General features: G+C 47.7%; 1 protein-coding gene across 1 annotated transcript; it reads left to right on the plus strand.

The window, feature by feature from the left end:
- Positions 1 to 1,389: 1,389 nt before the first annotated feature.
- Positions 1,390 to 57,309, plus strand: GRHL2 (grainyhead like transcription factor 2). Its single transcript, XM_054385279.1, has 16 exons — positions 1,390 to 1,639; positions 3,593 to 3,825; positions 6,779 to 6,846; positions 8,341 to 8,725; positions 11,957 to 12,009; positions 13,845 to 13,998; positions 16,403 to 16,514; positions 21,353 to 21,447; positions 36,332 to 36,490; positions 40,603 to 40,690; positions 40,778 to 40,914; positions 43,599 to 43,630; positions 45,042 to 45,136; positions 50,379 to 50,464; positions 56,195 to 56,259; positions 57,195 to 57,309. Exons 1-16 carry the CDS (start codon positions 1,390 to 1,392, stop codon positions 57,307 to 57,309), a joined length of 2,127 nt encoding a protein of 708 aa, XP_054241254.1.
- Positions 57,310 to 70,487: the final 13,178 nt, after the last annotated feature.

Here is a 70,487-nt window from a genome sequence, read left to right on the forward strand (position 1 = left end):
AACATTTTGTGAAATAAAGATAATCCGAAGTTTGGTGTTGACATAGGCTCAAGTATCAGGGCAATCTAGCTTCTAAACTAGACCATTTCTCAGAAAATACCTTTCATCCTCACACCCCGATGAATTCACACACAACCACTTGTACTGCTTAGTTAGCACAAGCCAGCTGAAACAGCTTGTGTTCAGCTGGAGCTCAGCTTACAGCTTCAAATGACATTGTCTCCTCATTTCTGAAGCTGTATGTCCACGGGAAAGTGCAGGTGTGCCTTCAGCTGTGACAAGCACTGCCCTCCTAGCTGTGCTTTGCTTGGCTTACCCTGACCAGAGGGGCAGTGGGCTAGTCCAAGTGAGGATGGGCATGCTCAGGGCTGGGCTTGTCCTCTGTTCCTTGGCAGTCTGCTTTTTAGAAGATGTGCCTGGGGCTACAGCAGATTTTTGCTGATACTGCTGGCCAGGTTGAATGGGAGTCTTCCCCATGCCTGCCTTCCTTCCTCACGTGAGTGGTTCTGTGAGAATGTGGTCACTGATGTGTTTGCAGCTTTTGATAAGATTTGTAGATGTCTCGCTAATTGCAGGCTCCAACTGGGGCTCTTCTCAAAAGGTGTGGTGTTCAGAGCAGCTCTCTCCAGTGGGACACTTTTTTGTCTTCTAGGTTTCACTGTTTGTCTTCCCTGTGATCCAGATGCTGTTAGAGTCCTTCCAAGCAGTTGCCCTGCTCTCATGAGTTGGCTGCCCCGGCATGGAATTGTGTCTGATGGGACCAGGGGAGCTTCCCTGAGCAGAGCCTCCCTTCGGAGTCTAGGTTTCCATAGCACACATTACAGTGGCTTCTGGTTACCGGGACTTAGCTACCAATTGTCACATGTGGCTGGAACTGCCCGGAAGGTTCAGCAGTCGTGGCAAAGGGAAGGGAAGATGTCCATGCGAGTCTCACTTAAGAGAAACCTTCCCTTGCAACCAAGCCACCTGAATTCATAGAGAAGTGCTCTTACAGCAAGCACCGTTGTTTTGTCTGGCTGCTTTGGATGTAACCTTTGAAATTATTGACTATGTTAAATCGTGATAATTAGGGCTGGCCATTAACCTCCCACAGAGGTGATTACGGGGATGGCAGTGATGAGGAAGTTTTTCCTTTTTCTTAGTGCTTTTGTTTCGGTCTGTTTGCAGAGTAAACACGGTGAGTGCATTGGTTGGTTGTGCTGCAGACCGTATCTCAAGCCAGAGGAGATGGAGATTTAGTTTTCAAACGTGAAAACTTGGATTTTGTAGAAAATGTGCGCTGGGGAGGTTCTCGGTCTATGCACCTTTGTCTTTCCAGCCCTCCCAACTGTTTCTTTACTGAGTGTCCATTCCTAGAACAGTTACCCACTCTATCTTCTCCCCAACACGATGGTGTGCATCAGCTCTTGCTCCTCACCGCTCCAAGTCTGCAGTGAGGCAGAGCAGGAGGTTGACTGCTCCCCTGTAGCGTCCCTGCAGCCAGCACAGCGCCTCGGGAGGGGTGTTCCGAAGGGGGAGCTGACAGTCCGCCTGTGGTGTGTTCACATCGGTGCCGACGGCCGCGGGGCTGCAAGCGCCCCGAGTGCCGAAGGGCTGGGAGGGATTGTCAGGAGGATCGCGGCAGGAGAGCGAGCCAGCGGTGGCTTGTGCGGGGCACCGTGCAGCTGCCCGTGCAGCAAAACAGCCTGCGTTTAGCTGAAGGGGAGCTTTGCTGAGGAAAGGAGAATCCTTGCCTGGAATAATTGCCTCTGAGCCAGGGAGAATTTGCTACTCCAGAGTGGGAGCAGGCTCTCAGCTACCTCTGGCACAAACAAGAGGGCTGTGGCAAATTTGATCTGAGTCGCTAACAATAAAGTATTGAAAAGGCTAGTGGACCTAGCAGGTCTCTCTTTCCTTGGGCTCCTCTTTGCTGCTTCAGCTGAAGCAAACCTGTAACAAGGACAAAAATCTTTAGAAGAGACAGCAAAAGGCCATGCAGAAAGGCCTTCAGAAAAGGAAGGAAACTTGTAAAAATGCAAAAATTTTAGATGAAAGGGAAATAGAATCTGAACTGCAATTATTGGCTGTGTTTTATGATACAAAGCTACAAAATGCTCTCTCTTCCCCCACAGAGCTCATAAAACTCTGCTCTGTGTACCGGATGGATTATTTTTTCTCATTACAGAAACTTGTAATCTTGAACCTTAGAGATTATAATCTTTACCCTCTCCCTCCTCTTCCTTAAACATTGGAGCATGCACTTTGCAGATTGCACTGGGGCAGCAGTGGAGCCCCAGGCAAAGCTCCAGCCTGCTATCACTGCAGTGTGGGGCCAGGCAAGAGACTGCTGGTACCTGAGAGTGTTTATACTGTGTGGATTCAGTTGTGCTTTTCTCAGATCCTATTTCTGACATAAAAGACTCAGGTGCACAGTGCTTGAATGCCACTCTCTGTGGCAGCAGCAGCTGTAGCTGGGGTTAGGTCTGTGGAGGTGCTAGTGCTGCAGGTAGGGGAGAGCAAAAAGAAGAGACTGAATAATGAGCAGTTTTATGTAGAAGAAAGCAAGAAACATTTTGTGAAGGCCACCAGCAATGTCTGCTAGGTCTGTGAGTGAGGTCAGCGTGCTCAATTACTCTGCCACCTTTGCAGCTCTCAGATTTGTATGGTGTGACGTGTGAAAAGCTCCACTGTGATCCCAGGAACCTGAGCCACAGCTCCTGACCAGCGCTTTTGGAGCATGCCCAAGCAGCACACCCCTGCTCCACTCTTTCCCTGCCCAGGCTTTGCCTGCTGTCTTCTCTAACAGGAATGCTACCTGTTTTGTTGTTTGTTTTCCGTTTCTCTCTTATCCATAAATGTATTGAACATTTAACAGAACCAGGTGCTATAATCTCCATTTGTTTCCATCATACTGGAAGTGCCAGCCGTAGCTGTGGTGCAGCAGCTTTTCCTGTGCTATGCACAGGCACTGCTCAGCTGGGACCACTTTCATGTACCCACTCGCTAATGGTCTGGTGTGTATTGCCATGGGTCTGTAACCACGTGTGGTGAGTGGTAAAATGTGAACTGTGACCAAGTATGTTGACTGCTTGTGCTCCACCCACTGGAGCCATTGCTCATGGCCTGTTACAGAAAACCTGTGAAATTACAGACAAATTGGATTCCAAAAGCAGAAAACAGCTGAGTTACAGGGTGTACCCAGGTATTCAATGCTGATCTCTGCTTGCCTTGGGTGAACATTCCATTAGTATTAGTACTTTTTTTTCCATTTATGTCCTTTTATTACAACTGATGTTAGCTAAATGTATTTTTCCCTAATCAAGCGTACATCTAGCAAAAATACTGGGGCAAAATGTTCTTATATTGCTTTATTTCCCCCCACGCCCCCACCCCGAGGTGGTTCTAAAACATTTGGGTAGCTCTGTGTATTAGTAAAGATACACTGGAATTATTTTCACAATATTTGCACAGATGCAGGGTTTTCTTGGTTAAGCACTGAAGATACCTAATGCTGCTAAATATTTATGCCACCAAGTTTAATACAGAGATGCTTGCTTGATGTAGTCATACCACTGAGCAATGTGATGTTCTTTGACATGCCTTGTGACTAAAGTAATCCCTTCTGGATCATCATTTTATTCTCCCTGTCTATGCAGTAACAAGCGCCTTGTGGCCTTGGTGCCAAGTGACACTTCATTCAACACCAGACGAGCCTACACCAGCGAGGATGAAGCCTGGAAGTCGTATTTGGAGAACCCTCTAACAGCAGCTACCAAGGCTATGATGAGCATAAATGGTGATGAGGACAGTGCTGCTGCTCTTGGCCTATTGTATGACTATTATAAAGTAGGTAACTTTGTAGTTACTCCTCCCTGCTGCACCAGCCGGGGAACACTGTAAGAGGCATCAGAAGAGCCAGTTTTCAAAGACAGAAATCACTGCATCTTGTTTTCTCTCTTGCACTAAGCACCTTTCCATTTTAAGAAGCCTGTCTGAGGGTGTTTTGATGTGTTTAGCTCTGGAGAGAAAAAAGAAAATCAAGATTCCTGTGTTACATTTGTAACCATCATTGATTTTTTTTTTTTTTTTTGAGCATATCTGCCTTCCTCTTTGCTTGCAGTGGCATTGGATCAATTAGCCCCCTTTTCATTTGTGCTTGGATACTTGCAGCATTAGGTAAAGAGTGGAAAAGGAGGCCTTGTCCACCTGTAGGTTTGTCTGCTTTTCTGGTTCATTCCACAGATGTTTTACTTTGCTCTTTAACTGGAGTATCTGGGTCTGACAGTTCCCATGTGACTCTTGTTTGTGTGATGATGGCAGTAGACTATATGCAAACATAAAAATGTACAGTGAGGCCAAGCTCTTGCACTGGAATTTTGCAGTCTGAATAGAAAGGTGGAGGACAGAAACAGAGCTGGACACAGAGGTAGAGATCTCAGTTGATGTACAAGGGAAGCCCTGACAGTTTCAGTTCATATCTGGTTTTAAGCCCAAGGCTTTACCTACCATGTAGTGTATTTCATAGTGTTTAAGCAGAGCTGTGCTCAAGATTTCTACTGAAATCAGAGGAGAGTCCTACAGTCCTGCATGTCTGTGTCATACAGAAATGTCACCCTGACACCCAGGGTGACCTCTCTCTACTCTGTAAACTCAGTCAGTGCCTTCCATGCACTAAAGTGTGGAACTGTTGACTGCACTGAAACTGTCTCAGGACTCCTGAAGCCTCCTCTCTAAGCCTGTATTGGACAGGTGTTGTTCTGTGACACCCAGCAGAACAATGCCAGCTCTCCTTGTAATTAATGAAGAAGTAGCAGGGGTGGAAATGTAAAATTAAAATCCTGTGCTTTTAGTATTTATGAGTATCAAAGCTTTTAGAGAATGGGCTGTTCCCTTTAGTCTCTGCTACAGTCATGGAATGAATGCTCAGGAGAGGGGGTGGTAGGCAGGATGCCATACCTCAACCTCGGGGTTAGATATTTGTTAAATTTCTTTACTGATTATGTTTCAAGAGATGTCCCTTGCTTCTGCATGGAGTTGTCAGTAGAGAAAAGCTTTTCTTAATGAGAGAGAAGAAAGGTCCTTTTCTCTGCCTGCCAGAGCTGCCAGAGCCTGTGGAGCAGCCGTGGGTGTAACATGCAGCATGCATTCGATGTGTGTGAGCATCTGAAGTGCTACCTTATGCTTCAGGAATGCTTTTTTCTCAAGTAAAACCAGAGAGCAGCCCTTTTTCTTCCCAGAACTATGTTCTAAGAGACAGGTTTCTTCCTTTTGCCAGGCAGTTGCAAAAGACTTGGAGTACAGATGGAGTAAGGTGGTGATCTCAAAGCTGTTTCCAGCGTTCAGTCGTAACTGGTTTTGTCTTGAACTGGAAGAAAAGCATCAACTCCTATTGATGTTCTCGAACAGGAGCTTAAAACCTAACCTAAACCTCTGTGTTGTAATGTGGAAGTGTAGAGGAGACCCAGATTCTCTGCAGAGGTGCACCAGGCTCCCTTGCCTTGTCCTTATTTCTCAGCTGGCTCATTATTTCTAACATGCTGGGGAATTTTTTGAAGCACTTTTTCCAGTCAATGAGAAGTATTTGAACTAAACTTCCCCCCCCATTTATTTTTTCTTGTGTTTACCTAAAAGTGGACCCTCCTTCAGGGATAAATATGTGATCTTAAGAGGGGAATCAACATGTGCAAGCTGTGACACGGATCCCACTTTGCAATACATGAAATAATTTTTTAACCAGCAGTACAATTGATGGGGAGAGAGGATTTTCCCTAGGAGAAGGAAGGGCTCTGTCTAGCAGTGTCTGACTTTGCTGCTGTCTTGCAGATGCAGCTGATGTTAATCTTGAGCCCTGCAGTGCACTGTAGTATTGCCTTTCCTCTCAATTTGGATGGTTTTCTGATATTTCTTTAAAGTCTTTAAAGACGAAAGGCACAGCTGCCATCCATCCTTAGCTCTGTTTTTGCTCTTTATCCTGAGCTAAGTGCTGCTTTGGGATGACTCTGCCTGCTTTTGGAAAAGATAGATTCAAAGTTTTAGCTCCCAGATTGCTTGTTCAGCAACAAACACCAACAAAAACCTGGTCATGGCAGCAACTTTGCCCTCGGTGATTTTGTATCTATGCTGGTGTCAGGAAATGGGTATGTGGGAAGAAAAATCTTTTGTCACTTGATGTCACTTCTGAGTCTGTGGAGGAGCCAGATTTGACTGAATTTTTACTTCTTATGGCTGTAGATGCCCTCAGCAAAGTGGAAGTCTGTGCTCTGATGACATGCCAGCATGCCCTCACCTGTCCTCATGCTAGGAAAGGGAAGGATCCACAAACTTCCCCATGGTGCTTGTCCTGCACCATGAAGACAGCTCCGTAACAGGGCTTAGCTGGTGCTTGTGGCTCAGTTGAAACTTTCCCCAGAGCTAAAAAGGTCTCCATGAAGAGCCCACCAAAGCATCACATCCTCCTCATCTTTTATTCTTCAGTGAAATGTGTGTGTGTGTGTGAGAGAGAGCTTGGCCTAGCTTGATATTCCAAGGATGGAGAAGAGTGCTTTGCTCCAGACTGGTGTGCCCAAGGACTGGAAAAGAAAACAATCCCTACAGTTTCCTCCTCCCCCCCCCCCCCCCCCCCTTGTAAATTATCTTTCTGTTCACAGTCTCTCACAGAAAAAGGGCTCCTGGCATATGTGAACTACACAGCACTGACACGGTGGTGGTGGTGGTGTATAGTTGTTGCAGTAAAGCACTCTGAAGCTGCAAATACCTGACAGTTGCATTTGCCTGACCCCATGCCTGGTGTTGTTCTCAGGTGCCCAGAGATAAAAGGCTGTTGTCTGTTAACAAAGTGAGTGATAATCAAGAAGACCAAGATAAAAGGTACAGTATTATTCAAAATCATACTAACAGTGTTGATCAGTTGTGAGCTGAAGGAGCTGTTGTGGTAGCCTGAGGGTTTATGATTATCTTCCAAATGATAATGGAATGAAGACTGTTTTGGAAAGCAAACTTCACTGCTTTTCACTCTTACTTTATTAGAAACATGAACAGTGTTGTTAACCATGCAGGCTGCAAATCAGCATCAACTGTCAGCATTTGGTTGTGTTTAGTTATGTTGTTTTGCTGCTACTGAGTAAAATCAGATTATGCTGCAGTTGCTATTGGCTTCTTTACTTGCCTTTTTTTTTTTCTTCTAGAGCAAAAAATGAGTAGTTTGGCCTTAGTAACCTGATTTAGACTGTTTTATTTAACATAATTTGGGGGCTGACCAGAAGCAAATGAAATAGCTCTCTTAAAATCATTTGCTCAAAAGGTTTTTCTCAGTCCTCTGAGATTTCAGCCTTCCTCTGAGGCTGCAAGTGACTTGAAGATTCCGAGGAGATTGCTGTCTTTAGGAAGACTTGTAGACAGGAGAGGGAGTATGTGTTTAGGTGGAAAGAACAAAGTGTTTGTGTAGGAAGGTGTCTTCTAAAACTAAAGTGGAGAGAAGCTGCACAAGGTCCATGCCAATGTGGCTGGTTCTGCACAAGTGCCCAAGGTGGATGTTTGAACACGCAGCAGGACAAATTCACTGCTTCAGAACACAAACTGAAACTTTTTGAGGGACAGTTCTTCTGCCAGTGCTGGAGAAATGCCTAAGCTGAGTGTGACTGACAGAAGTGGCCTTCAGTGGCAAGGCGAGAGAGGAAGTAGAGGGGCAGGGCATCTCTCCTGGGCTGAAAACAAAGCAGTGTGTGCAGCTGCTGGAGGCTTTATGGCGGTGCAGCAGGCAGCAATCAGATTGCCTGCAGCAGCAACTGCAGGCAGATGTGGGAATGCTGCTGAAGGTTACCCTCCAGCCACTGCAGTTACTGACCTGCTCTGATGCAGGGGGTGTCTGGGCTTGCTCCTTCAGGAAGGCATTGGTACCAGAGTTACACAAACAGCCCTGTCCTGTCAGCAGCCTGAAAGAGCATGCAGCAGTGTAGGAATGTTGCTGGTGGTGTTCTGCCTATTTCACATGCAAATGATGTGCTGTGAGTGATCCATACCTCACCTTACTCTTTATGCTTATTTTGTGCCTTAAGGGCACTGGTGGATTGATTTTTGCATCCAAATTTCAAGCCAAGGCAAAAGCAACCCCTGATACCCAGAATTTATTGTAACAAGTCATACTGATTATAGGTCAGAGCAAATGACTTCTCTGTCCCTAGCTGTGAGGGAGCTTTGGCCTTCTCTGTTTGCCTCACTTCTGTTTGCCCAGTGTTTGTTAATGTGCTGCTTCTTAGGACACTGGCTTATCATTCCCTGCCATCTGAGAACACTGAGCTATCTAAGGAGGAGGTTTGCTCTCTAAGGACAGTTCATAACCTTTTTTTTGGTTTTATCTCACAGAAATTGCCTTAATACCACAGAAGCTCAGAGCAGTTTAAGTGGGGGAGAGAACCGCGTGCAAGTCCTGAAGACAGTGCCAGTTAACCTCTCCTTGAACCAAGACCCTTTGGAGCCCTCCAAAAGGGAATACAACACAAATGTGTCTGGGAGCTCAACACCCATCACGGGGACTGCAGTGACTGTGGTTAAAGCAGAGGAGTTCACCCCTGTGTTTATGGCCCCACAAGCACACTATGGCAGAGGAGAGAGTGAGGAGCACCGAGGGGTTATCTTTGAGCCATACGAGGTGTCCAGCATTGCTCCCCACACAAACTACCTGAAGGATGACCAGCGCAGCACTCCAGACAGCACCTACAGTGACACCTTTAAAGATGGAGGAGCAGAAGTAAGTGTGCCACCTCAAACTGACCTCCACAAACTCGGTAACAAGCTGTAAACAAATGCAATGTAAACAAGAGAAGGAGAGTTGGGCAGTCAAGAGCAATTGGAAGAACAGTGATGCTTTTTTCAACAACTTAAACTCTGCTGCTTGCTGTGTTCCAGTCAGGCTCTGCTCTGACTGTACAGGAGCAGCATGAGGCCTTCTGGAAGACAGGTTTAAAGTTTGTTTTATTGGAATCTCTGGGAATAACAAATCCTGATCTTTTGTCTTCAGGGATGTTGTGTCAAGTAAAGTATGGCTGCCATTCTGAAAGAAGATTTGTTTTCCATTAGCAAGCTCTGCCTTCAGACCTGTTCTTGACAGTGAGAAGTAGCAGCCACATGGTAACTGGGGAATTCTTCCTGTTCTGAAAGTGGAAGTGAGCATCCTTAGCCTCTGCTGCTGCATAAACCCAATTCATTTATTCAGAAGCTGTCAGTTGCACTGAACTCTATTCCTCAACATGAACAGGTGGCAAACAGTAGTAGAATTAGGTGACTGAATGGGAATGGAGAAGTTAACAGGCAGGGAGAGTCTGGGGTGTGTGTTATCTGTAAGGGAATGAGGAGGAGAAGAGAGACAGGGAGCTACCTTTAACTGTTTTAGGGTTATGCTCAGGCCAAGTAGTGATACAGCCAGCTTTAATCTGCTGAGTACCCTCTGGCTGCTCTTGCCTTCTGCAGAGTACTGCAAATAAGCCAGAAACGTAGAAAGCTAAAAATTAAAACAAGCAATAACTGCAGAGAGATTAGGTGGTAAAAGTCTCCTTGAATTTTTCTTCTATGAAATTGTGACTAACAAAACCACAAGGTAAGCTTCATTAAGGCTGAGTTCCTCTGGATGTGTGAGACATGCCCTCTGTATTTGTGTGTGTGCATTTATAGCAAAGGAAATGGTCTTCACACAAGCATCATAGATCAGGATAGCTGCAGGTGAAATCCATTTTGAGATACAGAGCACAGTTAGGTTAAATAAATGAATAATTAATGAAGAAATCTGGCTTGCCTCTGCAAAGTCAGTAAGATCAACGCTTGGATTAGGAACACTGCTGTGCATTATCAAATGACACCATTTCAGCTGCTTTTCATGACTGCTGGGAAATGGCCTTTTATGCAAGCCCAGCAGTGCTGTCCCTGGGTGCTGAGGCTGAGTGATTCCCTCTCCTTGCTTTGCACTGGAACACTGCTGAGAGCTGCCCAAACAGTCTGTGCTGTGCAGTGTTCTTGAGCTTTGAGCTCAAGAAGGAATTGACATCCATACCTTGGTCTTGTACCCAAACTCCACTTTACAGCAGTTTTGTTGCAATGGTGCTATTTTACTGCACATTTTCCAAAGTGATTGGCTAATAGCAGGGTATGGTGCTCGTCATCGAGGCACTCTCCAGTCTGTGGAGAAAGAGGTAGTTCAGATCTGGTTGCCAAAATGGGTGGAATGGTTTGCCAGGTGCACTCAGGCTTCACCTCCTCTCTTCATTGTACAGCTGGCTGTAAATCTCCATCTGCAGCTGCTAGGTGAAGTGTGTACCATTGTTAGTGGCTTTCCAGCCACAAATGCTCATATGGATGTGGCATGGGAGGAGGAGAAGGTTTCACATCCTCTCTCAACACTTAAACTGTCCCTGCTCACTGCAAGGAGGTTGGACTAGGTGACCTGGGAGGTCCCTTCCAACCCAAACCATTCTATGATTTTTCCTCAGCTACCCAAATCTCAGGATGTGCTCTGTCTGCTTCTCCAGCCATGTGCTGTTGTGCAGGAACAGCTGTACGAAGCAGGTGTGGGGAGAGCATGAAGCAATGTGTCAGAACATACCAAAAGAGAATCCTGGGCTAAATTGGTGTTTAAAGTAGGACTCAGCTGCCCTTACTGATATCCTTGTTCCCTTGGTGAGAATGATTTGGTTTGGCTGCAGTAGATGTGCTCTGATACCCACTCAGGTTTTAAGCACAGTATACATTTAGAAATGGTTTCCAAATGTTTACTGAGTGGCAGTTCTGTGATTCTGAAGGGGTGCCTGAGTGTGCAGAGGTTCCTCTGGCAGTGGGCTCTTCGATCAGTGGCTTGCTGTGTTCTTTGGATACCATTTAACAATCAAATGGGACTTTCTCATCTCTTTCATACCCTTATTTAGCTGTGATTAATTCAATGGTCCTTTATGGCACAGACAAAATTTTCAAGGGTAGGTAAACTGCATGTTTTTGACAATGTCAGCCTCTAGCCTCTGACTAGGCTGTTAGTATGGGACCATTTTTATTGTAATCCTTCTCAGATGTTACATTTCTTAGAGTATTTAGCTTATCTGTTCAACTGCTCCTGGAACCTTGACTTTTGATCCTCAGGAAGTATTCCCCATGGATACCTAATCCCTGTGCACTTAGTGTCTGGCTGGATGTTGGTTTGTGGCCTGGTTGTGCATAGGGTAAAACTAAAATTCTTCAAAGTTGCCTGGCTTTACACTTCTGGAAACAAACCAGCTTTTAATTGGTTAAGTGGTGATCACAAAAGGAGTCCTGGAGATGAAATGTAATGATCCATCAGTGAATCAGAGACAGCAGCAAAAGCACAGCTTAGGCAAAAGGCAAGCCAGGAAGAAGCAGCAAGGCATAGAGTAGTGTATGAAGGGGCTCCTTTGTTCTGGAAAACAGGGTACAAATCATTGTTTAATATGAGCAAAACTAATTATTTTTGTCAGAATTCCACCTCTTGATGAATGGTTTTGATAGATGTGTTTTAATTTTTTAAAGAGTGACTGCAGGTCTCCATCTGGGCAAGGGTGCATTTGGCTGACAGAATCTTAATTTAAGCTAAAAGACTTTGTTAGCTTGTGTCACCACTGCCATTCAAAGCAGACAGTGCAGCAACTTAAGTGCTGCCAGCATTTTACTGATTCCAGATTTCATCTGAACTTCTCGTAATCCTTGAGACAGGGGACACCTTCCCAGGCTTGTTTTAGAATGTGCTCAAGCCTAGGCAGAAAATGTTTTACAGCTATGTTCCTGTAGCAATTAGGTGATGAAAAACTCCAAAAGCTTGACAGAAATGAACTCTCACTGTCAGTCCTGATGTAAGACTGTGCAGGGGTTTTGAGTGGTGGATGGTTCCCTCTGAGGGGTCCTTAGCTAAGCATGGCTGTGCTTTGGTTGGCCCTTGCAGTCTGATTGTATCAGGCTGTGTTTGACTGCTGCCTTTGTTTTTCAGAAGTACCGCAGTGTGTCGGTGGGGGCTGAGGAATACATCTACGAACAAACAAGGTATGACCTGAGCTTGGGAATGTGTTGAATGCTTGGAGGAGAGGCTGCCTGTGTGCCCTCCACACCCTCCCTTTCATCACCCCAGGGCACCTGCAGGACTCCCTTGATGCTGCCCAGCCTCACTCTCCCCTCGTCTGCAGATGTTGGCTTTCCTGTCTGAGCAGATTGTGTCTTCATCTGCTATGTTGCCTCAGCATTGTTTTAAATTAGTAAGTTCCCTGAGACCCCTCAGAGACAGGAGAGATTAAAACAGTTGAGAGATCACTCAGATAACGGGGCACAGCTCAGACAGTCAGCTCATGGGCACTCTTCCCCACCTCTCAGGGTGGCAGGATGCTGAACTGGCTCCACCAACCTTATGCAATTCCAATCTTTATTTTCCCCCTTCTGTTTCTTTCTAGTTACTCCTAACAGGTTTCCTGGGAAGCCCTTTGTTTTTTTACACTGCTTGTTGCAGCTCATTGCAGTACTTCATGCTTACCTATACAATAAGTGAAGAATCTATTCCAAATCATGTACAAAAAAAACCCCTAAGAATTCAAAAAGGTCTTTTAAAAAGATTCACCAATTGAAGTTTGAAGGAAATGTCCTCCTCAGGCACAGAGCAGTGCCTGCAGAATGGGCAGACACTGCAGAGTCACTCTGATGAAGACTGGGAGAAGTAGAGCTGTAAGCTGCTGTTTCATAGCATAGCTCTACCTGGGAGATTCCTCTCCCTTCAGAAACAGAAACATGCCTACGTATTTTTCCTGGGATATGTCTGCTGCTGCAGTGGAGGTTCTGTTTTCTGAGGAGTATAAAAGCAGTCATTAAGTGCAGTGAGCTCAGAGCAGAGTCATTATACAGGCAGTACAAATGAGACAGGTACTAAGCAGGGACTACACACTTACTACCCTGGATATAAAACTGAATCCTAAGGCATTGGCACTGATAACAGTTCTCAGGCATGAAGTCTTTTGTACTATGGCCCAAGTCCCTGTCAGAATGACATCTCCAGATGTGCATTAATCAAAACAAAAACCATCTTTCCTGGGAGTTATGAAAACTTCAGACTGAGAAGAGGTGGTGAAGATGAAAGTGATTTGAAACCTGAGAGAAGATCTCTTAATGACTACGCAGGACGTTAGTTAAGATTGGTGGTGAGATTCAGAGTAGTGCTCCAATCACTGGAGTGACTGCAGTGGGTTTTAAGGGTAGTAGTAACCCTCCTGCTCAAGGGCACACTTTGACTGCCAGCTGGGAACAGGAAGCAATTTGCCAAGTGGTCCCATACAGGGGTGTGAAACTGGCCAGGTGCAGCACACCTGGCACTGACAGTTTTTGAGGCCTTTCTGAAGCTCAGAGAATGCCAGCAAGCAGAGGAGCAGCCTGTGGGCAGCTCTGTTAAGACTCCCTGTGTCTGACTGTGGTTCATCCCAAGCCTTTCCCAGCACACATCCTCGTTAGGCTGTCTTATCTGAGGGGAGGCTTTGAGGGGCATGTCCCAGGGCACTTGGCACGGTGTGCATCGTGCAGTAGTGTCGCAGCATGCAGCCTGCAGTCCCTTTGTGTGACACTAATGGGTGCTTCACCCTAGTGGTCAAGCTGTAGGCCAAGCACATGCAGCAGGGTGTTGTGGAGCCCACAGCAGAGTCTTGTGCTTGGTTGCCAGCTGTGTTTAGCTTGCAAAGAGGAAAAAATGTATTTTCACAAACACCTGTGTGACCTCAGCCTGCAGCTTTGTGGTGAGCTTCTGAGGCCTTGCTTACACCGTGCATGCAATCTGTAATAAATGAGCATGAGAGGAGCCAGTGATGTGGATTTTGTTGGTGTTTCTCTTCCTGTCTTTTCAACAGCACTTTTCAGTACACTCTGGAAGCTACCAAGTCCCTGCGCCAGAAGCAAGGGGAGGGCCCCATGACCTACCTGAACAAAGGCCAGTTCTACGCCATCACCCTGAGCGAGACCGGGGACAACAAATGCTTCCGGCACCCCATCAGCAAAGTCAGGGTAGAGTCCAGTTGCTTTCCTAGCTGGGGATGGAGCTCTGCAGACAAATATAACCGTGGTTGATTTGCTTTGAATTGTGTTCATTCTCCTGTGGGAGAAGACAGAGCAGACTTCCTCTTATGCCCCGTTTAAAGGTGGGAGAGCAATACTGATGGTGGTCTCAAACATTTTTGGGATCCAGTGCTTTCAAAGAGTTATCTTCTGCAGATTTGGTTATAAACATGTCTGCCTCAGTTTGTGGTTTGGCCAGGCTCTGATTGCACAGATACTGCATCTCACATTGGTGACCACATCATTGCCATGATCAAAGAGAAAAATCACTCCATCTGCTGTGGAAGTCCTTCACTCACTGCTGCACTTCAGCAGCTACATTTCAGATAGAATGTAAGGAGCTGAAGCCATTCTTTGTGACATAAATATTAAATCATTTCCATTGATTAGGTGTGAGCTTTCACTCGGTATTCACCCAGAAATAGGACAAAATGGATAATTTGCATCTTAGGCTCTGTGGGGAAAACTGGGCCTTGGGTGTTTACTGACACCTGTCTAGTGAACAGGCCTCCTGATTTCCCTCATAATGTTTTGTGTAAGAAAATCCTAACCCAGTAACCTTGGAATGAACAATTAACCTCAGTAGCTGCCCTGCACATTTCACCCTGAAGCTGGAAGGGCTGCATATGAATGAGGCTGCAAAAGTGTTTGCAGCCAAACCACCGAGGCACATAACAAATGTTGTGCCTTTGGTGGAAGGAACCAATGGAGGCCAGTGTGAGCACTGCAGCAAACTGCAGCCTGTGTTTCTGTCATACACAGAGTTTAGAGAGACTCTGCATAAAAAGAGGCAGTGGTTTGTAAAGCTGAATAGCAGTTAATGTTTAGCCTGGTTTCCTAAGGACATGAGGCTGATGATGTTTTGTAGCTTGCTGAAGTTGATCTAAGACTTATCAGCTGCTGAAGAGTCTCTCCCTCTGCCAGCTACCTATTGCTTCCTCCTTTGTGGTGCCAGCTCTAGCACTTCTATAACTGACACAGGAGTCAGGAGCACAGTGGGCTGACTGAAGACCAGTCTTCATAAGTTTCCTTCACTGCACAATCACCTAAGTTTTGAAGCTGTGGTACTAGAAGGCTGGAGATGAGACTGTTTCTTTCAGAGGCTGTGCAGCTTATGGAAGGTTGTGACACAGCTTCCGTGATCACATTCTGTTTACCAGGCCCTCAGCCAAGTGACTGTTGAGTTTGTTCTCCATTACATCTAAACCCTGCAGAAAAGTGAGAGGTTTTGAAGGAGTTAAATCTCTACAAGTTCCACGTGAGGGGTTCACAGAGGAAGAAGATTGATTCTGTCCTTGGCAGAGAAGCTGCAGTCTGCATTGTCAGTTGTGGTTGTGCAGCCCCTGGTGCAGCCCCAGCCAGTCAGCACATAGCTGATGGCCAGCCAGTGTGCATGGGCATAAGCCAGGACTCATCCATGGCAGCCACTGCCTTGTACACACAGAGTAGCTAGGCATGGAAAGCGTAGTGGTGATATCTGGCTTTTGTAGGTGGCATGGAGATGGTCACAAGGCACATAAAGGGTTGTGGTGGTGATTATGAATCAGTTGTGATCCAGCTCCTCAGCTTGTGAAACAGTTTGTTGGTGTTTTTGATGAGCTTGGTGGTAACTCGGGAGGAATGGGAACAAAAGAGGAGACTTGAAAGTGGTTTTTTTCCCCTCTATTTCTTTTCACTGTGGTTCACCTGGTATGAGCACTCTTTCATTTTGTGGTTTTCGTTTTCTTGCTTACAGCAGGGCTTTTTAAAAAAGCCTTTATTGCTCATGTGAAGTTTTGCAGGAAGTTTCAATGTCTCCCTTGAGTCACACACTTTAACAAAGGGAACTCAGAGCCTGAGCTGAAAAGCACTGTAAATCCCAGTATCCAGTCATGCTGAGTTTGGCATTAGATACGTGGAAGCCAGAGTCCTCCTCTTGAGCAGGAGGATTGCCCTTAGCCAGTGAGCACATCCCTCTGCAATGCAGTGTCAGCTTCCAGGGTGACAAGAGTCTGAACCCCAGCACTTGAACTGGAGACTGGACTTGGGTCAGAATTGGAACTGCAGAGCCTCTAACTTTGAAACAATCACATTTTACTTAAGGCAATTTAAACCTCTTCAATCCAAGAAGAAGACGAAATTTTATTTGGACTATCAAGAACATACCCCTAGGCCCTGCTTTGTTTTAAAGCAGCTCTGCCCTGAGGTTTTTACCTGCATTGCAGTGCTGGACTGGAATGAAAAAGCAGCGATCTCCTGCAACCCGAGCACCGGGAGAGGGTGGTGACTGGATAAGCACATGGGCAATGTGAATTCTTGTGTTTCCAGCTGTTGATGACAGCTGAACTAAAGCAAGTTGTGTTGGTTTCCCTAGAGCGTGGTGATGGTCGTTTTCAGCGAGGACAAGAACAGAGAGGAGCAGCTGAAGTATTGGAAGTACTGGCACTCGCGGCAGCACACGGCCAAGCAGAGGGTCCTGGACATCGGTGAGTGCCAGAGGATCTCCAGCTCTTTCAGGGAAGGCTGCAGAATGTGGAAAGCTCTGGTACCTTACATAGGCATGTGGTGGGAAATGCTGGCAGTGGCTGCAGGGCTTGGGCCACAGCTTTTAGCGGTGGCTTGTCCCTGCTGGGTCCGTGCTGTAGGCTTTAGGAAGCAGGGCAGAGACCATCCAAAAGGAATGAGCCACAGCAGACACAAGGAAGAGCTGCCCCTTGCCTGGGTGTTTAATGTTCCACCTTCTGCTGCTGGGAATTCAAGTTCTGCACCTCCTCAGGAGTGGCAGTGTTTGTTTCCTTTAGATTTTCAAAGGCTGACCACACTCTTTGATCTAGTGGCAGCAGCAGCTCACCTAACAGTTCTGTTGGCCAATCTGTTTGTGCAAATGCAGCCTGAGAACGAAGAAGCCATCACTGTGGTGACTGCAAAGGAACACACAGGACTCTAACACCCCAGCTTTTGAGTCTTGTTGGTGTCAGAGAGAAGTGAGGGAGAAGCAGGCTCTGGTGTGCTGTCCTGAGACCTGTTTACTCTTCATCCCACCTGAGGAGTTTACAAACCCCTTTCAGCCACAGCTGCCCTACCCCTGTGCAGCAGAGGAACACGAACCTGCTGCCAAGGAGCCTGAAGCTGAGATCTGTGGGAGTGTCTAGACATCAAGCAATTCTCCCCTCCCACGAGCAGTTTACACATGCAGCCATCTGCAGAGGATTCCAGGCAGAGCAGTGGGCAGGACCAAAGTCTCTCTTGTTTCGACCGCCTGAGGGAACCAAACCGTTGAACGGCAGGAATGAGAGGGGGCAGGGAAGGGGGAGGATGAAGCAGGGTTACCTGCAGAGAGCACTGCAAGACTTCAGGGCTGATCAAACAGGGTGATCAGGGCATCAGGCTCCAAGTGGACCTACTCATGTGTTGCCTTTTGACTTCCAAATGCTACAGCCTCTGTTGAGGCTGGCATTACTTACAGTCAAGAGTATTTGGTCAAAGCAGCTCTTCCTGAATCTCCTTTCTCCCTCTTCTACTTCTGGTTGAGCTGTTTCCCCAGCTGTTTGGCTTCTTTTATTCTTGGGAATAGTTAAGGCAGTAAAACCTCCATCCCAGGCCAAATGACTACTACCATGCCAGGTCACAGCTGTTTGTGAAGTCTGCCTGGCTCTCTGTGCCAGTCCCTGCAAGCCTGCAGTGCTCAGCTGTAGCTCTGCAGGTTGTGCTGAGGAGCTGTTCCAGCACAGTGCCCGCACCCTCCTGGTGTCCTGGCACCTTTCAGTTCCCTTAGCCTAGCAGACCAGCTTCTGCGGGACAGTGTTTTGTGTGAGCTGTGTGCTTATCTGTGCTGGAGTGAATGGCTCTGGTGTGTCCATTAGCCCCAGCTGGGGCGGGGCTGTGCTGGCTTCTGAGGCAGTCTGGTTTGTATTTTTACTTGGACTACAAACAGGACCAAGGCCTGATGTGGAGATGCTTGGTGGCACAGCCTCCCCATCAGATGGATGGACTGTAAGAGCTTGGTTCACCTTAGTACTTTCAGAAGAAAAGACCTAAATGCTGCTCAGAAGAGTTTTCTTGACAACAGCTGCAATATGGTCTTAATTCCTACCCAGTACGTTTCCATTAGGGCAAATTTGCCATACAAGCATCCAGCTGTATGTAGCAAAAGCTGCCATTCTTTTTCATCAGATGATCTGAGGAACTTCCTCCAAATCCGAGGTTGGTCCCGCTTTGCGGGGGAGTAGGGTAGGGGTCGAAGCAGATAACCTCCAGGAATCCCTTCCAAGCTGAATCATTGCTTGGCTCTGTGAAGATTTCAGATCCTTTCACGGCTCCTGTAAAGAAATGCTGAGTTAGTGTCCAGGCCTTGTGCAGTCAGCAGAGAGAACTAGATGTCTGCCAGGATACATCATGGAGAGCTATTTCAACAGTGAGAGAAGCTTGCTAAGGACAGGGGTCTGTGTCAGACTTGTCCCATCTTCAGGGCATGTCCCATCTTCTGGCCATCTTCTAGCATCCCCTCTTCGGTTCTGGACTTCAACTGTCAACAGCATGTAAAGGGTTAATCATGTGTTCTGCTCCTTTGAAACTATCTGTGAATAGCCTTGAATTTGTGTCACCTGTCTTATCCATGTTTATAATCATGAGCAGTGCTCCAACTTAGTGTTTGTAGCTCCTGTCTGACATCTGTGAATCCTTTGTAACTGTTCCTGCATGCCCTTTGAATCTAGAGCACAACCTGGTCCTTCGCAGGCAGAGAATCAAATGAATTTGGGCTAGTGTAGTTCTGGGGTGCTCAGCTCTAAGGGTGACCATTCTGCTTGTGCAGCTGTTCTTGGTGGCACAGATCTCTCTGTCTGTCTGTCTGCATGAAGGCCTTCTGCTGTACTCCGGAGATCAGAGGAAACAGAGTAACTTGTTCTCTCCTTCCAGACATGCAAAGGTCACTGCTTTAATTTGGTCTGTGTGCTGGCAGGACACCTCCTGGCAGGAAGGATGCTTGAATGGCCTGGATGCAGTAGTGGGGCTGAAGGTGCATCAATATTAGCAGGATCAGCAAGTCCTTGGCACTGGAGGAATAAACCTGAGGACTTGACACATGTTAAGCAAGAAGGAACGGTGTCTTCCAGAATTTCAGCTATATCAGTTAGAGATTTTTATGGAGAAGGAGGGAGACACTTTATTTTCAGCAGGAGTGAGGAAAAGGCTGACTGTTCCACTCCTCCTGTTCTGTGATGTTGGGGCAGTGGCTTTTTCCTTCCAAATAATGCGAAACACAGAACACAGTGCTGGGTTACAGCAAACAGGGGTGATTCAGAATCACTACCACCATTTGACTGCTACTGGAATAGGTTCAAACATGAGCATAAGCTGGGCGTGGAAGCTTCAGACTGGGGTTTTCTGCAGGACAGTTTTCACGATGTGCACACTGCAAAAGCTGTGGCAGCGCTGCGCAGTGCATGCAGACGAGTTGTGTCTGGCACTAAGTGGCCTTTGCCTAATGTGCAGTCACGAGAAAATCACTCCTGCAAAACTGGGAGTTTGCATGCTGAAGAACCTCAGTTTCCTATTTCTGGTAGCTCACAGCAGCAGAAGAGGGAAAAACTACAGTTACACAAACAGCTGCTGAGCATCCCTGGGTGTCAACCGCTCTGAGGAGCCTCCTGCCATTGTCTGTAGCTTGAGGGCAAGAGGATCTCTTCTGCTTGCAAACAGTGGGTGAGACCTGTGTGTGCCATTCCAGGAAGCAGAGGCTTATATTGGGGAAGGGAAGGGCTTGTGGGATGTGAGATTCTGACAGCCCTTTAGGAGAAGCCAATATGTCTGTACAAGACATCTTGTGCATGTCTTTCCAGAGTGCACCTCCACAGCACGCCATATGCAGCAGGCACTTTGAATCATACATTTAAGGGTGGGTGGGTGTGTGCATATGCAGACTAAACTGCTTGGGTGTCTTCTAATGCCTCTCATTTGCATTCCCACTCTGGATTTAGTTAATGAAGCCAGTGACTTCAGTCAAAGAGGAGATATAAGTTCATGATGGCAGTGAAAAGTCTGCCTGCCCTCTCCAGCACCGTGTTCATTTTTGGCATCACTGTGTGTCTTGTGCTGCTGCTGTGCTCAGAACAGTGAAATTTCACTGCATCCAAAACCATCCCTGGATCCTAGGTACACAGTTTCACTTGCCCAGTTAAATGCCAGCATCCTTGTGCTTCAAATGAGAGAAAAGTATACTGATTGCACAGCTCAGAACTTAAATGATTTTCCTTGCAGCAATGGTTTTGTTATAAACGATTTAAAAATATTTCTTACCTAGAAATTATTTACAGACCAGCAGTTTATTTTTAGAAAGGCAAAAGAAACAAAACCATTTGGATATCTCCTTTGTAGGCCACAAAAACATCCACTTTCTGTAACTGATCAGAAAGCTAAGAGTCAGTGCTTCTGAAGCACAGACTTGGCCAAACACCAGATCAAGGTTGCTGCACAGTGTGATATCAGCCCTCTGACAGTGAAGTGATTCTAAGGCAATGTGGATGTCCCAGAGAGAGTTGATTCATTGCCTGAATAGTTCCTTCAATCAAGAGGCTATTACCTCCTTACAGACCAGGGCTTTCTCTTCATCTGTCATCACAAAGAAGGAAGGATGTTAAACTGGCTGGCAAAGTGAAAGAAAAGAAGACCTGGAAGTTGTCTGTTTTGGGTGGTTTTCCAGCCTTACTGGTTTTGTTTGTTTGCTATTTTAGTATTTAGGGTTCTTTGTGGGTTTTTTCTTTGGTTTTTGGTTTGTTTGTGGGTTTTGTTTGGTTGTTGTTTGGTTGTTTGGTGGGGGGGGTTGTTGTTGTTTGTGTGTGATTAAATGTATATATATATTTGTTTATTAAATAGAGACCCAGCATCCAGTGCATTAATTCCTGGGAAAGTTGAAAGAGCTGATAACTGTTAACCTTTTAGGAAGCTTCTTTGAGAGTCACCGTACTGCCATTTATTTATGTCAAGGTTGGAGAAGTCTCTTCAAATGCTTACAAAACTTCTAGTTAATTTTCTAGTTTGGGCCATTCCTTGGCCCTAGTGCACCCCCTTATTCCCACTGCAGTCCCACTGGTTTTCTGTTTGAGAGCAAGCAGCACTTTGCAAGAACATTAGCTGGGATTTGCCTGCACACCAGACTCAGGCTGCAGTACAACAAGGTTATTAATAACACAACAGAGACAATACAAGAGGTAGTTCTGGTGGGTTAGACAACCCAGCTGAGAAAACAAAGATGTGATAGGGTCTGTGAAAGAGAGAGTTCAAACCCTTCTCATGAGTCCTCTGTTTTGTTTGCCATGTCTTGCAGCTGATTACAAGGAGAGTTTCAATACCATTGGGAACATTGAAGAAATCGCTTTCAACGCTGTGTCCTTCACTTGGGATGTCAATGAGGAGGCAAAGGTGAGGAAGAGCCATGCAGAAGGCATCCTTCTCTGAGTGCCACTTGTCTCCTTCTGAACAAATAATAAGGGTCAGTGGAGGTGAGCTCTGCAAAGCCAGGCCAGCTGTGGTCACCACTGACCCCAGGGGTTCTGGCCACCCTGTGTAAGGGCTGTCGGGGTGAGGTTGCTTTCACACCCCTGTACTGACAGATAGAGACATGCCGAGGGAAGCCTGCAGGGTTCTCATCTTGGGCTTTCTTACCTGTGGCCTCTCAGTGATTTAAAATACACCCAGCCTGAGAAACAGTAGAAGATTTTTTTCCTACTTGCAGTGTCAGTGTAGGACACAAGGTGAATGTTCTCCTTCCCTTTCCCCCCCTTTCTTTTCTCCCCCTTCCTTTTCCCCCACTTCCCCTTCCTTTTCCTCCCATTCCCCTTCCTTCCATATGCAGTGGTCAAGTACCCTCAGATATGGGGGTCTGCATTTGGGGCTGTGCCTGCTGCAGTGAATCTACAACCCAGGAGAGCAGAGCACCTTAAGAAGTTTCTCAGAGCTATCTAAAGGCTGGCAGAGCTTTTCAGCTGCATGGACGACTGTAGGAGAAATGAAAAGCTGCTGCTAATCACAAGGAGTTGGCCCCTGGAAAGCAAACAAGAAAGGAAATAGGCTGTGTACAACAAGGGGAGGGGGGGGTAATGTGGGGCTCCCAGGGATGTGGCAAACACTTTAGCTTAGCAAGCTCCTGATACTGTTTTTGTGTTGAATACAGCATGCCCTGTGTTCAAGTAGTGCCCAGGGTCCCTCAGATGTAGACAGAAGCCCCTGCACTGCTCCCCACTGCACTGCCAACAAAGCAGGAGGGTGATTGCGTGGAGCGAGTGAGCTGCTGCCTGCACGTGCTGGGGTTGGCAGTACCAGGAGCTTCAGCTCTGCACGTTTTAAAGACAGTAGTTCTGCAAACCACTTGGCCTTGGTAAACAGAGTTGTACTTGGCCCAGTTGCTAATGCTGCTGTTTACTCATGCAGTGATTCCGTTCTCAGCACCTCAGATACTCTCCTTACAGGACTGCATTTCAGAATACAGTGCTGTGGTGGCCTCTGCAGACAGAGTAAGTGACCCTTGTGTGCACGTCAGCATTATGCAAGCAAAGTCAGGTTTGGGATCTCCAACATGATGGACTTCCCACGGACCTTTAGAGAAGTTCTGCCAGGACTGGTGCGTGGCAGTCTTGCCCAACAGCAACTCTCATCTCCATTGGCAGGGCTGGCAGTTCTCTAACCCTTGCAGCTGAAAGCCAGGCTTAGCCAGACACCATGCTGACCAAGGAGCAAGAAAGTCACAACCACTAATGCCAGTTGTTAGCTGTTTTGTTTCAGTTTCACACCATTCACATTGCTCTTGCCTTGGGTGCCAGGACACTTAAGAACAAGACTCTGACAGTGATCACAGGAAACAGAACCCAGTAAGGTTTTTAAACAGTGGCTCTCCTGTTGCTGGATTGAAAGCAATGGCAGAGTGAAGTTTGAGAAAGCCACTTGGATTTCTGCAGGAAGCAGTCAATAAAATGCAGATTGACTTGTACACAATTAGTTATCAAATCCCTGATCTCTTAGGAGCTTGAACTGCAGATGTATGGATAAAAGCAGGAGGGTTCATAACATGCTTTGGTCTTAGGCTATCAAGCATGAATCAGGTGGTGCCTGAGAGCCTCTCTCTGCACTGCAGTGTTTCCCTCCCCACACCTGTGTGCAGGTACCCGCATGAGTGCTCCTGGTGCAGAGTCCAGTACAGGAACCAGTTGTGCTGGGGATTCCCACAGGATGCCTCTGTGGTGTTTGAAAGCTGGCGACTCTCAGGCATGTCACTGAGGGCTGTTTTTAATCCAGCAATTACCTCATCCAAGAGAGATGAAGAGTTTCGAGGCTTAATTACAGACTCTCTTAAGCTTTTTGAATGCTCTTTCAGCTGACTCCATCCATTGTTTCTGCTCAATGTTGTTTTGCCTTTTCACCACAATTTCAAGATTAAAACGTAACCTCAGAGGCACAAAGCCCTTTCTCTTCCAAGACAGACAAAAGGGGTACAGAGCAGTTCTTTCTAGGGCCTCTGAGATGTGATTTGTTGAAGTGCTCTGCTGGCCTGGGAAGAAATCAAGAAAACAAACTGGTTGTTGGAAGGGCCCAGGGGAGCGATCCTGAGAAATCAGACAGAATCAGCAGAAGTCACCTAGCCAAGAATCCCCCCAGCCAGATATCCCTGTCTCTCCTGGCAGACTGCATCCTGCATCTGGGAAGGCTTACCTGGAGCTTTAGATTTCTTGCTTTCCTCCTCTTCCTCGAGGGCAGTTGATTTAAAGCCAGATTTCTCCTGCCACATGCAAGTAGAGCAGTACCCTCCTCCTGGAAGCCCTTCAGGGTGAGGGAGTGACAGCCAGATCTGCCTCTATTAGTGAGCCTGCTCAGGCTTTCTAAGGCAGCAACTCAGTTACGTGGAAGAAACAGGCATTCAGAGGGCACAGGCAGAGGCCTCTGTTACTTGAGTAAGTGAAGGGAACTAGGTAGGGTGGTGGCTTCAGCTCCTTGTGTCAGGTCCCTCATCTTCTGACTGCTGCTTGGCAGAACCAGGCAGTGGATTACAGGCAGTAAGGAAAGGTGTTGGCAGCCAGGTAGGTGCTGGCACATGGGTTTTGCTGTGTACAGGAGCTGTGTGCTGTGCAGCCTTGTCCTGCTATATTTAACTGAAGGTGCAGGTCTGAGCCAAGGCCTGCTGAAGCCTGGGGGAGCCTTTCCAGTTATCTAATGAGTTTTGGCCTAGCCCATACAGTAATGGGCTGTTTTCAGTGAGTGAGTGATTTGCAGGATGAGGTTCTTGGGCACTGTGGACTGAAGTGAGCTGTGATTCAAGTGGGCACAGTGAGAAAGTCAAGCTTCTAGAGCAGCACAGTCTCTAGCAGTGATGTATGGTGACAGTCCATGTGTCTTTCACACTGCTACTCAGGGCAGGTTTTGACTAGTGTAAGAATTATTTTGTTCTTATTTTCCTCCTTAAGTTACATCAAATTTCATTTAATGAAATTTGGAAATGAACATTTTATCTACTTTCAAAATGTAAAAGTTGGAGGAAGAGATATTTAAGCTGGGGAATTAGTAGAAGAAATGATGTAGGATTAGGCTGGGCTGCTGCTTTATTCAGGCATGTCCATGTGCAAGAGCACACGCTTGTATTTTCTCTCTCCATGCCAGGCATGCACACTCACCCCTGTGTGCTAAAGAAGAGTTAACCTATGGTACCAAACAGGGCTGCAATTTCAGTGTGCATCTGGGACTGAAGGCAAATGGCATTCCTGTGTAGCTGCCAGGGTGTGGTGTGGGCTGAGGAAGCTTCAAGAGAGGAGAGTAAACATTTGCTGGAGACATTTGTGTTGAAACAAAACAAAAGCCTTGCCTTTGTGTGTGGTTTGTAAGGTAAAGGGCCGGCAGGAGAAACTGTAACCCAGACTTTGAGTGTGTGTGAGGAATGATGGGATTGATATTAGTCATTTGAGACAAGTCATTTAAGCCTCTGTTGTTACAGTCTGGAGGGAGGAATCCTTTTCAAACAGCCCTTTGAAAGAGCCATCAGCCAGGCGTGCAGTCTGTGCACTGCCACTGCTCAGCAAAGCTGCTTTTAGTTTCTGGTTTTGTGCTCTAATGCACTCTTCCCTCCCTTCTGCCCTCGGCTCTTTCTGAAATGATGGGAGCCAGAAATGTAAATAGCAATAAAAGGCTTACATTAGAAGTTTCATAACTGTAGACCTTTAAAATGTATAAGAGAGAGCCTGCAGGAGGAGTCATGTGGTTGGATGAAATGATAAAAAGGGAAATGCATTTCTGAGCCTTGCTCTCTCTTCAGACAGGTAGCTGTGTTTGTGTCTTGGGCATTGCTGGCTGTGCATTGTGAGTGTGTACCAAACAGTCAGTAACTCATGTAGTAACAGCCAGGCTCTGCAGGAGCACCTCCCCTGTTTTAGACGTGCTCTGTAACAAACAGAAGAGCTGTTGTTATCTTAGACCACTTCTGAAACTTTCTCAGGCACCCAATGTCTCTCCAGCTCAGTTTTGCATTGCCAGGGGCATGCCTGAGCTGGAGACCAGATGGGTGGAGCTCTGTCACTGATTGCTCTCCTCTAAGATATGCTGACATTGAAAAAAAGCCATCACTATAACAACTACCCAAAAGTGTTCCTGATAGCAAAACATTGCTAAAATCCAGTTTGTACAGGAAAAAAAAACTAGTTTGTATGAATTTGGGTACAGCCAGTCACACCCACTGAAATGGTTCTGAGTCAAGTGCAGACAGGGCTCTGGTGCCAAAAGCAATGCTTCCTACTGCTGCTGTCACTGCTACTCAACTTTACATTTTCTAGCCATGTAACTCTGCTGTGCAGGAGACTAGATCAAGAAGGATCTTAAATCCAGGTGTGTTTCAAGAGAGGCAGAGCTGGACTTCATCTTCCCATGGCTGCCCATGGCCATGATTTGCCCCTTGCCTTGTTGAAGGTGCTTGCACTATGGACAGGAGCTGCAGAGGAGGGAAAGCTGAGGGCTGTTGCTGCTCAGAGAAGGGTGCATTCCCCCCACCATTGCTTTCGGGAGGCAGAAGTTTCTGGTCAGAGCAGGGACAGAGAGAAGGCAACTGTGCAGATGGTTCCCCAGGTCCTGCTCACCACAGCAGCCTGCTTGCACCTCAGTGTTAAAGCTGGAGCAGATCTTCAGTCATGCAGTGGAAGAAAACCCTAAAAATCAACTCAAGTGGCAGAATGTGCACCTTCCTCCCTTCCCTCTCACACCCTCTTTGCAAATCCATAGTCAGTCTTGTGCCTTCCAGTAAAGCTAACAGGAGATTGTGTGGAGACAGGGAAGTGGCCCCAAAACAGATGGTCTGTGCTCACTGGAATCCACCTGTCTGTCTGCAAGGTGCACACCTCATGTGCATTGCTCCTCAGATCCCGATGTACCACAGTGTCAGGACCAAGGGTACTGAATCTTAGAGCATCAATCCGTTATTCATGCTGAATAATCTGTTACTGCTGTGTGGGGTCTCCTGCAATGATAAAGTCTGTCCTCCTCCGGTCTGTGCCTGGAGGCAGCAGGAGAGGTGGCACACAGTGTATATAGCTGATTAAAGCTGGGACAAGATCTTTTATCATTTCTCAGTCAAGTGTTCAGGAGAAGTAGCTGCATAGACTGCAGATGCAAAGAGTGCACATCCCCTCTTGCTCTGATGTACAGTTTGGAAAATCCCTCTGCAGATGTATGGGATAAAATACAGCAAGAGCAGATCCTAGTTTATGCCAGACCTCCTTCCAGTGCTGCATGCACACACTGAAAAGCATTCCCCTAACATTGCAGAGCAGTCTGAAGGCAAATGAAAATGCAGACTGCCATGCTCAGGGGGTATGTGTCCCCTGATCCACACTTACCTTTGGAGCTGCAGGAGGCCAAGCTGTAATTTAAAACAGAAATAACACTCTCAGCTTCCAAATCAGAGTTTCACCTAGGGCCCTTCCCCACCTCCCTCCTCTGCCTGCAGTTAAAGTTCAACCATTTAATTTGTCAGTGCAGCTCCATGATACAATAAGTGCAGGGCTACACAGGGGCCATGAGCTCAGGCAGGCAGAGGAGCTACTCTGGCTCCATCTGAAAACCCAACTGCATTGTCACCTTCTCCTCTGTACAAACCCAACTGTATTGTCACCTTCTGCCCTGTACAAACCCAACTGCATTGTCACCTTCTCCTCTGTACAAACCCAACTGTATTGTCACCTTCTGCCCTGTACAAACCCAACTGCATTGTCACCTTCTCCTCTGTACAAACCCAACTGTATTGTCACCTTCTGCCCTGTACAAACCCAACTGCATTTTCACCTTCTCCTCTGTACAAACCCAACTGTATTGTCACCTTCTGCCCTGTACAAACCCAACTGCATTTTCACCTTCTCCTCTGTACAAACCCAGCTGTATTGTCACCTTCTACCCTGTACAAACCCAACTGTATTGTCACCTTCTCCTCTGTACAAACCCAACTGCATTGTCACCTTCTCCTCTGTACAAACCCAACTGTATTGTCACCTTCTGCCTGTACAAACCCAACTGCATTGTCACCTTCTCCTCTGTACAAACCCAACTGCATTGTCACCTCCTCTGTACAAACCCAACTGTATTGTCACCTTCTGCCCTGTACAAACCCAACTGTATTGTCACCTTCTCCTCTGTACAAACCCAACTGCATTTTCACCTTCTCCTCAGTACAAACCCAACTGTATTGTCACCTGCTCGTCTGTACAAACCCAACTGTATTGTCACCTTCTGCCTGTACAAACCCAATTGCATTGTCACCTTCTCCTCTGTACAAACCCAACTGTATTGTCACCTTCTACCCTGTACAAACCCAACTGTATTGTCACCTTCTGCCTGTACAAACCCAACTGCATTGTCACCTTCTCCTCTGTACAAACCCAACTGCATTGTCACCTTCTGCCTGTACAAACCCAACTGTATTGTCACCTTCTCCACTGTACAAACCCAACTACATTGTCACCTTCTGCCTGTACAAACCCAACTGTATTGTCACCTTCTCCTCTGTACAAACCCAACTGCGTTGTCACCTTCTCCTCAGTACAAACCCAACTGCATTGTCACCTTCTCCTCTGTACAAACCCAACTGCATTGTCACCTTCTCCTCAGTACAAACCCAACTGTATTGTCACCTTCTGCCTGTACAAACCCAACCCAACTGCATTTTCACCTTCCCCTCTGTACAAACCCAACTGCATTGTCACCTTCTCCTCTGTACAAACCCAACTGCATTTTCACCTTCTCCTCTGTACAAACCCAACTGCATTTTCACCTTCTCCTCTGTACAAACCCAACTGTATTGTCACCTTCTCGTCTGTACAAACCCAACTGTATTGTCACCTTCTGCCTGTACAAACGCAACTGCATTGTCACCTTCTCCTCTGTACAAACCCAACTGCATTGTCACCTTCTCCTCTGTACAAACCCAGCTGTATTGTCACCTTCTGCCCTGTACAAACCCAACTGCATTGTCACCTTCTCCTCTGTACAAACCCAACTGTATTGTCGCCTTCTGCCCTGTACAAACCCAACTGCATTGTCACCTTCTCCTCTGTACAAACCCAACTGCATTGTCACCTTCTCCTCTGTACAAACCCAGCTGTATTGTCACCTTCTGCCCTGTACAAACCCAACTGCATTGTCACCTTCTCCTCTGTACAAACCCAACTGTATTGTCGCCTTCTGCCCTGTACAAACCCAACTGCATTGTCACCTTCTCCTCTGTACAAACCCAACTGTATTGTCGCCTTCTGCCCTGTACAAACCCAACTGCATTGTCACCTTCTCCTCTGTACAAACCCAACTGCATTGTCACCTTCTCCTCTGTACAAACCCAGCTGTATTGTCACCTTCTGCCCTGTACAAACCCAACTGCATTGTCACCTTCTCCTCTGTACAAACCCAACTGCATTGTCACCTTCTGCCCTGTACAAACCCAACTGCATTGTCACCTTCTGCCTGTACAAACCCAACTGCATTGTCACCTTCTCCTCTGTACAAACCCAACTGCATTGTCACCTTCTCCTCTGTACAAACCCAACTGTATTGTCACCTTCTGCCCTGTACAAACCCAACTGCATTGTCACCTTCTCCTCTGTACAAACCCAACTGTATTGTCACCTTCTGCCTGTACAAACCCAACTGCATTGTCACCTTCTCCTCTGTACAAACCCAACTGTATTGTCACCTTCTGCCCTGTACAAACCCAACTGCATTGTCACCTTCTCCTCTGTACAAACCCAACTGCATTGTCACCTTCTGCCCTGTACAAACTGAACTGTATTGTCACCTTCTGCCCTGTACAAACCCAACTGTATTGTCAGCTTCTACCCTGTAAAAACCCAACTGTATTGTCACCTTCTCCTCTGTACAAACCCAACTGCATTGTCACCTTCTCCTCTGTACAAACCCAACTGCATTGTCACCTTCTCCTCTGTACAAACCCAACTGCATTGTCACCTTCTCCTCTGTACAAACCCAACTGCATTGTCACCTTCTCCTCTGTACAAACCCAGCTGTATTGTCACCTTCTGCCCTGTACAAACCCAACTGCATTGTCACCTTCTCCTCTGTACAAACCCAGCTGTATTGTCACCTTCTACCCTGTACAAACCCAACTGCATTGTCACCTTCTGCCCTGTACAAACCCAACTGCATTGTCACCTTCTCCTCTGTACAAACCCAACTGCATTGTCACCTTATGTCCTGTACAAACCCAACTGCATTGTCACATTCTGCCCTGTACAAACCCAACTGCATTGTCACCTTCTCCTCTGTACAAACCCAACTGCATTGTCACCTTCTCCTATGTACAAACCGAACTGCATTGTCACCTTCTCCTCTGTACAAACCCAACTGTATTGTCACCTTCTGCCTGTACAAACCCAACCCAACTGCATTTTCACCTTCCCCTCTGTACAAACCCAACTGTATTGTCACCTTCTACCCTGTACAAACCCAACTGTATTGTCACCTTCTGCCCTGTACAAACCCAACTGTATTGTCACCTTCTGCCCTGTACAAACCCAACTGCATTGTCACCTTCTCCTCTGTACAAACCCAACTGTATTGTCACCTTCTGCCCTGTACAAACCCAAGTGCATTGTCACCTTCTCCTCTGTACAAACCCAACTGCATTGTCACCTTCTCCTATGTACAAACCCAACTGTATTGTCACCTTCTGCCTGTACAAAACCAACCCAACTGCATTTTCACCTTCTCCTCTGTACAAACCCAACTGTATTGTCACCTTCTACCCTGTACAAACCCAACTGTATTGTCACCTTCTGCCCTGTACAAACCCAGCTGTATTGTCACCTTCCTGTCTGTACAAACCCAACTGTATTGTCACCTTCTCCTCTGTACAAACCCAACTGCATTGTCACCTTCTCCTCTGTACAAACCCAACTGTATTGTCACCTTCTGCCTGTACAAACCCAACTGCATTGTCACCTTCTCCTCTGTACAAACCCAACTGCATTGTCACCTTCTGCCCTGTACAAACCCAACTGCATTGTCACCTTCTCCTCTGTACAAACCCAAGTGCATTGTCACCTTCTCCTCTGTAGAAACCCAACTGTATTGTCAGCTTCTACCCTGTAAAAACCCAACTGTATTGTCACCTTCTCCTCTGTACAAACCCAACTGCATTGTCACCTTCTCCTCTGTACAAACCCACCTGCATTGTCACCTTCTCCTCTGTACAAACCCAGCTGTATTGTCACCTTCTCCTCTGTACAAACCCAACTGTATTGTCATCTTCTACCCTGTACAAACCCAACTGTATTGTCACCTTCTGCCCTGTACAAACCCAGCTGTATTGTCACCTTCTTGTCTGTACAAACCCAACTGTATTGTCACCTTCTCCTCTGTAGAAACCCAACTGCATTGTCACCTTCTCCTCTGTACAAACCCAACTGCATTGTCACCTTCTGCCCTGTACAAACCCAACTGCATTGTCACCTTCTCCTATGTACAAACCCAACTCTATTGTCACCTTCTACCCTGTACAAACCCAACTGTATTGTCACCTTCTGCCCTGTACAAACCCAACTGCATTGTCACCTTCTCCTCTGTACAAACCCGACTGTATTGTCACCTTCTCCTCTGTACAAACCCAACTGCATTGTCACCTTCTGCCCTGTACAAACTGAACTGTATTGTCACCTTCTGCCCTGTACAAACCCAACTGCATTGTCACCTTCTCCTCTGTACAAACCCAAGTGCATTGTCACCTTCTCCTCTGTACAAACCCAACTGCATTGTCACCTTCTCCTCTGTACAAACCCAAGTGCATTGTCACCTTCTCCTCTGTACAAACCCAACTGCATTGTCACCTTCTGCCCTGTACAAACCCAACTGCATTGTCACCTTCTCCTCTGTACAAACCCAACTCTATTGTCACCTTCTACCCTGTACAAACCCAACTGTATTGTCACCTTCTGCCCTGTACAAACCCAACTGCATTGTCACCTTCTCCTCTGTACAAACCCACTGTATTGTCACCTTCTCCTCTGTACAAACCCAACTGCATTGTCACCTTCTGCCCTGTACAAACCGAACTGCATTGTCACCTTCTGCCCTGTACAAACCCAACTGTATTGTCACCTTCTCCTCTGTACAAACCCAACTGCATTGTCACCTTCTCCTCTGTACAAACCCAACTGCATTTTCACCTTCTCGTCTGTACAAACCGAACTGCATTGTCACCTTCTCCTCTGTACAAACCCAACTGTATTGTCACCTTCTCCTCTGTACAAACCCAACTGCATTGTCACCTTCTCCTCTGTACAAACCCAACTGCATTGTCACCTTCTCCTCTGTACAAACCCAACTGCATTGTCACCTTCTCCTCTGTACAAACCCAGCTGTATTGTCACCTTCTGCCCTGTACAAACCCAACTGCATTGTCACCTTCTACCCTGTACAAACCCAACTGCATTGTCACCTTCTGCCCTGTACAAACCCAACTGCATTGTCACCTTCTCCTCTGTACAAACCCAACTGCATTGTCACCTTATGTCCTGTACAAACCCAACTGCATTGTCACATTCTGCCCTGTACAAACCCAACTGCATTGTCACCTTCTCCTCAGTACAAACCCAACTGTATTGTCACCTTCTGCCTGTACAAACCCAACCCAACTGCATTTTCACCTTCCCCTCTGTACAAACCCAACTGTATTGTCACCTTCTACCCTGTACAAACCCAACTGTATTGTCACCTTCTCCTCTGTACAAACCCAACTGTATTGTCACCTTCTGCCCTGTACAAACCCAACTGTATTGTCACCTTCTGCCCTGTACAAACCCAACTGTATTGTCACATTCTGCCCTGTACAAACCCAACTGCATTGTCACCTTCTGCCCTGTACAAACCCAACTGTATTGTCACCTTCTGCCTGTACAAACCCAACTGCATTGTCACCTTCTCCTCTGTACAAACCCAACTGTATTGTCACCTTCTGCCCTGTACAAACCCAAGTGCATTGTCACCTTCTCCTCTGTACAAACCCAACTGCATTGTCACCTTCTCCTATGTACAAACCCAACTGTATTGTCACCTTCTGCCCTGTACAAACCCAGCTGTATTGTCACCTTCCTGTCTGTACAAACCCAACTGTATTGTCACCTTCTGCCTGTACAAACCCAACTGCATTGTCACCTTCTCCTCTGTACAAACCCAACTGCATTGTCACCTTCTGCCCTGTACAAACCCAACTGCATTGTCACCTTCTCCTCTGTACAAACCCAAGTGCATTGTCACCTTCTCCTCTGTACAAACCCAACTGTATTGTCACCTTCTACCCTGTAAAAACCCAACTGTATTGTCACCTTCTCCTCTGTACAAACCCAACTGCATTTTCACCTTCTGCCCTGTACAAACCCAACTGCATTGTCACCTTCTCCTCTGTACAAACCCAGCTGTATTGTCACCTTCTCCTCAGTACAAACCCAACTGTATTGTCATCTTCTACCCTGTACAAACCCAACTGTATTGTCACCTTCTGCCCTGTACAAACCCAGCTGTATTGTCACCTTCTTGTCTGTACAAACCCAACTGTATTGTCACCTTCTCCTCTGTAGAAACCCAACTGCATTGTCACCTTCTCCTCTGTACAAACCCAACTGCATTGTCACCTTCTCCTCTGTACAAACCCAACTCTATTGTCACCTTCTGCCTGTACAAACCCAACTGCATTGTCACCTTCTCCTATGTACAAACCCAACTCTATTGTCACCTTCTACCCTGTACAAACCCAACTGTATTGTCACCTTCTGCCCTGTACAAACCCAACTGTATTGTCACCTTCTGCCCTGTACAAACCCAACTGCATTGTCACCTTCTCCTCTGTACAAACCCAACTGTATTGTCACCTTCTGCCTGTACAAACCCAACTGCATTGTCACCTTCTGCCCTGTACAAACCCAACTGCATTGTCACCTTCTCCTCTGTACAAACCCAACTGTATTGTCACCTTCTGCCCTGTACAAACCCAACTGCATTGTCACCTTCTCCTCTGTACAAACCCAACTGTATTGTCACCTTCTCCTCTGTACAAACCCAACTGCATTGTCACCTTCTCCTCTGTACAAACCCAACTGCATTGTCACCTTCTGCCTGTACAAACCCAACTGTATTGTCACCTTCTCCTCTGTACAAACCCAACTGCATTGTCACCTTCTCCTCTGTACAAACCCAACTGTATTGTCACCTTCTGCCCTGTACAAACCCAACTGTATTGTCACCTTCTCCTCTGTACAAACCCAACTGCATTGTCACCTTCTCCTCTGTACAAACCCAACTGTATTGTCACCTTCTGCCCTGTACAAACCCAACTGTATTGTCACCTTCTCCTCTGTACAAACCCAACTGCATTGTCACCTTCTCCTCTGTACAAACCCAACTGCATTGTCACCTTCTGCCCTGTACAAACCCAACTGCATTGTCACCTTCTCCTCTGTACAAACCCAACTGCATTGTCACCTTCTACCCTGTACAAACCCAACTGCATTGTCACCTTCTGCCCTGTGCAAACCCAACTGCATTGTCACCTTCTGCCCTGTGCAAACCCAACTGTATTGTCACCTTCTGCCCTGTACAAACCCAGCTGTAATGTCACCCTCTGCCCTGTGTAAACCCAACTGTAACATCATCCTCTGCCTTAGGCTGATGTGTCCTCATGTACAAACCTGCCTGTAACCTTACCTGCTGCCCTTAGGGTGAGGTATCCCCACAGCAGCCCCCAGACACCTTTCTTTTCTGCTGCTCCTCTGATCAGAATGCTGCAGTTGGGGTTACTTGGCTCTTTGCTTTGGTTGTTTTTCCCCTGGTTACGGCCTGGGGAGAGGTTCCTTCATGCTCTCCCTCTGTTCCCCAGGGTCCTGTTGGTGCCTCCTCTGCCTGTCAAGGTGTGCATGGGGTCTGTTGGAGAGATGCCCCCCAGGTGTCTTGCTGAGCCTGCTGGTGCTGTGGGGGCAGGTTTGACACCTGCTTTAAGGAATACACACAAGCAGTTTGTCTGTCCTTCTCCTCAGTTCACAGTTCTCTTTGAGGGGTGCTTATGCTGCTGTTGTGTTTGGGGTTTGTTTGTTTGAGTTGTTTTTTGTTTTGTTGGTGTGGCTGTTTGTTTGTTTGCTTGTTTTTTAAACTGGGCAAAAGTGCAAAGCCAAGTCAGGTCAGTACCTAACTGTCCCAAATCCCCACAGTGGTGTGAAGAACAGCTGGTATTTAAGTCAGTTTCATCTGTCAGTTTCCTATCAGTGACATTTCAGTTCACAATGCTTGCCTTGCATCAGAATAGTCCTGGGGATGCCTTCTGCCAGGTCCTGTACAACAAAGAGGTGGCAGAGGAGACACACCTTGTTTCAAAGTACCATGGAGATCAGAAGGCAGGAGGTCACTTGTGGCTATCAACAGACATGAGAGGGTGTAGAGAAGAAGCTGGAGATGGGTTCTGAAGCAGAGGCAGGCACCAAGGGTGCTGGCAGGTTGTGTGGATGGAACATGGCAAAGGGGACTTTGGAGATGAGGTAGGGTGTCATTTTATAAATGTTTGAGAAACTCCTTCCCAGCTGCAGAGACAATGAGAGGCACTTTCGAAATTGAAGACAGACAGTGAAGGACCCTTAGAGTGAAGATCAGGAGTATCTGTTGATGGAATGGGGGAAAGGATACTGCTGATGAGAGTGTGGAAAGAATTTGTGAAATAAAACATAGGGTAGGACGTCCTCTGGCCACGCTGAATTTGAGCTGTGAGCCACTGGAACAAGCCAGACCAAAAGGCATCTGGAAAGGACCCCTGCATGATGATCTTGGCATGTTAACAGCACAATTTGTAGAGTGAAATGAGTCAGGGCTAAAGACCTGACATCTGTGGAGACATTCTAGGAGGTTTTATCTTAGATTATCTTTAGTTAGTTCCCACAGACTGAGCAACCATGAGCAGCTGTGAGGTGTGCTCCTAGGACACATCTGGTCTGACTCCTCCAAAAAGAATCCAGCTCGTGCACTCTGAGCTCTGTGGCATGAATCAGTGCACATTACTTTGGGGCAATCAAATGTGACTCCCCTGGTCCAAATCAAAGCATCAGGTACTACATGCCTTAAACCTGTACTGGAGTGAGTGCAGAGGAGGGCAAGGAGGCTGGTGAAGGGCCTGGGGAATAAATCTTACGGAGTGACTGAAGGAGCTGGGGATGGTTAGTTTGAAGAAGAGGAGGCTCAGGGGAGACCTCATTGCTGTCTACAGCTAGGACATTGTGGAGACACTGAAAGGACATTGTGGAGAGGCTAGTGCTGGTCTCTTCTCCCAGATAATTAACGATAGAAGAAGAAGGAATGGCCTCAAGTTGTGACTGGGTAGGTTTAGACTGGACTTTAGGAAAATTTTTTTTCAGGGAGAGAGTGGTCAGACATTGGAATGTGCTGCCCAGGGAGGTGGTGAAGTTGCCAACCCTGTATGTGTTTAAAGGTGGTTTGGATGTGGTGCTTGGGGATATGGTTTAGGGATGAACCTTGTAGGGTGGGGTTCTGGGTTGGACTTGGTGACCCTGAGGGTCTTTTCCAACCTGAATGTTTCTGTGATTCTGTTTCCTTCTGCCCAGTAGGGCAGCAGCTTTGCTGGACTGGGTTCCAGTGTGTGCCTTGGCAGGGGGGAGTGGGCTGGCTTTCCCTTGCTGGGTGGGCAGTGCTACCTGCTTCTCCTTCACCTCTGCTGCCACGTGTTCCCAGAAGTCCGAGAACCGTTTGCGGCGCCTTTGAAAGCAATCTCTCTGGCACACAGATCTTCATCACGGTGAACTGCCTGAGCACGGACTTCTCCTCACAGAAAGGAGTCAAAGGGCTGCCTCTGATGATTCAGATCGACACGTACAGCTACAACAACCGCAGCAACAAGCCCATCCACCGAGCCTACTGCCAGATCAAGGTGTTCTGTGACAAGGTGAGTGCAGAGCACGACTGCCACGGCCAGGGGAGGCACCTTCGTAGCCACTCTATTGGTGCTGTATTTTTGCCCTAAGTAAATCTGTTGTTTTTTCCCTGCAGTCTTGTGTTCCATGCTGGGCTGTCTATATCCCAGATTATCATGTTAGTGCTTTGCAGCCTTTTTGGCCCTGATTTCTCAACTTGGGAGCAGCAGTTGGACTGTTGAAGGACACTGTGTTGTAGGGCATGATACAGGAGTATGAAAACAGTGCTAGAAAGCACAAAGATCTCTGCTTGGAAGCTCAGTACTGCCCATAGGCATGCAAGTGCCGGTCTGATGAGCCCTTCTGGCTCTACCAACCAGGAGAGGTAACATGTAAACTTTGTGGAGAGGTCTGTGATGGAGAAATGTACCTTTCAGAAGGCCTGCTCAGCTCTTGTTTGGGATGCAGTGGAAAGCACTGATTCTCAGTGGTGTAGCTGATGGTTTTTACCTCCTGGCTTGATTGCAAAACATTCTTTTGGAAGCTTCATCTTGCTAGGATTTTCTTATTAAAGGTAAACTGCAAACCCATCAGCCATTCCCATTTTGGAGCTGTATCTTCCTTTTTTGGGCTCACTCCTCCTTTTGCAAAATTTGCTTTTTTTGCAATGGGTTTCCCTACACCAAAAATAGATCCTGCCTTGAAGGGTCTGACAGTCTCCTGTTCAGCTGTCTGCATCGCTGAGCAGAAACAGCTGCTCAGAAAAGTTACCTCAGTGATGGTTCTTGGATGTGAGGCTGACCATGTTTCAGCTGTGTTTAACAGCTGCCAGCCCACAACTTCAACCCTGCTGGGGAGGGCTGATGCCTGGATCAGTCAAGGTTCAGGAAATGAGGAGTCTACACCTATTGAAGTGACTTGGAAATTTATCCAGATTAGTCTATGGCCTTGCAGTGGGAACAGAAAAAGGCCATGCCCCAGGCAGTACTAGCATTAACTTTCAGCTATTCCAGGGCTCTGCTGCTGCTCCTTCCCCTTCTGTCAGCTTTTTCCTTTGCTGCTGTTTTGACAAGGGGCTCTTGAAAGCTAAGCAGGCAGTTTTGCTAGTGGAGCAAGGACTGTAAATGTGTGCACTGAGGTCTTCTTGCACTCAAAATGTCATGCTGCCTGCTGTAGCTTTGCATGTCAAATACTCAGAGATTGGAAGCTGCAGCTGGATGTTAAAAAGCTCAGCAAACACAGAGTAACCAGGCATCTTAGAATCATAGAATTGTTAGGGTTGGAAGGGACCTCAAGGATCATCTACTTCCAGGCCACCTGCCATGGGCAGCTACACCTCTCACTAGATCAGGTTGCTCAGAGCCACATCCAGCCTGGCCTTAAAAGCCTCCAGGGATGAGGCTTCTACCACTTCCCTGGGCAACCTTCACCTACCTGCTTCTGAAAAGCAGTTAGCAAAATCAGAAGTACTGAGGAAAGCGGAAGAAAGCAGAGCACAGCTGGCCAGGTGTGACTTGCACTGCTCAGGCCCAGTCCCACAGGCCAGAGAGCACTGAGGAGGAAGGTGCCTGGTTTGTGACAGCTGTCTGGATCTGAGGAGCTGCACAGCAACCTCCTCCTGCCTTAAGAGCCGAAACGTCTCAGTGAGAAACAGGGAAGAGAAAGTTTCTGTGCCTGCCAGGGTTCTTACAAATGGGTTTTCTGCAGCAATGGTTCCTCTCTAGGACCAGTAGATGTGTTTATATATTAATTTGGTTAAATCACAGGTAAAAGTGCCCAGTTTTTAAGCAAGAGCATTTGCTGATAATGTAATGTCCTCCAGCAGAACACAGCAGAACTGCTGTGGAAAGAGCATCCCTGAAGAAACAGAAGTGCCTTTAGCTCAGTGGTGCACACTGTGTGTGCTGTATGTGCTGCAGTGGTTGCTCAGGCACTTGCTTACATTTAGTGTTAATTTATACATGAACTAGAGAACACCACCAGCTCATGTCCAATGTGTGCTTTGTGACATGAATGTGTGGAATAAAGGCTGCACAGATTATAATTGTGTCCTTGCTCCCTATTCCTTCTGTAGTCTGCTGTCTCTGATTATTTTCCAGTAGGCACCTTCAAAGCAGCTGCCAGAGTGCACAACGTGTCTTCTCAGTGCTGATTCTCCCTTGCAGTCTTTGATCAAGTGCAGATCATCCATATAATTTTATTCCTTAAGTAGGTTGTCAGGGAAACTTGCTGCCAGGCCTATTTATGGTTATCCACTGGAGATGCTGCAGCCACTGTGTGTGGAGGAACTGAGGCTTTGGGTTTCTATTTCTGGGGCTAGCTTTGCTGAAAGAAAGCAGAGGCATTTCACATGGTAAATGCTGTTCTCCCTCCTCTGAAAACTTGTGTGTGGTTTGCAATACCTGCAGCTCCTGCCTTCTTCCCCTCAGTAGGGAGGGAAATGGATTATCACAAGGCATGGAGGAAATGCGTGGAGGAAATGGATTATCACAAGGTACTGAGCAACTCTGATCTTCAGCTTCAGAGAGTAGAAGGCTGAAGCCCGTGGGCCTCTTGGACCACATGTAGAACACTTTGGCCTTGAACTAGAAACAGGTGTACACATGAATTCCTGCGGGGGTGATCAGGGCTTTGCTAGTCTGGAGGTAGAATGCAGGACAAGCTTAAATGAGTTGAAAACTTGGAAAAAGAAGTATTTAGAATCAGCTGAACTTTATAGGCTGCCTGCACTGTGCCATGTGGGGTACTCCTAGCTCAGAAGCAGTGGTAGGCAGCTCTGTGGGTACTGCAGTTTCTGCACTTGTGAAGTGACTGTGGCATGAACAAGCAGCGGGGGATGGGAATGGCTGCCCTGCTTAGGGCTTGCCTGCACCCAAGGGTCTCTTGCCTTGAATGAATGAAGACAAAGTGGTGAAGCTTTACCAAGTTAACACAGAGGATATAAAAGAAAAATCAACAAAACTGTTCTGTATTGTGTATAAAAGGCTGGATCCTCCTCATTTTCTGCTTCCCTGAGAGGAAACTTGGGCTTTTGTGGCTCGTCTTGGTACCTGTGGGCAGCAAAGCAGGAGCACTGAGCAGCAGGTAGGGCTGTGGCTGCCTGGCAGAGCAGGATGAGGCTCTCAGGGACGTGCCTTCTGCAGGACAGAGGCTGTGCACCAGGTGGCTCCTTTCTGCCACAGAGCAGATGGCCTCTAAAGATACAAATGTAGCCCTAGAACTGCTCGGAGAGGGACACCACTGAACCCCATGGCCTCTGTGGTTGAGGTGGTGACAACTGGATTGGGACCCGGGCCTGGAGGCAATGTCTTCTGTGGGACACCTTCCTCCACCTCTTTCAGTTTGTGCAAATCTATTGATAGATCACAGCCTGCACATCTTTCCTTGCATTCTTTTCCAGCTTACTTCATTGGCTCATGTGAATGTTGCCATCTTGTGTGGATATTTTTGGCTTTCTTTACCTTCCTCCCCCTCCCCTCTTTCTTTTAAAGAAACTTCTAATTTTAATTTGGAAAAGATCTTTAGTTTTGCATGCTGGCTGTCTGACAGCATATGGATTCTCAATACCCTTCCCAGCATGACTGTTCATATTTATAGAGTAAATTAGGAGAACTTCAAAGGAGGTGTTGCTGCTTTTTATGTCAATAGCAAGTTTGATTTTCTAAACTCGAGAGTGTATTTACATAACAGAAGCCTGCAAGTTCCCAGAAGTTGCTGGGGCCCAGCAGGGCAGTGCTCCATCACTCTCCAGTTTCTGTTTTCTCCATGCATGCACAGCACCCTGTTGGTCACAGATGTGCTGGGCTCGGGGTGTCCTTTGTGTAAGCTGTGATGGCATCAGCCATGCTGCAGACTGCACACTGCCTGACATGTCCATCCCAGCTCCTCCCAGGAGCGTGTGGATATATTCTTCTTGCTGTCTCCAGCCCTGGGGGCTGCTGGATGTGCCAGCCTGAGTTTCAGGCACAGGTGATGGATGTGAAGCTGGCACATTCCCAATGATCTGAACAGATTTGTCCATGATAGTATAATCACTTTTAGCATTGCTCATGTATCCATTGCTGTAGTTCCAGGCATTCCAGGGTGTGATGTTCCCAGTGGTTCCTCTTTGGATAATATCTGTGGGTTGTCTCTTTTGCATCAGGGAGCAGAAAGGAAAATCCGAGATGAAGAGAGGAAGCAGAACAGGAAGAAAGGCAAAGGGCAGGCATCCCAAGCCTCGTGTAACAACTGTGAGTAAGAGTGGCCTTTCTGGCTGGGGCTGAGTCCTGCCTGACTTGCCTCCTCCTAACCATGCTACTGTGTGATCCTCCTCACAGCTGAAGGGAAGTTGAGTGCACTCCCTCTGCAAAAAAAGAGTGATATCACCTTCTTCAAAACCATGGCTGACCTGGACTCCCAGCCAGTGCTCTTCATACCAGACGTTCACTTTGGAAACCTGCAACGGACTGGGCAGGTAGGAAATGAGAGTGAGAGGAGCTGGTGCTCACCTGCCACCCAGCTGCTGTGTTCTGAGGAGATTGTAGGAAAGTAGATCATTGTTCTTGGGGGGTGTTTGTTTCAGCTCTTGATAAATGCAGCTCTTGGTGAGTCACTTAAAACACACCCTTGGAAGAGACAGGTGTCCTCCCAAGTTCTGGATGCAAGGAAAGGAGTTTATGCTCCAGTACCAATGGACTAGTTTGTGTTCCTTATGCTTTTGTCATCCTTTGTTTGGAATAAAGAATGGAATGAATAGCCAAGAGACTTTTGAAGCAGAAGGTTGGTCTGTGAGTGCGCACAGAGGTCTGGCTCTGAGCACTGTTTGGCTGTCTGAGATGAAGAGCCACCTCGTGGTGGAGATCCCCCTCCCTCACAACCAAGAGCAAAGATCCAGGTCAATAGTAGACTCAAACTGCACCACCTGTTTTCTGTTAGCATCACCTCAAGATCTGGGAATTCCTTGGAAGAAAGTATTTTCACTCCACACCGTTCAGTGTGGTCAGTCACTATCACCAGGAGCTGTGAGGAAGGCTTTGCATTGCAGCCTTGACTCTTCAGAGTAGCTCTCTTTATTGCTTGGTGGGGGATTGTAAACCTGAGCTGGAGAGTCAACTCTGACAAATTTTTTAACATGAACCTGTTAGTTATTCACATCTCCAGGAGTATAAGGAGACCTTTATTCTGGTGTTTAAAAGGACAAATAGTGGCTGAAGGTATTTGATGTGGATCTTGCTGCAAAGTATTAAAATAATGAAGGTTAAAGGACAGAGTGTTGGGCTTAGCATTTATCTTAAAGCAGTGAGAGCTGTGGTAGAGCAAGGCACAAAGTGCAGACACTGCAACCACAGCTGCCACTGACTCTCCAAAATTGGAATGACACCCACTCACATAGCAGTGCTGGGTGCCTTCTGTCCTTCTGGCTTTCAAACCAGAAGGTGGATTTGTCTGAAAGCAGGAGAGGGTGGAAGCATTCCTTAGCATGTATAACTCTAAGTAAGTTTCTGAAATACCTGGAAGCTCCCCTGGGCAATGTTCAGCCGGTTGTTTGCTGCTTCTGTAGGCTGCAGTGTAGGCATTGTTGCTGTCCTGAGCAATCTGTGTATTCCTTAAGACTGATTTATGATGACCACAATTCATTGGTTTCTAATGTCACATTGTGAAGTGTGGCTACTTTCAGGTCCTGGTTGTGATGGTTTGAAACTGTCTTTTTAATTTTTCCTTGCAAAGTTCAGAACAGAGAAAGTGAAAATTAAATTAAATTAAATTAAAAGTAAATAAGTTACTATTGGGTGTAAGAAAGCAAAATAACGATTATTCTAAACACTTCCATTGGATAGATAGAAATGTTTAAGAACTATTACCCAAAACAAAGTAGGCACTCTGCACATTCTGCGTTCGGCAGCGGGGGCAGTTGCTGGGCTGTCTGGCTGCTGTTTCTTCTTCTCTTCTGGCTGAAGATAACACGTACTGACCTTGGCAGCTAAGTTAACAACTTTCTGCTTAACTAACTCTGCTTCTCTGTCCAGGGGGGAGAGAGAGAGGTCCCTTTGGGAGGGTCCCCTTGGGGGGAAGCAAAGGGAGATCGGTTGTGCTTTTCTGTTGATTGTATATATTTGTGAATGTTGTGAATTTTGTATATTTGTACATATTCATTGCATTTCATGGTAGATTTTAGACTCTGCTTGTAAATACAGCTTTTCATTTGCTTCCAGACTGAGCTAGCCTGGTTATTGTCGGTGGGGGGGGAATTTCAGCTCACACCGACACACTGGTCATTCACTTGAGTCACAGCTTTGCACACACACACCTCTGAGCTGTTTTCCTTGTGCAGGTCCAGAAGTGAAGAGCCCCAGTGAGAGTTGTGCTCTGAGCCTTCCCACCACAACTGCTGGAAAGCTGCCCAAGACTCCTTGCTCTTCCCCAGCAGAGCAGAGGGCTCCACTGCCCTGCTCTTGTCCCATGCTTGCACAGTGCCTCACAGCTGGAATGCTGGATGCTTGGTGATGAGCTGGCAGGCACCTTGTGAGGCTGACTGTTTTGAAAAGCCTTTGACAGCATACTGTGCTTTTATACCGCCTCTGCTGCTGTCAGTTGTGTTTGCTGCAGTTATAAATTCAATCCCAGTAACTGTGAGCTGTTTTTGTTGCATTTACACAAAGCAATGGTCTGGGCTTGAGCTTCTGTCCACAGCCTGTGCAGAACAGCTCAGCTGCACCATCAGCAATTGTATCTCCATTAGGCCTGAAGTTTAATGTTGGTCTTTATAGTTTAATTAGATTTTCATACAGCATTAAATACCTAAGAAAGCTTGTGAGTGTCATGGCTTAAAGCACATTAGGAGTAATTTACATGAGTACTGATCCGATTTAGAGGACTGCAAAATAATTGGTCAATGATACAAACCAGAGGAGAGGGCCACGTCTGTCCAAAGGCTTTGATGTATTTCCTCTGGAGGATATTCAGCAGCAGTTTCTCTAAGCCAGACTTCTTCCAGGTCACAGTTAGCCCCAAGGATGCTTGTGGTTTGTGGAAGGAAAAGGATTTCTAACAGATGAAAAACTGCAATATCTACTCTTTGTCTTTTCTCTCTTTTGAAGTAATTCTGTTAAGCAGGTGTTTGAGTTTTGGGAATAACTGTTTTTTTTTCCACTCTTCTAGGTTTACTACAATACAGATGATGAGAGAGAAGGGTAAGGCTTTTATTATTTCACAAGCTTTGCAGTTAGCAGTTCAAGCTCATAGAAAGCAGACATGAAATTCAAAGTCAGCTAAAACTGATCCCCTTCCTCCCCTTTCTCTCCTGTTTTCCTGTCACTAACGGTAGGTGATCAATATGTGGAACTGGCAGGGGAGGTTCTCTGTATGGTGACTTTGTTTTCCTTCATGTCAACTGGCTGATTTTTCTATCTATTTTTTAATGACATTTCCAAGTAAAGTAGTTTAAAGAGCCATAAACTTCAGTGTAAGGATAATAATAGAGTCCCCTTTACAGGTATCAGGGTCCTCAAATAATTTAGAAAGCAGGGATTTTTTCCTAGAGCACTGAACTTCCTTGCATTCCTGAGAAGCTGTTAGCAGCACAGGTGTGTGCAGGAGGCACAGAGAAAATATCCAAGCACCAGAAGAGAAAGGCAGAAAGAGAATGGGAGATCGTGGGAAGGGGGAAGGCTGGACATGGGACCATGCCTCTGGAGCTTGGGAGGGACTGGAAGGATTGCAGAAATATGATGAAATAAGGGCTGCAGCACACATGGATGGAGTTCAGCCAGGACTGACTGTCATGTGTGTGTGCCCCATGCTTTCTTAAATTGCTTCAATCCCAAGTCAGAACTCTCAAATCTGAAAGTCTGGAGTAAGCCAAACTGCACTCAGGTAAGCCTGCAGATGTGGCCTATGGCTGGGCACCTGCAGCTGCCATGGGCTGAAAACATGAGGCCCTTTCTGTTTCTCTTACCAAGCTGATGCTCTTAAGCTGGAATTCAAGATGAACAAAGGGGTTTATTACCCCAAGAATATTAGCTTCACTTCTTTCCTCTAAGACTAAATGGGGACACAGAGTGCTGCCAGAGCTATGCTGAGGGGAGGGGGCATCTGTAGTGCCTCCAGCTCTCAACTTCCCTGGTGGGGCACCTTGCACCTTCAGGCTGGGTTTGACCCACAGGTTATTCCTCTTCAACTGGCTGGCTTCTAAGGTCTCAGCTTTTAGAAATATTGCTGGTGTTTCCTGAGGCTGTCTCCTTCAACCCAAGGAAGAGATGAATCAATGTGTAAATGTGGGTTCAGCTCTATACTTAACTATTCCTTCCTCCTCACCCCCTCTTCCTTCAATTTTTAAACAGTTAAGGGCCTTCTGGGGTTTCTGCACCACTGGAGCATATTTTCCTGTCACCTCTGAGAGCCAGTTAGTCTGGACAATCTGAGAGGCCTGGAGAGCTCAGATAGACATCAAAAGCTATATCCCTGCAGTTTCTGGTTTGGTGCTCTTGAGTAGCTAGTGGAGTTTTGCCAGAGTCCAAAGAGAGTTGTGGCTGCTGCTGTAGTCTCCTCTCCTCCTGGGAACACAGTTTGCCTGTGACACCGTCCTTGTTGTGTATTTTCTAGCAGCAGTGTCCTGGTCAAAAGGATGTTCCGACCTGTGGAAGAGGAGTTTGGTCCCTCCCCTTTGAAGCAAGTGAAAGAAGAAGGCCTGAAAAGAGGTAACATCAATTCTTAGTCGAATATAAAGCTGTGGGACTCAGGCCCTAAAGCTGGGAAGGGTAGGTCTGGCTCGGACAGAGTCAGTTTGGTGCTAGCACAAATGTGGAGTAGGTGGGAGAAGAGTTCCTGGCACCTGTCAGTGTACAAGGAGCTGTTTTAACAAATGCTTGTCATGGCTGCAAAGCAGAAAGAAAGGAAAAAAAAAAAAAAAAGATCGTGCTGTCTCAGATTAGGACACAAATGTGTCTGCAATAGCAAAAAGCTAGAGGCTTTCTGGATCCTTGGCCCAGCCACAGAGTTCAGAAATGTTGCAGTAGCAAATCCAGGGCTCTCTGTTGTTCCTTTGTGCTCATCTTTTCTGTTCTGGCTGGGATCACCAGCATTTGCTGGTCAAAGAGACCTTAAACAGGCAAGCTCCTGCTGACTGCAGCCTTAGATTAGCTTGAATAAAATCTCAGAGGTTTCCAATTAGAAATAGGAGAGGCATCTCCCAGCAGACCTGGCTGAATGGGTCAGGAATTTGTGTCATTGCCCTAAGTGAGTATGACTGCAGCTGAGTTGCATGTGCTGTACCAGTACAGCTCCTGCCTTCCACTCTGCTGCAGTGAATTTCTGCATTGAAGCTCAACATAGAGCTGTGGAGCTTTGCACTGGAGGTGTGGTGGCTTTGTCCACATCTGCTTTGTGTCCAGTCACTTCCAGTGCAGTGCTGTAGATGATAACTTCCTACACTGCCAATTAGACACTGGAGAGTGTTTGCCATCCTTCAGTCTCATGAGTTCTGTCAGGTAAGGTTTTTGGAGGCCCCAGGTGTTTGACCAATTTATGTAACTCAGACTTGCAAATGCTTTGAGCTTCACCCATCGGTTTTTGAGACAGCGAAGCAGCAAGATCCAGAGATGAGCTCATCTCTTCTTACTTGCACCATTTGTAAGATTCATTTGAGCTTTATAGAAACAACTTCCCAGAAGCCTGATTTGCACAGGTTCTGTGTTGGTTAGGGTGGAGAGCTTGAACCAGGAGCAGCATGCAAGATTACAGGATGGAGACTGATCTCTTCCTGGAATACATGTCAACTTACTCTTCTTCTAGTTAAATCTTCCATTAATTATGTGAGGTCACATCTGGTTGACTCAAGACCTTGGGCAAATTCACATTATCAGATCTCCATCAAGAAGAAGGACACAGCCATCAGGGCTACAGAAAGAATTGCCGTTTCCTGCAATTTTGCCTGGGTTTTACAGCTGGAAGCCTGGAAAAAGTTGCCTGCAGGGAGGTATTGGTTTGCTTAGATTATTCCTGTCCTTTGCTGTGGTGACTTGTTTTAATATCATCCAGGACTTGCAACCATTTCAACGAGGAGATTTGAAAGGGGAAAAAAACCCCAAACACAACAAGTTTTTCATCTGGTGGCAAGGCCATATTAGGTAATTAAATCCAGGAGAGGCACGAAGCAGAAGCTGGAGGAAGCTCTCTTCACATCCCCTTCCTGTTCAGTGTTTCTTGCAACTTGGACACTGCTGGCTGGAGGTCAAGCCTCTTCCAGCATGGCTTGTGCTCTGGTGAGAATCCTGCCATCAGGAACCCTGCATCTGGAATGGTGCTGATGGAGCTCAGCTGAATCCTGGTGGTCCTGCCTGCCACAGGATCAGTGCCTGTGAACATGCTCTGCTGCTTTGCCCAGCCTTAGCCACCTAGAAGCCTTTTTTATTCCCAGATTTATTTGGTGCAGCAAAGCCCCTAACTCCTGGAGAGCAGGTATGGATGGGGTGCTGGTGTGATGTGTGGTCTGATACACGCATTGGCAGCAATGCAGTCCCAGGGTGGCTCAGCAGCAGAGCAGCTCAGCTGCAGAACTGGAGTGTGTGGCCTCACCCTCTGCCTGCTGGGCCTCGCTGTGATACTCTGCAAGGAATGCTCAGGTGTTAAGGGCACAGATCTGCTGGGGTTTGCAGAGCAGCAGTTCACAAGGTTCATGTTCTCACACAGGTGCCTGTGTCTGGGTGAATTAATCTTTCATCCCCTTGAGCTCTGAGGGGGGACGAGTGTGTTCCTGTGAGCCACCTGTGCTGTGCAGCTATTGACTTGGCCAGCCTTGTGACCTTTTCCTGGTTTGAGTTCTCTGGAAGCTTTTTCAAATCACTTTCCCTTTCAGATTTCCTAGGGAGGTTCCCATTAATTATACATGCAGCAGCAGAGGTTTCCAGTCCTGTAGCTGGCAGCTTGAAGAAAGCTGTACCTTTGTCTAGCTCCTGGCTCAGGGAAGTTGTGCTAGATTACTCCAAAACATTTTGTGTTCATAATAGTCAGGGGGTTGTGGAGCACCCCTGCAGAGAACAGCATTCACTCTCTCACCTGGGCAATTTGTGCCTGGGCAGTTAGTGAAAACTCCAAATGCAGGAAAGCCAGGGCACAGCTGCCACCCCTCCCTTCCTTGACTGAAATGTGCCATATCTCCATCCAGAGACCACACAGGGTGCCTGCTGGAGCATCAGTAAATGCCTAGACTCAGAGCTGCACAGTGGCCAAGTCTTACAGTTTCATCATGTCCTTAGTTTCATTTTTGCTGTGTCTGTGTTGCTGTCCTTCTGTCTTGGCACAGTTGCCGTTGGAGAAGCAAGCTGTTAACACATTTTAAGAGGCAGCTCAGATCATTCTGCATTCACACTTAGAGCCTCAGCTCAGAAATCTCTCAGGTGCAACAACCTCCTTGCCTTCAGCAAAGACTGGTGGCCACTCTGCAATTCTGTAAATCAGGCCAATTTCTGAAGTAACTAAAGATTTATCACTCCTCTGTTTTCTAATTCATTTCAACAACTAAAGAGCATGAGGCACCACAGTAGGTTTCAGCCCTGGTGAGAGGTTGGGAACCAAGATAAGTTTTGATCTAATTTTCAGACAAGAATAGCTCGTTGCCTGGCATAAGTATCTCTCCACCCACCCAAAGTACTGCAATCTGTACTACCAGAGTGAGCCTGTCTAGATGCCATGGCCATGGTGACAGTAGGATCAGAGGGCATAAGTATGAATTGTGTCACATCGTCACAGTCATGGCTTGGCATTCAGTGGCAATGGTACTGAAGCCCACTGGAGTCTTTCTGCAGCCCCTTTTCCTCTGTCCTGGCTGTGCCTCCTGCTGTAGTCTTCTCTGAACAACAACTCAGAAAAAGAGGTGTGGGTTTTTTTCCCACTCATCTGCTGTTTGAGAGAGTTCATCATCCAGAACAACTCACTGAGGTGGGCCAGAGTAACAGAGAGTAAGGGCAGGGACGAGACAGGGGCTGCTTAAGGCATCCCCTGTCACCATAAGTCATTTATGGGAAGGTGCCCTGGTGAATCAAAGCCAGGGTTTCCACACTTGTCAGGGGAGAGGAAACCCCAGCAACCCACATGTGCTAATCCTGGTGCTCTCTGTGACTGATTGGAGTTCCCTGTTATCCTTGTAATGGATCCTTCCTTCAGCATGGCATTGCCTGACGTGTCAAGCACAACGGAGAGATTTAAAGCTCAGCACTGGGATTGTGTCATGGCCCTGACTTTACCCTCAGTCTCGGTGTTTTGTTTTTTTTTTTTTTTCCCTCCTTTCAGATGCATTTGTAATTTCTAAGGCTGGCAGAGGTCCAGGTGTTTGAAAAGCCAGGAGTTAGAGGACAGCTCTCTGGTTGCAGGACAAGCATGACTGAATTAATGAAAGGGTTAGGACAGGAGAAATCAGCACTTGGAGGGGGTGCTTGCTTGTGCAAGGAAACATATCAAACCCAGTCAAGTTTAAAATGCTGATGTGGATGTTTTTTGTTCTGTTGTCTTCTGACAGTTATTTAGGTTGTGACCCAAAGTCACCTCAGCTTCTAAGTCCTTTAAAAGGACCCCCTCAGGAAGATCCCAAAACAGAGGTAAAAAGGTTGTGGCTATGCATGCCTGTGGTAGCAGTTTTGTGGCTCATACTTCTGAATTAAAAATGCAAAAATCCATCACTGTCCTGCCTGCCTGATTTGTGGACCAAAGACAAAGCCTGTATTTGAAATCTTCCTTCAGTCATTCCAAAATCTGGGCAAGAAGGCTGCAATTCTCTCTCTGCAAGTGTGCCTGAGCCCACCCTGCTGCAGTCTTGACCTGAGAATTAGCTCCCCAGTAATCCCTGCTCTGTTGATTCATCTGCAAGTCATCTCTTGAATTACTTGGGGAAGGTATCTTTGGGATCATGAGGGTTGGCAGTTTCAAAAGAGAACTTCTTCTATCTACCAAACCCAAGAAAAGTGGCTAGCAATGCAGCTTGGCACAGGCACAAAGCACCCAGCAGCACCTGGTGTCTGTGCCTCACCTGCAGCAGTGTCTGTGGGGAGCAAAATTCATTGTGGAGCATTTTATTTAACCTGCTGCTTTATCAGTAGTGTGAGAGTAAGTCTAAAGCACTTGGCTAGTGTGTGTTTGTTTGCTTTGTAACTGTCTGCCCTGCTTTTGCCATGCCATAGCAAGTGTCCTCCTTTTAGCTGCACAAGCTGGAGAGGGCAGGGTGATGTACCTATGGAGCACAGGACATCTGAGGGAGGAAGTGGAGCTTTTTAGGAGTACAGATGGCATTTGGGTACCTGAGCAGGGGTGGGCATGCAGATAAATGCCTGCCTGCAGCAGTGGTTTGGAATGTCCCCCCTGTACAATTGCAGATAGGTTTAGACTCATTCTTTCCAGTGTTGCTTTGCAGAGTAGCCAGGCCCCTCTGCAGTCACCTGCATGGTAATATCACAGAAGACTGGTTCTTTTCTTTTTTTTTTTCACTGATTTTGCTTTCAGAGGCCCAGCTCAAGGCAAACCAGACTTGTCTTTTCTGAATGTACTTTCCCAGGCTTTTGGATGAAGCCTGGAGAGGTGCAAGCTGAGACAGTGGTTTAGGAAGACTTAGCTTCTGTGTTTTGTCTCATGAACCGCGGGGCCCAGAGCTCTTTAGCTTCTCTTGATTCAGTGAATGGAGGTTTAGATTCTTGAAGGTCTATATTCCTCAGAGCAAATGTGCTGAATGTTCTCTGTGTGTTTTCAAAGCAGCTGTGAGTGTCTTCCGTGGTAAGCTCACTGATGACACACTGATGGCACTTTTTTTTTTTTTCCAAGTGCAACCATCTTCAGCACTTCAGTGTATCTGTCATGGATTCATATTTGGTTTTCTGCTCAATTTGGGGGGTTTGCTCTGTTTAACCAACTGAACTGCTCTAAGTTTGCTTTTTTTTTTTTTTTTTTCTGTTTCAGTGCTTTTGTATGTGAGGAAGGAGACAGATGAGGTCTTTGATGCTTTGATGCTGAAGTCACCCACAGTAAAGGGGCTGATGGAAGCGGTGAGTATTGGGTGTCCTCACACTGCTTGTCTGCCTTGGCAGGAAAAGCTGGAAGCTTGTAGTGTACTATTGAGATAAAGCTTAGTATAAAGACAAAATTCTTCTCAGATCCCTGTAAAGCATTTCATAAAGGCTTTATGGAGCACACCTCTGAAGTGCTGGCATGTTCCAGATTCGGTACTATCAGGAGGTTGCTGGTTTCAAACAGTGTCACAGAGCTGTCTTATTGGAGACCTGAGCCTTGAGGAGTGGTGGTAATGAACCAGTGTCAGGGCAGCAGAGAGATGCAGGCTCTGCTTTCTGAAGTGTTTCAGAGGCTGTTGAATCTGCTCCTGTAGTGCCTATTGGTGTGTTCACAGCCATCTTTTAAAGAAAAGGCCCAAGGATGCTTTTTCTTTAGCCCAAGGATGCACTTTTTCTATGTAAATTCCATGTGTCTCCTGTGCAATTGCTGGTCCAGCATAGAAGAGCCAGCTGCTGGGTCAATGCAGGCAGGTCATTCATATCTCCTGTCTCAAATTCCTTCTCCCTCCCAGAGTGACCTACCTACCAGCCTGCCTCTTTGCTGCTGCTTTGACTTGAGTTTTTGCACGTTGCCTGTTAGCTGTGATCATAAGTGGCTATTTCCAGACTGAATTGTGGCCTTCCAGTATCTGAAGGGGGCCTACGTGAAAGCTGGTGAGGGACTTTTTGGGGTGTCAGGTAATGATAAGACTGGGGGGAATGGAAAAAACCTAGAAGTGTGTAGATTCAGATTGGGTGTTAGGAAGAAGTTTTTCACCATGAGGGTGGTGAGACACTGGCACAGGTTGCCCAGGGAGGTGTTGGAAACCTCATCTCTGGAGGTTTTTGCAGCCAGGCTGGATGTGGCTGTGAGCAACCTGCTGTAGTGTGAGGTGTCCCTGCCCATGGCAGGGGGATTGGAACTGGATGATCTTGAGGTCCCTTCCAACCCTAACAGTTCTATGATTCTGTGACTCCTGTTCACATGAGCTGGTGGCTGGTAGGTGTGTGAAATCTGGTGAGGGGAGAGTCAAGAAGCAACCAGGTGTCTCACTGCTTAGATGGGGGGACTAATGTGAGATTGACATGTGGGATGCTGAGTGGATTTCTAGTCTTGATAGCATGTGTAAGGGCAGGAGGGACTGGATGAAACATCCCTAGAGAGCTTAGCTGAGTGCTACAAGTGTCTATATTCATGCTTATAAAACTGACACAGTGTCTCATGGCGTGGACCAGACACTTCAGGTGCAGTAAAGATGGAGTTATTTGGACAATATTTGGCCAGTAGCAAAAGGCAACAATAGATTTGTGGGTTAATGGAGCTATTGAAAGCACATGTTCAGATCAAGGTATCTCTGAGGACGTCTTGACTGTGCTTTTGCTCATGCTGTTTGCTGGCTGTGACTGCAGCTCACTTGTTTGGAAGTATAATAAAAGCCAGGCTTCACTTGAGGAGGCTGCAGTCTGATTCATGATAAGCTGTGGCATGGAACCTAAAAGAATGTTACAGCCCTTCTGTGACCCTTCAAGCTAACACCAGTATTTTATCCCTGGTAGCCTGTGCCTCTCCATGCCTCTTCTCCAGCTGCTGTGAACATGAAAACAAAGCTGGCATGGAAGCAGAAAAGGTTGCTGCATACCTTTGTCAGCACAGCTGCCGACTGAGGGGCATGTTTTCAGCATCAGAGAAATCTGATCTGCTCTAAGATGCTCACTGGAAGGAGCACTTTCAGAAAATTTTAGTTCCTTTTGGTAGCATATTGTGGATAAATCCATGCCAAAAAGCTGTCAGACTTCACATTCTTAAATCCTCTCTCTCCAGACATTTCAGTAAACCATGCCCAAATCAAAGCTAAGAACTTGGAAACTGAATATTATAGAGCCCCAGGGGTGAAAGGCAGCAGGAGTGAACCCTGGCCTCCCTCTCTGTGTGGCTTTCACTTCTCTTGGTGCCATCAATCCCTGCTCCTGAGCTGCAGCTCTCCCCCCATTTGCCATAGCTAGTGGTGATGTTTTCCCAGGTACTGGGTTTGGTTTATTGTCTTACACCCCCCCATTCCCAATGAACAATGGGATTTCTTCTCAGATTTCTTTCTCCTGGCAGCTCTTTAGAGGTCTCCTATTTCAGAGGGGTTTAAGATGTTTGCATGCCAGGCCAGTCCGTCTGGGTGGGCAGAAAGCACTGAGCCCCTGTCACCAAGCACAGTGTGTGTGTGTGGTGACTGAGCAGCTCTGAGCAGCTCTGCAGCCCACTCAGCCTGCTTCCTGGGCAGGGTAACTCCAGATCTCAGCAGGTACCCCACCCAGGAGTGTGCAGAACCACAGACTGGTTCAGCTGACAGAAGGCAACCTAAACTGGGAGATGTAAGCATCTCCCATAGCCCTTCTAAAATTAAGACCCAACAGCTGAGCTCAACAGAGCTTGCTCACACCAGGTTATGAGGTACATGTCTCTGTGCCCTTCCAACCCTTGCAGCACAACAGACTGGACCATTCCATAAAAAGAAGCTGGCAAAGATGTTTCCCTACATGCCTTGACCAGCCCAGATGTTACCCTCCCTATCTTCCTGACTCCAGCAGAGAAAGCTTTTCTGGTGGCTTGTGCCACAGAAATGTCTTACAGACAAAGTGGCCATGCAGGGGGGCTGCATCCAGGCTCTTATTTCAGTGCCACTCTGAGGGCTGCCCAACTGCTTCAGGCATCCTAAGGGAAGGAAGGAGCTCTCTGCTCAGAAGAGTGGAGATGATGAAGGGAAATGTTCCTCCAAATAAAGACCTCTTTAAAAAATGTATTGTGGCCCAGGCTGAGGTGAGACACTTCTGCTCTGTGTGGGAGCTGGCAGCAGAGGTGTTTCAGAGGAGGGTGTTAAGTGAGATGCCCTGGCAGCTGCTGGCTCTGTGCTGCTTCCTCAGCCTCTGCAGCAGGACTTGGCACATTTGCACTGCAGCCTTGTTTTGTAGCCTGTGCTGGGAGAGGCTCTCCCATGAGCTGCTTGCAGCCTGACTCCACAGCTCGCTGTTTGGTGTAACTGGTTGAGACCTCAGAGGTTGCTGAGAAATGTGCTTGCTCAGCCAGCTGCAGGCTTTCCCACAGCTCACTAATCCCTGCCTGTCACAGAAACCCCACACCTGTCATGGGCAGTGTGACAGGCAAGGCTTTCTCAGCACTGCCTCTCCTAGGAAGTGGTGTCCCAGACTCTCACACCACTTTGAGCAACATTTGGAATGTGGGCGTTAGTTATCCTGAACATCCTAGGGAAGTTTTATGCTGGAATGTGCAGAAGGCTGGATATTAGCTGCTGTGAATCCTTCTTGGCATAGGAATGTTTCTCGTGCTTGTTTATCTGCATGGAGTCAGTGGACAGTGTCTTCATCTTCACAAATGTCACTGGGCTGCAGAGTCAGGAGCCCAGAGAGGAGGAGAGTTGATTTGCTCATCTTTACCCAGTTGGGACCTTTGCTGCAGTTGCAGACTGCAGTTTTTCTCTGATGTCTGTTGTGAAGCATTTTATCCCATACTCTGATGAAATGGAGCCATTTCTGTTACAGCTTTAGGGGAAGGCTTAGCTTTAGTGGTACAACAAAACCACAGACACACAAATTCATCACCAGGCTCCTTATGTGACCTCCTTCTATGTCTGGGAAGCAAAGCCAGAGGGCAGGAAAGAGTTAAAAGGGAACATAACAGCTTCTGAGCAGGGGTGGATAATTCCTTCTGCTGGGGCAGCCTGGCCCATCTGTGGTGGAGAGTAGCTGGAGAAGAGGGACCAGGCTGTGCCATCTGTGGTGGGGAGTAGCTGGAGAAGAGGGACCAGGCTGTGCCATCTGTGGTGGAAAGTAGCTGGAGAAGAGGGACCAGGCTGTGCCATCTGTGGTGCAGAGTAGCTGGAGAAGAGGGACCAGGCTGTGCCATCTGTGGTGCAGAGTAGCTGGAGAAGAGGGACCAGGCTGTGCCATCTGTGGTGGAGAGTAGCTGGAGAAGAGGGACCAGGCTGTGCCATCTGTGGTGGGGAGTAGCTGGAGAAGAGGGACCAGGCTGTGCCATCTGTGGTGGGGAGTAGCTGGAGAAGAGGGACCAGGCTGTGCCATCTGTGGTGGGGAGTAGCTGGAGAAGAGGGACCAGGCTGTGCCATCTGTGGTGGAAAGTAGCTGGAGAAGAGGGACCAGGCTGTGCCATCTGTGGTGGGGAGTAGCTGGAGAAGAGGGACCAGGCTGTGCCATCTGTGGTGGGGAGTAGCTGGAGAAGAGGGACCAGGCTGTGCCATCTGTGGTGGAGAGTAGCTGGAGAAGAGGGACCAGGCTGTGCCATCTGTGGTGGGGAGTAGCTGGAGAAGAGGGACCAGGCTGTGCCATCTGTGGTGGGGAGTAGCTGGAGAAGAGGGACCAGGCTGTGCCATCTGTGGTGGGGAGTAGCTGGAGAAGAGGGACCAGGCTGTGCCATCTGTGGTGGAGTGTGGCTGGAGAAGAGGGACCAGGCTGTGCCATCTGTGGTGGAGTGTGGCTGGAGAAGAGGGACCAGGCTGTGCCATCTGTGGTGGAGTGTGGCTGGAGAAGGTGAGGATGCCCCAGACAGGGGTATGTCCAGTCCTGGATTCCAGTCACTCTTGTGCCCTGTTTAGAGCACAGGCTTGGCCTTGCTGCAGGTGGGTTGAGTGTGTTATGGACACATTTCCACCCTGTGCATGTGGTTATGAGGCTTTGGCAGAGTTACTCAAAGGCTGCACAGAGCTCAGAGTGGTAGGTTTGGTTTGTAGCCCAGCAGTAAGAGTGGCTTTGTGAGGCACTTCTCATCACTGCACAGAGTGGGCTGCTGCCCACAGCAGGCAGTGTGTCCCTCTGTCACATGGGTCTGAGCAGCCTGGATGCTGAACAAGACCTCTTCCAAGGCAGGCAAGAACATGGAACCAGGCCTTCCATCAGCACCTCCAGCACCATGTCCAGACAGTGCCAGTATGAATACAGCTGAAGCAGCAAATACAAGGCACAATTTCATTAGTGTTTTGTTCTCTGCTAGGTGCAAAACTCAGGGCTTGGATGGATTTAGTGCACTTTATCAGTTACTCTTTATTTCCATCCTCCCCTTTCTGCTGGCCACAGCTGTGTCCTATGGTCAGAGGAGATGTTTGCAGTGTACAAGAAGCTTTGTTCCTCCTTTAAAATCTTGGAGTGCTGCTGTTCTTTGAAAGTACAAAATGGTGTTTTAGGTGAAATGACAGCTCTGTAAGTACAGGTGGTGTAGGCAAGCACAGGCTGATTGGAGAAGTCTGACTGCACAGGAGCCGTGCTGGAGGTCCAGCCTGTGGCTGAATCTCTCCTTGGTGCTGAGTTTGCCCTTTGCTTTCTTTCAATTTTCAAGATGCTTCAGATGTACTTCAATATGAATTCAAGATGCTTCAATGTACTCCTCTGAAATATCTCTGCTGTTCAGTCTGAACTCCAGACTGCCAGGATTGTACAGTGAGTGATGTTTGGCAGTGTTGAAATGGATTTGCAATGGCACAGTCAGGTCTCTGATGCAGGAGGCAGGCAGCTGCTTAGCTGCAGGTCTCTGATGCAGAAGGCAGGCAGCTGCTTAGCTGAAGCTGGCTCTGGCTGAGTGCCTTTGGTGTGTAGCTGTCTCACCCAGGTTTGCAGAGTTCATGTTTGAATGCCATGCAAAGTGAGAGGTGGTCAGGTCTCATTTCTCAGGAGCCTGCAATGATATTTCTTTGATTTTGATGGTTCCAGATCTCTGAGAAGTATGGGCTGCCAGCTGAGAAGATTGCAAAACTTTACAAGAAGAGCAAAAAGGGGTAAGTGAACTAACTGCAGGATGCTTTAGAAGCACTCAGAGATCCCAGCAGTGTTTGGGGCCTCCTGATGCTGGGCAGCATAAACGGTGCTGGGAGACAAGCACGTGCCTGAAATGTTGATGTGTGTGGGAGAAGGGAGCTGCTGTCCAAGTCTGAACGGTGTCACACAGCTGGGCTGCTACTCCTTGCCACTCATCTGAACCTCTCCACTTTTCACTTTTTTTCACATCTAAAGCACCACAATATTGTAGTGGCGCAATTTTAAGTCAGTCCTTTGAGTTTCAGCTGTAAGCAGCTGAAGGCATTGTGTTGTCTGGGCATTTCTTGAGCTTTTGAGAAGCCAGGTTGAATCCTCTCAGGTTTGGCTTCTTGCCATCACTCTTTCCAACTGATGGGTTTGCTGAAAGTAACAGTTTACTGTGTGGAGTGAGAAAAACACTCACGTACACTTCAAATAGTTGTTGTTGATATTCTCACACCCCAGCTGAGTGCCAGGCCTGTGAGCTGTGTGCAGAGCACAACTCACACTGCTTCCTTCCCTGCTTCCCCATGTGGGCAGCTCACAGGGGTGCAGCAGCTCCCATGGTGTGGCTGAGGAGTAGCACTGAGGTGTCCATGGCGTGGGAAGCACCAGCCAGCTGGGTCAGCAAGGACCTGGAGTGCAGCTCACCTTGTAGGAGCTTAAGTGGGTTAACATCCCAGCACTGGCATGTCTCTTACCTTGACTGCTTTGGCAAGGAGCAGCTTCTAACCCAGAGACTTTAATATGGGGCTCTGGGGTGACTCCTGGTGCCGATTCCCACGGCTGCCTCTGCTCTGGTCTGTACTGGAGCCTGGCTGTGCCTTGTGATGCAGTGAGCACAGGCAGGGCAGTGCCTGGCTTTGCCTCTCAGTGTCCTGCACATCCCAACAGTGATGTTTGCCTTTGTCCTCAGTATCTTGGTAAACATGGACGACAACATCATTGAGCACTACTCCAACGAGGACACGTTCATCCTGCACATGGAGAGCATGGCTGAAGGCTTCAAGATCACACTGACAGAGATCTAGCCTCAGGCAGAACCTTTTTGGGAGGAACTGCAGCATTTCACCCATCTTGGAAAGCAGAAGATCCCCTGGGAACTTGACAGCTATTGATCAGAGCCTGTTACAAGACTGCTTTGAAACTCCTCTCCAGACTGCATGGAGGCCTGAGGCCACTCATGTTAACCTGGTCCCTTATTTATTATTCCCCACTCTGTAGTGGACAAGCAGTTGCCAGCCCCCACATGTGTAACCAGCCAGCCCACTGCAAATGTGCACTGCAGCATCTTCTCCTCTGCTTCAGTGTGAACTGGCTCCTCCCAAACCTGCTGAGGAGCCACGCTGGTCCAGTTCCACAGCTCTGGTGTCCATCTCTTCACCAGCAGCTCTGGTGTCACTGCTGAAAAGCTGGTGCAGTGCTAGAGTGGGGGGAAAGTGGCTGCCAGTTGGTTTGCTCAGACTGAGCCATATCTCCAGTGTGGTCTTGCCAAATACCTCTGGTGGTTCTCAGCACGCAGCAGCGAGGACTCGAGAGTGAGGCATTCAGCTTCTGATGTGTAAGTAAGTGGTAGAGAAACCATTTTAGCCTTGTATATAATGTTTATAATATGCAATAATATATTTTAACTACTGTCTGTGGGCATGTTTACTGCCACTGTGTTTGGGTATGTGTTGGGTTTGGGGTTTGACAGGGCCCTTCCTAGAAGATGGGGTGGCTGCAGTCAGTTGAGCAGTGTGTACTGAGAAGCTGCTAAGTGCAACTGCACTCCTGCTCTGGTACTGAAATATGAGAGCAAGCTGTACCACAGGGGCTGCAATGCTCTGCCACAAAGGGACCCACTCTAGGTGCCCAGGTCCCAGCTGTAGGTACCAGAGTGTCCCATCCAGCTGTCACCACATCCAAGTGGCACCACGTGTCTTCTGCTTGAGGTGTCTTGGGGCAAATAGGGGATTTCTGCCCCTCGTGTGGCAGAAGTGGAGGCTTTCAAAGAGCTTTTCTCAGTCCAGCAGAGGGAAGGGTGCTCCTAGACAGTAAGAAACAGGACTCAACCCTTTCTTCTCAAGGGTACTTGCTCTTGTATCTCCATTGACTGATTCTGGTTTGGTTCCTGGGACAGTTAGGTGAGCTGTAAACCTGGGCTCAGTCCAAGGTGGCAGAGCTTTAGCAGCGGACACTGAGTGTCCTACAGCTGAGCTGTGGGCATGGCTCTCTCTCACAAGGGCTGGATCTGGACCCAAGTTGAACTACAAGGTTATCCCATCATATTCTACCCCTATCCCATGAATTCTGTGAATGGAGAAAATAGCAGGCTGAAGTGATAGCAGGGAATGTTCAAAGGGCTGAGTGTCCCTAGCACACCCAAACCCAGCACTTACCTCTCTCCATTCCAGCTCCTCTGGCTGTTGGACAGAGCTCCTCACTCAGCACGCAGTCCTGTGAGTTTCAGCTGCAGGCATGGATCCTGTGCAACAGGCAGAGGTGTGGATCTTTTCCCATGTGCAGTCTTTAGTCTTTCTTTGTTGTTTTCCTTCTGAAATCCCTTTTCATTCAGTCACAGAATGGTTTTTATTAGGTGGTTAGTGACATAAAGGGACACTGCTCGTCTGTAGTGTTTTGAGCTGTGTGGAGCTATTTCCAATCAAGCTAGCTGGGATTGCTGACCAGTCTGATTTGGTCATGGTTTTGCATGAGTAGTCCTGCAAGCTGCTCTTGTGCACTTTCTTTAACTTCATGAGCAGCAGCATCTGTACTTCAGATAGAAATCTTAGGTGCCTGCCAAAGTTTCTGTGGAACTGGAACCTGTCAGAGGTTCAGGCTGGTAGCATCAGGGCTAACAGCCACAATGTCTGCAAAGCCAAGGGTCTCTTCTGTCTCCCTCCCTCCCTCTTCCTTTGTCATGTGATCTTGCTACTCCTGGTGCTGAGGTTTTCAGTAATTGCATTATCTTTATAAATGTGTGCTCCAGCAAAGCCACTCTGCTGCCCTGCTCTGGAGCAGACACCCTGGGAATACAGGGGCTTTAGGATGCTTCCATTTGCTTCTGCTCTGGCTCAGGTAAAAATCTGTGCTGATTTAGCCTATGTGCTTTATTCTCAGAGAAAAGGGACAGTCTGGGCAGGTGATGTCAGTTGTTGTATTCCTCTGTTGTTTGAGATCCTAAGGATATGATCTGAAATCTCTCAGCTGGTTGTGGTGCCTGGGCAGAAGCTACAGGTGAGGCACAGGGGTCACAAACCTGCATCCAAGCTCTCTTGCTTACAAGGGATGCCCGTGGCTGGCCTAGGTTGAGATGTGCTGCATTAAGAGAGGACAGTGAGAATGTGGGGCTCACAGAGAAAGGCAGCACCAGAACTCATGTCAGTGGGACATTCTTGTCTTACACATGGGTGGAGATAAACAGGGATCTGTTGGATGCTGCAGCACTGATACTCCTGCTTTGGTTCCTCCTTACAGCCTCAAGGAAGGCTGAGGAAGATAAGCTAGAGCTAGTTAAGGATGATCTCCCTTACCTTGATCTGCCAAAGTCTGAGGGCTTTGTTCCTCTGCTCCAGAGGCATTGCAAGAACCTCAGCACACCACCCTGCACCCCTTCAGCAGTAGCCACAGCATCAGCTGCCAGGAGAGCACCGAACCTTGGGTGCAGTTGTGGCAAGCTGCAATCTCTCAGGGCTCTGGGTCAAAACCAGGCTATCAGAGGTGGGGGGAAGGGCCAGGACAGATCATGCAAACTTCTGAAGCAGAGGCAGCCTCATGCCTGGCTTGACTCAAAGATCTTGAGGAGTACAAAGTGCTCAGCTGTATTTTGTGTAAAATACCCAAGTTGCTCCTGTTGATTATCTTCCCAATAGGAGTTAAATGGAAGTAAGACTTGGCTGCTGTTCAGCAGGGGACAGGAGTGTCTGTCTTGCCTCCTTTTGTCTCTTTGTGGCATTGCTGTGCTTGTTTAGATAAAGGAATAAACCTCTTATTTCTTCTCCCTTTTCAAGGCAGCAGCCTTGAATCTTGACTGGTGCAGCCTGAGGGGGGACTTGCTGCTCAGCTCCTTTGCCCTGTGCATTGTCTGTAGATGTTGTGTTTGGGAAGACTGGTGGAGCTGTGCAGAATTCTCCTCCAAGATGTAATTCTGGTTCCCACTCTGTCCGTCCATGTGAGGTTTTGTTACAAACCCTCCAGAGCTGAAGTTTTAGTTTCTTCCTACACAGTCAGATGCTGATAGCCCCAAAAGGGAGTGCTGCATCCTGGAGTGAAGCTTTGTTGCTGCACAGTGATATCCTCCTCATTGCAGAGGGCTTTTACCACTGAATTTAAACTACAAAGAAAAGAACTCTATTTTTTTAAACTCCTGTGTCCCCTGCCATGAAGCTGTTGGTGAGTGGGATTCAGAGATCAACTCTTTCTTGTGTATTTTCTTCTCTCAGTCTCTGGATTATTTAACCATTGTAAATGAATTCCAACAGTTAGTGAAAACTCAACTCCCCAGCTGCCAGAGATGCTGTGTATTGGTGGATCCAGACCTGGGAAAAGGAGAAGGGTCTGGCTTTGTAAAGCTCATGAAATGTTGATGTGCTCTTCCATTTCCTGTGAACTGAGACAAGATACAAACACCGTGTTTGTGCCAAAGCCTGTGACAAGCCCTCTTTCTGGCAGACAAGGAGCTTTATGTATAAATAGTGTGCTTTTATATTCAGAAAATAGCTGATGGAACTTACTAGTGTTGAACTGGGAGAGGGGTTTGATAAACTGTAAATACAGGTATTTTATTTTTTGTACATTTTTAAGAAGGAAAAAAATAAATATTCCTATATATGAGAGACTAATCCTCTTCTGTGCTCTTACTGCATAGCTGGGGTTGGGTTCTTGCTGCTGAGCCCAGAGAACAATTTTTCAACCAGAAGAAGACAGGATTGCATTGTACCATGGAAACAAGAACGGGGACTGACAAAGAACAGCCAGAGCAGGGCTCCAGGGCCTGCTCTGCTCAGCGGAGGGGACAGCAGTGGCTTCAGCAAGGGCTTTGCCATTGTCTCCCCTAAGATCCCTAGAGAGAAGCCTTTGATGAGCAGACAGTGAGGTGGACTGAAGACTGCACAGCTGTGCCCAGAAAGTGGTGATCAGCAACATGAAGCCTGGTTGAAGGCCAGTGACCAGCAGTGTGCCCCAGGGGTCTGTGTTCAGTGTGTTCACTGATGACCTGGTGATGGGGCAGGGTGTACCCTCAGCAGGTGGCACAGAACTGGGAGATACACCAGAGGGTCACGCTGCCATCCAAAGGCACCTCAACAGACTGGGAAATGGAGCCACAGGAAGAACCTCATGAAGTTCCTCAGGAGGAAATGCTCAGCCCAGTGCTGCCCGCCCTTTGCTGCTGGAACCCACTCCATGTCCTCTTGCCCCGTGCCCACTGCAGCTGCTGCAGGAGAAGATGCATTAGCAGTGGGAAGCCCAGCTGGCTGCACCCTGCCAGCACAGTGCCCATGCACAGCTTCAGCCCTCCAAAGTGGCTTGCCTGGCTGCTGCCCCTTTGCCCTCAGAGATGAGCAGGCTGGAGGTTGTAAGGGCAGCAGGCAAGGGCTGCAGGCAAAGGCTGCTCTGAGGTTTTCTCAGCAGACAGTGGGGCTAAGGATTCAAGGCTGCAGTGTGAAGGGAAGGACAGTGCACACCATGGCTAGCTGCAGCAGGATCTTTATTAGTAGGGAAGAACATTCAGGGGATTTCAGTAGGGGAGTTTGGACCACTGGCATCCACCATACACTGGTTTTCATCAAGGTTGTTCAAGGTTACATATTTATAGAAGAGAACAAAATCAGTCATACTGAGGTGCAATCAGTAATTCCAGTATGAAAAAGCACCATGTCACCAAACAGTTTACAATACAAAAAGTCTCCAAAATCTAACATTTAAAAACAATATTTGTTCAACAGTGAGAACAATACAGTAAAAAAAAAACTCCTCACTTCCCTTCACACAACACTGCTCGTGTTTGGCACTGGAAGAAGCTATCACAAATGAGCCTTTTACCCACACGAAGCTGGTGGTGAGTGTCTGCACAGCGAGGGAGGACATGCTTTGGAAGTAGTCACTTGTCAGGTGCAGCTTGAGCTGCTGTCTGCAGTAAAAAGGAAAGAACTAGAAGAACAAACCACCTCCTAAGCTGCAGCATGGCTTGTCTGCTGGCTCAGCACACAGGCTCCAGGACACTTCTCTCCAACTCAATCCCTTCAGCCTTGCCCTAGGGGTTGAATCCAAGCCCCTCCTCCTCCAAAACCAGCAAGAAATGTAGACCTAAGCCCCCCAAATGGTCCTGTCTTGTAGGGACTGACCTCAAATTCTTGCTGTATTAAGCACCCCAAGAAGATTCTGAGCCCAGACTTGCCTCTCAGGCTCTTCTTTTCCTTAATCCTTCCAAATGCATTTAACTTGTAAGTCACTTTCTCTAGTAGTCTCAAAAGGTGAACCCCTCAGTTCTGCCCTGCTGTCATCAGCAGTCCCAAGGAACGCTGGCTGTGCAGGTGAGTTAAGTGACAGGGAAGCCTGTGATAAAGGGCCAGGGGGTTGCCCTGGCTTGGGGAACCTTCCTCCCAGGTGTCCTCCTTGGGCTGGGACTGACACAGTGTGGAATGGGGAAACTTGAGTCTGAGAGAGGGAAAGACAAACCCCCAGACTCTTCAGGAAGAATTCAGCTCAAACCTGCCTCCTGCTAAAGCAAGAGAGCAGGGCCTGTGCCCCTGGTGAGACAGCAGTGCCCATGTACAGCTGTGCCAGCCCTGGAGCAGGCTGGCTGAGGGAGCATGCAGTCCTTGGTGCTATCTTTAGAGCTTGAACAATAACAAAAACAACTGAAAAATCATTTTCAATAGCTTTTATATCTTACAGCAGAGATGCCACTAGGAAAACACAACAATATCACATGGAATTAGCACAGCCTTCAAAATGCAAACCAATGCTGCTGAGCCTGCCCCACACTGCATATCCTGTGTGTAGAGGAGAGCCTGGGGAGCTCCAGCCAGGAGAGACCTAAGGGTGGGCCTGGTTTGTCTGAGCACCTCTACAAGCACCTCATCCACACACGGGGGCTTTGCTCTGGCACTAGGAGTTCAGGAAGGGTCCTACCTGGGGGTCACTAGCAGGGGAGTAGTGTGCATGCTGGGGGGGAACAAAACACAGACACAACCTTCCACCCCATTCTCCATCTCCTCTGGTGGCCTCCTCAGCTGCTTGCATCTCACCAGGAAGGTTCAGTGCCTCACCCTGGGTACCTACTCCCAAAGCAGGCAGCAGCACAGAGCCAAGTCCTGGCAGCTGCCCTCAGTCCTCCTGAAGGCAGCTCACCTCCAGATGTCCTTTCTGTGTGCTTTGCCTGGCTGAGAACTGGCTGCAGTCTCAGAATGTCACCAGAGAAGCTTACACCAGAACTCGGGTGGAGAGGGGAATGAACACATCACAACTGCTACAGGCAGGACACTCACAGCTCCAAACAGCCGTCAGAAAGCCATGCAGAGCCTGTCACAGGCACCCCTCTGCTTTCTACGTTGTGAAAGCCTTCCCTGGGATATGCAAGTTTGCTTACAAAGCATTCATCTTGAGAGGTATGGAGTTTGGCCAGGACACAGGAGGTGCTGAACCCCATGCTGCTGCAGTCAGGCTGCCCCTGGTAGCCTGTGCAAAGTTAGATCTGGTGTCTGCGCTGCGATGGAGGAATGGGCTGAGGGAACAGAGCTGAGGAAGCTCTCCCTGTGGAATGGACTTCAATGGGAACATTTGGATCCGTTCAGCCTTTGCCCGTGGTTTATCTCAATTTATTAGTCTCTACAGCCTCAAAACTACCTGCCCAAAAGTACACAAACACCTGTCACTATTTCCTGCTGCGTGCATCACGTCTTGCACTCAGGCATGAAGTGTTTCTGCCAGAAGAGGCCAACGTTGCTCACCTCAGGTTCCAGAGCAAAAGAGATCTGAATGCAGAAATACTAACTGCAAGGCTGCTCAGATGGAACTGAAGTGAGCAAGTGGAAGAGATCAGCATATTGAAATGAGGCTCAACCTGTCTCCTTACAGCAGCTATGCAGACACAATTAATCCCTAACGTAAGGAAGCACTTCATTTCCAGCAGGCAGGGCGAGCCTGTGGCACTGCTGACTGCTCAGGCAGCTCTGCTCTTGGGCCCATTGGGGCTTCTGCTAGCACATGAGCTGCATGACCAACAGGGCTGAATCTAAGAGAGTCCAGAATATGTAAATCACAGCTAAAATGTGAATAAGGAAATGAAACACAAATGACCAAAGAAATGTGATCCTGTAGAGCGTTCCCATGACTAGCAGGGCACCAGCGTCTTCAGTAAGCTTCTGTAGGTCCTTATCAGATTGAAACTCTGGTTTTGTTTCTCATTTTTCTCCCAGATACTAATGAAAGCTATTTGGTTGCCCTGGAAATGGGAATGAGCCAGTGGCAGGAAATAAAAAGGTGGTCGTGGCAAGAATCTGTGAGCTCTCCCCTGCAAACAACTGCATAGGAGCCATTAATCTTCCGCCTGAGTGCAGCCAATTAACAGCACAAATGAAGCTTAGAATTTAAGAGGATTTTCTCAGGTGGGTTTGCTAATCACCTGTTTGGTGGGGGAACATGAGGCCAGCCCTGAATATTACTGAAACCTTTGTCCCCAGAGCAGGGAGGAGAAAACCCCCTCCACACGTGTTTTTGGCAGGTGGTAGGAAGAGTTTCTGCCTGACATGGCTGCACCAAAATGGTCCTTGGTCCACAGCATCTGGGTGCTCCAGGCAGCACTGGGGCACCATGCACTGAATGGTGACACATAGGAAGATGCTGCTCCTGCCTGGAAGAAATCAGCTGTGTAACAAAATGTGGGAATGGAAAGTGAGCCCCAGTCAGGGTCAGCCTGCAGTGCATCAGCAAACACCACGAAGAGAACCATGGGGCTCAGCCTGCTCTGCAGAGGTTTTATCCTGCCACTGCTGAATGATGGCAAGGTGCACACAGGGAGGGCAGAGACTAGGAACCAAATCAGAAACTGTTCCACCTCTGTGCATCAAGCCTGACTTCTCCAGGTGTCAGGGCTGGTGTTTGTCATCCATTCTCACAGAGTAGGGATGGAAAGGGGCAGGTGGGCACAAAGCCTTGGAAAGCTGAGCACCATGACCGCCTGCCCTGGGGAGCTGAGAACATCTTTGGTACGAGGTCAGCGCAAGAGGGGCAAATCCAAGACATCTCAGCTGCACAGTAAGTAAACAATATGGAGAGGGTGGCTGTTGTGTGCCTCAAGGTCTGAGGAGCACCCAGCAGGCTGAATAACCTCAGATGAGCAATTCTGTGTGGTGGGACTCAGAGTCCCCAGCCTTAGCAAGTGCTTGATGCAGGAGCAAAGCAACCCAGGAGGTCCCAGGGAGCAGGCTGGCACAGAGAAGCTGTTCTGTGCTGACTGTTGTTAAGGGGCTTTCACCCTGTGAATTCAGGCCCCCATCTAAGGGCAGGGATGCCTCTCACAGCTTTCCATCTCACTATAGCCCAGACTGGGTTTGGGGCCTCATCTGTTGTGCATTAGTCAGCATTTTACACAGAACAGCTTGATCCTAGCTACACACAGTACAGTGGCACTGGCAACCCGTGGGAGCAGTGAGGAAATCAAATCTGTATCTTGCAAGAAGCCCCTCTCACCTGGCCTTTCCCACTGTCACTAGTTAAGAAATGGAGAGTGTGTCTGAAAAGCTTTCTGTCTGAGCCTGTGGAAATCCCCACCTCAAAACAGCTGCTCAGAACAGAGGGATTTGGAAGCCACAGCAGCAGAAGCCAGACTAGAATGAAGGGAGCTGCTGAGACACCTGTGGTAGCCAGGAGTGGTTCCTGCAAGGGATAAGGAGATTGGCTTTGCATCTGACCTGCTGTTCTCCTGCTCTGAACCTCAGAGGCACCTAACAGCTTCTGCAGCCCCTCAGGGATGGTCCTGATCTCTGGTGTCACTGTTTTCCATGCCAGTTTACAAACCCTGCTGCTTTTTGGGTCTGTGTGCTTAAAGCACAGCTCTTCTTACCTTCCCCAGCCTGAAAAACCTCACCTGAGCTTTTAAGAGTCAAACAGAGCTTCTTGTCCACCACAACTGGGAAGAAAGCTCCTGCAGGCAATGTTTTGTCCTTGGTTATACTTAGGAAATGCCTTATGCCCCTCCTGAGAACTGTTTGTTCAGCTCCTAACTGGGGCATGACAAGCAGCTCTGTTGCTTCTCCATAAGAGCAGAGTTACTCTGCTCCTGCAGCTGCATGAAGGGATTTAAAGGTGTCTCTTGTCAGCACCTCTGACTGAACATGTAGCAGGCAGAGCTGCTCAGCTAGAAGGTGCCATGTCTGGTATGGCCCAAGCTCAGAGCACCTCACACCAGGACCCAGACACACTACTGCTTTGTATCTTATCTGCACAGTCAGCTGGGAACTCTGCATGCAGCTCAGAGCAGTGCTGTCTGGCAGCTGTTTGCCAGGTTTCTGTGCATTTCTAGGCACAAGCTCTGCCCACAGTTCTCAGGAAACCAACTCCCACCACTACACGAGATCCCAGTTGGTCAGACACAGAGCAAGGAATGCATCCAAATGCTTGTGCAAAGGGCAGAAGAAATGTTCTTCTCCACCAGCCTTGCACCTAACTCTTGAGGCCAAGGACCACCTCACCAGGAAGCTGAGGGAGCACCATGAGAAAGACAAAAGTAGGTGCTGGTATAGTGGGTGTTGAGGAGATCCTGCCCAGCCCTCCTCTCCGCATGTTTCACTCGGTGCCGGTGAACTTAGGCATCAAAAGGAAACTGTCAAAGGAGACTGCCTTTATCCTGATCCTGCTGCACTGCTGTCATGTTGCATCTTCAGCAGTGTTGCTAACAAAAAAAAAAAAAAAAAAGAGAGACTTTTCAAAGAAGGGAAACAGCTGAGCTCAAAGAGTTCGTTCTGACACAAGGGATTCCCTTCCCACTACCACGTGTCCCCAGGGGCCTGCCCGTTGTCACCGTGTCCCCTGGTTCACATGTACCGAGAGAGGCACGGCCATGGCCATGCTCTCATCTCAGCTTAGTCCATGGATTAGGGCTCAACATCAAGTTACCACAGGTCAGCAAGTTTCCATGAGTCAGCTAAGCTGAGGCTCCTGCCCCTGTGTGTGCTTCTGGCCCACAGCAGACACAAGATGAGGCGACTTAGCCTGGTCTGCAGGGAAAGAAAGCTCAGCTAAGCTGCATTATTGCACATTTACCATGGCTGGAGAGAGCACAGGCTGAAAGGTTTTGGGGCTCAGTGTCCAGGGACAGCTACTAAACCATGGGGACTTGGTCATGTGTGACCACTTCTTGTGCTGGTGTGCAATAATTCTGTACATAGAAGTCATCCAGCTATGGAAGTCAGATGCTTCTGCCTTACTGTTTTAAGAAGCAGTGCCTAGAAATTGTGAGATTTGTGCTTTGTAACAGAGCACAACAGAGCTAAAAATGCCCCAAGAATGTAAAAATCCTGCAGACTCCTACCAACAGCACAGCATCTTCTACCCTCACCAATATCCACTGTCAACTCACAGGGCTCCAAATCCTGTTGAGACACAGACCTTTCTCCAGTGCCTCTTGAACCCTATGTGCTCACAAAGCCACAGGCATTCTGGTTTTACAAGGGTTGTGTTCTCTTTTCCCTTGCCAGAGCACCCTAAACCAGAACCAGGCTGCTGCTGGCCACACACCTCACATCTTCTGGCCTCACATTGTCTGGCAAAGTGACTGGGAATGCTGGATAAATGGGAGCAGCACTTGCCATGCGTTCAGTCTGCATGGACGATGTTCTCAGCTGCACAACAGGCAAGTGAAGCTTTCCTCTTTCACATGCAGCTGATGCTGGAGTACACTGCAAAGCTGAGAGATGATGTGAAATACCTTCTGCTTCCTGCCCTCCTTCCTGGACAGAAGTACTGCTGGTTGCCTTGTGCTGTTCTATACAGGACAGGTCAGTTTGTCTTCAGAAGGCTTACTAAGGCAGCAAATGCCAACGTCAGCAAAGTAGAAAATTCCAGTCCGAGGTGCAGCACACCACTGCTGGCCTGAGGTCTGCAGATGCTCCTATCACAACTTCAGCTAGGGGTCTCTTAAGTACATTCAGAGGCAGAGAAAGAAAGGGATAGTTAATAATTTAAAAGAATTCCTATGAACAGTGGTAGGCAGGTAAAAGAATAACCTCAGCAAACTGCAAAAGCTTAGAGACTTGTCAGATCTCCAGCTCCATCCTCTGCAGCTGCAGACTGATCCTGACTCTCAGATTTTATGAGCTGAGGCAGGAACTGCCTGGGGCCATGTTGCCGGTTGTGTTTTCAAACTTCTGTTGTGCAATGTTAATGTGTGAAGCAAGCCTGATCCCAAAGCCCCAGAACTACAGAGCAAAACCAGAGAGGTTGTGCTCTGGGCCAGAAATATCTTCTACAGACAAGAAGAGATGGAATTCAGTCACTTAAATAAAAGTCAGTGGTTTAAAACTTTCAGTCACATGCAACTGCTTCCACATTAAGGAGAAGATGAAACTGCAGAAGGTATACAAGTTGACCTCCTGCAGGTAGGTCTGGGCTGCTCTGATTTGGGTGCCTGCACTGAGCTGTCAGATTAGAAGTTCAGCAGGGTTCCTCCAGCATCACCTGGTCCTGCCCATGCAGCAGTGGTGATGCAGTACCCCAGGAGCAGCTGGGGCAGGGGGACTGGTTGTTCCTGTCTGACAGAGGGGCTGTTGATCAGTGCACATCCAGTGACCCTTCCTGCAGCAATCCTCAGCAGCCTGGCCAGGCTCACAGGATCACAGGATGTTAGGGATTGGGAGGGACCTCCAGAGATCATCGAGTCCAGGCCCCCTGCCAGAGCAGGCTCATCCTGCTGAAAAACAGCCTTCAAAGCACTCCAGGGGGAACATGGCTTTGAATACCCGAGGTGATGGATATGGCAGAGAGGGCCAGAACCTCGCCAGGTAAAGCAGAAGATGACCCTGAAGAAGGTAGCGCAAACTCTCCTTCCAAGGGCTGGATTTGTGCACAGCACATTGAGAGAGGATTAGGGAGGAAGCCACAGGGAACATTCCCATCCACCAGCAGAACTGGTGCCGAGTTTGCCAGTGATGCTCCCAACAACTAAAAGTGCCAGGTATTGAAAGCTGTGTCTGTGGCTGGGCCCCTTTTGCTTTCTCATTTCCCCACACACCTCTCTGCTGGGTACTTCCATCAACAGAGTGGGAATATGCCAGCAGCTGCTTTTCCTTGAGCGCTGGAGACAAAGGTGTGTGCCTGAGGACGTTTATGGAGTGTAATTAGCCACTCAGAATAATTCTAGTACAATTCTGGTTAGCAACGCTGCTTTCAGCTGGTTTTTATTGTATTTTCATACGCTCTGCACTTCACACCTGGCAAAGCAAATGGCATGGAAAAAATCTGCCCAGGACTTTTTCTCTCAGCTAGTGTTCAACAAAAACATTATTCATACTCAACTACATGTTCATGACTTCTAATTAGTACTTAGCTCATCACTGCCTGCAAAGCAGACTTCTTTTGTGTAGTTTATTTTAAATTAAGGCTACTGGGGATTAGCATCTTACAAGGTCACTTGACAAAACCCCAACTTGGCCTGTCAGACAGAGGTTAACAAGCTCACCGGTTCCCAGCGCTGTGCTCTGCCCACACGGGTACCTCTCCAGCAGGCTCAGGGAGGAGACTTCAGCTAATGACAGATTAATGCCAATTTAGTCAGCATAATGCCTCCTGTCACTAAAGCTTTTCCACTGCAGCAGCACTTGTAAAGTCCCTGTGAAACCCCACGGCTGTGTGAGAGCTTTGCATGCAGCAGCACCGACCAAAGGATACAGTTTGGCAGCAGCAAATTTCCAACCTCCTGCCTCGGGGCGAAAAGATAAACATTCAACATTTCTCTCAAGAGCTGATCTTTTCTTCTTTTTAATTTCTTTTTTATATATATATATATATATAAATATTCCATAAAGCGTACCATTTCCTGATGGCAGTACAGAACTGGTCAAAGGTTACTGAAATCGATGAAATAGAAATGCTACAAGGGTAGGTTTAAAACAAGTTTAGATGACAGCCTTCCGCTAAGAGCAGGCCCAGAAACTCCATGAGCTACGTGGAGATAGCCCAAACCAGCCCCAGCCTTCGTACTGTGCCAGAGCATTCAGACAGCAGAAGT

Source organism: Indicator indicator, chromosome 12 (genome assembly GCF_027791375.1).
Source record: "Indicator indicator isolate 239-I01 chromosome 12, UM_Iind_1.1, whole genome shotgun sequence".
Lineage (NCBI taxonomy): Eukaryota > Metazoa > Chordata > Aves > Piciformes > Indicatoridae > Indicator > Indicator indicator.

Bases quoted from the DNA above. Each gene is read 5' to 3' on its own strand.
- GRHL2 (XM_054385279.1), top strand. From the start codon at position 1,390: ATGGTGTGCATCAGCTCTTGCTCCTCACCGCTCCAAGTCTGCAGTGAG. The intron at 40,915-43,598 runs GTAGGAAATGAG...CCACTCTTCTAG, and splicing joins ACCTGCAACGGACTGGGCAG to GTTTACTACAATACAGATGA. The intron at 50,465-56,194 runs GTGAGTATTGGG...TGATGGTTCCAG, and splicing joins TAAAGGGGCTGATGGAAGCG to ATCTCTGAGAAGTATGGGCT.